The 64,333-nt window shown below is 44.2% G+C and overlaps 4 protein-coding genes across 12 annotated transcripts; 3 read left to right on the top strand and 1 right to left on the bottom strand.

The window, feature by feature from the left end:
* Positions 1-7,097: 7,097 nt before the first annotated feature.
* On the bottom strand, positions 7,098-15,300 carry inip (ints3 and nabp interacting protein). 4 transcript variants are annotated; one of them, XM_018734344.2, is made up of 5 exons: positions 15,221-15,300; positions 14,923-14,988; positions 12,314-12,410; positions 9,815-9,905; positions 7,098-7,242 (listed from the first exon to the last, which is right to left on the bottom strand). In XM_018734344.2, the coding sequence occupies exons 2-5, from the start codon at positions 14,948-14,950 to the stop codon at positions 7,147-7,149; spliced, it is 312 nt and encodes a 103-aa protein (XP_018589860.1). In that variant the 5' UTR covers positions 14,951-14,988; positions 15,221-15,300; the 3' UTR covers positions 7,098-7,146. The 4 variants fall into 4 exon arrangements, with proteins under 4 accessions (XP_018589860.1, XP_018589862.1, XP_018589863.1 ...); XM_018734346.2 differs by lacking the exon at positions 14,923-14,988 and adding an exon at positions 14,842-14,902; XM_018734347.2 differs by lacking the exon at positions 14,923-14,988 and adding an exon at positions 14,842-14,902 and having other exon boundaries at positions 15,200-15,293.
* Positions 15,301-15,346: 46 nt separating this feature from the next.
* Positions 15,347-19,778, top strand: snrnp35 (small nuclear ribonucleoprotein 35 (U11/U12)). Of its 2 annotated transcripts, none has more exons than XM_018734357.1 (2): positions 15,347-15,408; positions 18,822-19,778. In XM_018734357.1, the coding sequence occupies exon 2, from the start codon at positions 18,825-18,827 to the stop codon at positions 19,527-19,529; it is 705 nt and encodes a 234-aa protein (XP_018589873.1). In that variant the 5' UTR covers positions 15,347-15,408; positions 18,822-18,824; the 3' UTR covers positions 19,530-19,778. The 2 variants fall into 2 exon arrangements, with proteins under 2 accessions (XP_018589873.1, XP_018589872.1); XM_018734356.1 differs by lacking the exon at positions 15,347-15,408 and adding an exon at positions 16,880-16,985.
* A 12,523-nt stretch (positions 19,779-32,301) lies between these two features.
* Positions 32,302-41,796, top strand: thnsl2 (threonine synthase-like 2). 3 transcript variants are annotated; one of them, XM_018734339.2, is made up of 9 exons: positions 32,302-32,474; positions 33,975-34,227; positions 34,601-34,795; positions 39,032-39,184; positions 39,427-39,663; positions 40,271-40,419; positions 40,492-40,617; positions 40,754-40,908; positions 41,164-41,796. In XM_018734339.2, the coding sequence occupies exons 2-9, from the start codon at positions 34,005-34,007 to the stop codon at positions 41,378-41,380; spliced, it is 1,455 nt and encodes a 484-aa protein (XP_018589855.1). In that variant the 5' UTR covers positions 32,302-32,474; positions 33,975-34,004; the 3' UTR covers positions 41,381-41,796. The 3 variants fall into 3 exon arrangements, with proteins under 3 accessions (XP_018589855.1, XP_018589859.1, XP_018589856.1); XM_018734340.2 differs by lacking the exon at positions 32,302-32,474 and adding an exon at positions 33,759-33,794; XM_018734343.2 differs by lacking the exon at positions 40,754-40,908 and having other exon boundaries at positions 41,164-41,345.
* A 1,404-nt stretch (positions 41,797-43,200) lies between these two features.
* Positions 43,201-60,672, top strand: dqx1 (DEAQ box RNA-dependent ATPase 1). 3 transcript variants are annotated; one of them, XM_018734393.1, is made up of 12 exons: positions 43,201-43,275; positions 47,124-47,460; positions 47,565-47,758; positions 48,039-48,426; positions 54,471-54,743; positions 56,064-56,163; positions 56,646-56,804; positions 57,106-57,297; positions 57,818-57,943; positions 58,032-58,222; positions 58,300-58,490; positions 58,619-60,672. In XM_018734393.1, the coding sequence occupies exons 2-12, from the start codon at positions 47,179-47,181 to the stop codon at positions 58,818-58,820; spliced, it is 2,298 nt and encodes a 765-aa protein (XP_018589909.1). In that variant the 5' UTR covers positions 43,201-43,275; positions 47,124-47,178; the 3' UTR covers positions 58,821-60,672. The 3 variants fall into 3 exon arrangements, with proteins under 3 accessions (XP_018589909.1, XP_018589911.1, XP_018589910.1); XM_018734395.1 differs by lacking the exon at positions 43,201-43,275 and adding an exon at positions 43,578-43,619; XM_018734394.1 differs by lacking the exon at positions 43,201-43,275 and having other exon boundaries at positions 46,312-47,460.
* The last annotated feature ends 3,661 nt before the right edge of the window (positions 60,673-64,333 follow it).

Raw genomic sequence — 64,333 nt, 5'->3', positions numbered from 1 at the left:
AGTCCTTATATGTTTTGTGGACCTGAAGAAGGCATTCGACCGTGTCCCTCGTGGCATCCTGTGGGGGGTACTTCGGGATTATGGGGTCCAGGGCTCGCTGCTACGGGCTGTTCGTTCCCTGTGTGACTGGAGCAGGAGCTTGGTTCGTATTGCTGGCAGTAAGTCAGACCTGTTCCTGGTGCATGTTGGACTCCACCAGGGCTGCCCTTTGTCACTGATTCTGTTCATTATTTTTATGGACAGAATTTCTAGGTGCAGCCAGGGAAGGGAGGGTGTCTGTTTTGGTGACCGTAGGATCTCGTCTCTGCTTTTTGCGGACGATGTGGTCCTGTTGGCTTCATCAAATCAAGACTTATGGCGTGCACTGGAGAGGTTTGCAGCCGAATGCGAAGCGGCGGGGATGAGAATCAGCACCTCCAAATCCGAGGCCATGGTTCTCAGTCGGAGAAAGGTGGATTGCCCCCTCCAGGTCAGGGGGGAGTTGCTCCCTCAAGTGGAGGAGTTCAAGTATCTCGGGGTCTTGTTCACGAGTGAGGGAAAAATGGAGCGGCAGGTTGACGGACGGATCGGTGTGGCGTCCGCAGTAATGCGGTCATTGTACCGGTCTGTTGTGGTGAAGAAGGAGCTGAGTCGTAAGGCGAAGCTCTCAATTTACCGGTCGATCTACGTTCCTACCCTCACCTATGGTCATGAACTCTGGATCATGACCGAAAGAATGAGATCGCGGATACAAGCGGCAGAAATGAGTTTTCTCCACAGAGTGGCTGGGCGCACCCTTAGGGATAGGGTGAAGAGCTCGGTCACCCGGGAGGAGCTCGGAGTAGAGCCGCTGCTCCTCCGCATCGAGAGGAGCCAGTTGAGGTGGCTCGGGCATCTGTTCCGGATGCCTCCTGGATGCCTCCCTGGGGAGGTGTTCCGGGCATGTCCCACTGGGAGGAGGCCTCAGGGCAGACCCAGGACACGTTGGAGAGACTACGTCTCCCAGCTGGCCTGGGAATGCCTTGGGGTTTCCCCAGAGGAACTGGAGGAGGTGTGCGGGGAGAGGGAAGTCTGGGGGACTCTGCTTGGACTGCTGCCCCCGCGACCTGGCCCCGGATAAGCGGAGGAAGATGGATGGATGGATGGACATCACAAGTACAAATACAGATTCTTTTCTTTTGAAGGTAATAATAGTTAAACATACTTTGTTTTGTAACTTTTGTTACAAGATGCATTTCATGTTTTGGATAAAACTCTAAGAATTCTAGACCTGCAGAACTTCTTAGTTAAATGTACAATTGAAAATTGCTGCCTTATTGAATCATCAGTTTTTTCCAAGTTATGGATATTTGAAATATTGTGCATATTTTCATGCACCAAGCATTTTGAACACAGTATGCATATTTCGTACTCTGCTATTTTTCCAAATTGGGTCTACCTGGGTATGGTTGTTATTGTAATTTAAAAAGTCAGTAAAGGCTTAATAATGAATAAAGAATCAATATGCTTAATAATACAGGTGTCAGTTGATGTATTTACAGGTTAAACCTCAGACTGATAGATTTCAATAAAATAATAAAGGTAGTACTGTGTCATGTCCACGCCCACAACACAAGTGACAATACCTGACTCTGCACTAGCTCCTGAGTAATCACTCACCTTATAAAGACCTTCTTCAGCTCCTGTACCATTGCGGAATCTCGTTTGGGACAACCGCCCTTCCTCGCGTTACTTCGCACGCACACTTGCTCTATTCTCTGTTCACGATCTCCGGTTTTTTGACTCCTTGCTTCGTTTTCCGACCACATCCATGGATCCTCGTTCCTGTCCTGTTCGCTGATCGACCGACCCTTCGCCTGTCCCTGGTTTTGAGAACTTGCTTCTTCCCTCAACTTCAGACGAACAACGCTGCACTTCGGTTCAGCCGTCCCGGCTCCCTGTGTTCCACGTGACATACTAACAATACCACTCAGATAGCAAGAGGACTCATTGTAGAGTGTAAAGGCTGTTGGCAGAAATGACCTTGGGTACTGATCCTTGGAATAACACATGTGAAGGTTCTCTTGTGTTTATCCAAGAACATTACATTACTTGATTTAGCTGACACTTTTCTTCAAAGCAACTTACAATGATTTACCCATTTATACAGCTGGGGCAATTTCAGGGTAAGTACTGAGCTCAAGGATATTACAGCTGGAAGTGAGATGCAAACCTGCAACCTGTGGGTCCAAAGGTAGTAGTTCTAATCACTACGCTACCAGCTGCCCCCTATGAAACATAGAATACAGAGGATGAGAGTCATTGCCCATGATGGATTGGAGTTTTTTTATGAGTCCTTCTCTGGACCAGTTCCTCCAGAGAAGCCCCCCTAACTCAAGGACTGAACCAGCCTTCTTCTTCTTCATCTTTTGTAGCAATGCCATTTTCCCAGCTTACAAGAGCATATAAGACCATACCTGCTATGAGAGACAGCTAGAACATCTGCAGCAGTTACCTGCATACTCCAAAAGAACCTCAGAAAATAAAAGCAGTTCTCGCCTTTTTTCTACCAAGCCTCAATGTTGTTGGACCACTCCAATTTGCTGGAGTGGCCAAGTGCAACCAAGGTATACATAATGTCCACAGCATATCCATTTCCTCTCTGTCAGTAATTACTGAACAGAGTCCACCCTTGGAGCTTCTGAAGTTCACAACCATCACTTTTCAATATTTTCATTGTTGAGTTGCAGTTAGTTCTGTCTGCATTGCTCAACAAAGTCCTTCATCAGGCTTCTATACTCATTCTCTTGTCTATCCTGGATATATTCATCTGTTGCTGTGTCGTTCTAGGAACTTCTACAGATGACATGATTTTACCTCACCCAGTAAGATTTTGAGCACATAGAAACTTCAAAAACAAGATCCTCACAGTGCTGCCTGCCTTTTCCAAGTGGGAGTAGGTTCTGTTCAGCAGGTACATTGTCCACTCCTGCATGGTCCTGGTAGGCAAACTGGAGAGGGTCCAGTGCAGCCCTAACCAAAGTTTTGAGATGTGCCATGAGAAGCCCTTCTAGGGTGTTAGGATAAGATACGATTGAACTTTATTGTCACATTTCTCTGAAGTTTGTTTTGCATTGTAGCAGCTCTATCCTTCAGGACAGTGACATATTACAGAGCAGGGCAAGACACAAGGATGTTACAGACAAGAAAAAATTAAGAATGAGAAAAAAAGAATAAATAAGCAGATGAATATTTTCATATAAGTAATAAGTAGATGTGTAAATTAATTTCAAATGACACACGCACTAAACAGGAGGCATCATATTGTGCATTGGAGGTGCATCACTGCTGTTCGTGGTGTTTCAGGTAAGTGTTGTTGTTTTGCTACTGCTTTTTCCCGTCACACATTCATGTCATGTAGCTGTGCAGGTTGATAGATACAATCAGTTGTGTGTTTGTGTAGCACTGTAATTATTTTGTTTGTTAAGTAGTATTTAGTGGTTTGTTAGGACGACCGTTCTCTGGATCATTTCTGTGTCCTGTAGCAGGGAGTGGGAGTGACTCGATGGTTCGATTAATCGCGTCTGTTTGGTTGTTTGTTTTTGTCGCCATTGTTGGTGTAGTTTCAGTTTCGATTAGGAAGTCAGCTGATAGGCAGTACACACACACACACACACACACACACACACACACACACACACACACACACACTTTCAGAAACGCTTGTCCCATACGGGGTCACGGGGGAACCGGAGCCTAACCCGGCAACCCAGGGCGAAAGGCTGGAGGGGGATGGGACACACCCAGGACGGGACACCAGTCCGTCGCAAGGCACCCCAAGCGGGACTCGAACCCCAGACCCACCGGAAAGCAGGACCCGGTCCAACCCACTGCACCACTGCGCCACCGCGCCCCCCTGATAAGCAGTAGCCCAGTTTATATAGCAGCTGGTGACCCGTAGCAGCAGCGGTTGCAGCAGCCTCTTGGTGCAAAGACTCGGGGTGCAAAGACAAAGGAGTCTGCCTGCGGGAGTCATTCCACCAAGGAAGGCCACCATTACAGTTGTCCTCAAGGGAACATGCGTCCAACATGTCGGCCATCAAAGTCTTCTACGGTAAGCAATCCGTGCGATTTCGCCACCGCCGGAGACCTGGGCGTTGTTGCTGCTACAGCCATCTGGTTTATCCTTACATGTCAAACCCTCCATCTTGCTTTACTTTCTCCATGGGTCTCTGGAACTGCCAGTCTGCTGTGAGAAAAGCTGACTTCATACCAGCCTACGCCTCCCATCTCTCACTGGAATCTCCTGGCCCTAACTGAATTCTGGATCACCCCACACAACTCTGCCACACCTGCAGCACTCTCTACTAACTACTCCTTCTCTCACACCCCTCGTCCCTCCAGCAGAGATGAGGCACAGGCCTGCTCATCTCTCCCCGGTGGGAATACTCTATTCTTCCTCTTCACTTGCATGATCTGTCCTCCTTTGAATGTCATGCTGTCTCTATCACTGCCCCAATCACTCTTGTTGTGGTTGTCCTTTATTGTTCTCCTGGCCCTCTTGGCCACTTCTTGGATGACCTTGACATCTTGTTGAGCTCTCTGCCAGGGGACAACACTCCGCTGATTCTCCTGGGTGACTTCAACCTTTCAACCTGCATGTCGATGACATTCATGCAAGCGGCCTTCTGTTGCTCATACAGTCCTTTGATCTCTCCCTGTCCCAACCCCCTGCTACTCACAAAGCGGGCAACTGTCTTGACCTTGTATTTTCCTGCAACTGTGGCTGTCCCGTTCTCTCCGTCACTCCGCTGCATATCTCTGACCACTGACCTCTTCTTCATTTCCTTTCAACCCTCCCTCACCACTAACTCCTCGTCTCTTCCTGCACCCGTTGTCACCTTTCGCTGCAACTTAAAATCTCTCTCACCTTCCTGCTTTGCCTCTGCTACTCTGGCCGCTCTCCCTTCTGCTGCACAATTCTTAGATCTATCTACAGATGATACCACTAACACTTTCCTCTCTGCCGTATCCTCCTCCCTTGATCTCTCTGCCCTCTGTTTTCTAGACCAGCACACCCCATTGCTACCCCGTGGCTGTCTGATACATGCTAACAGGACCAAACTGCGGGCCGCAGAGCAAAGATGGCGTAAATCCAAAACTCCATCGGACCTGGATGCTTACCAGTCACTCTTAGCTGCTTTTCAGTCTGCTGTCTCTTCAGCTAAAACCTCCTTCTTCCACAACAAAATAGTCTGCATCTAAAAAAACCACACAGACTCTTTGCGACCTTCTCATCCCTTCTGTTTCCCCCGCCGCCTCCTCCTCCCTCTTCTCTCACTGCTAACGACTTTGCTTTGTTTTTCAGAGACAAAGTCAAAGCAATCACTAATAAATTCTCACCATCAACCTGCCCGGTTCACGCTGGACCTCCCTGCGAAGCTATGCTCTCCAACTTCAAGCCACTCTCCAAATCTGAAGTCGCTGACCTCCTGATATTGCGCAGAGCCACCACGTGCTCGCCTGATCCGATCCCATCATCACTCCTTCAGAAGATTTCCCCGTAACTTTCCTCCTTCATCTCTTCTATCATCAACTCCTCACTTTCCTCTGGCTGTTTCCCAACTGCCTTCAAAACCGCTCTAATTTCACCTCTGTTAAAAAAATCCTCCCTGGACCCCAACCTGGTTGAAAATTACAGACCGATCTCTCTCCTTTCCTTCCTGTCTAAAACCCTAGAGCGGGCGGCCTGTGATCAACTGTCTTGATTTCCTCACCCGGAACCATCTCCTTGATTGTTATCAGTCTGGTTTCAAAGTTGGTCACTCCACTGAGACCGCCCTTCTGGCAGTATCTGATGCTCTCCAAGCTGCTAGAGCTGCTTCCCTCTCCTCGGTCCTCATCCTCCTCGATCTGTCTGCAGCATTCGACACTGTCAATCACTGGTTTCTACTCTCCTCTCTTAACCAGCTTGGGATCAAAGGTGCGGCACTCAGATGGTTTGAGTCCTATCTCTCTGACAGATCCTATCAAATGGTCTTGCGGAGCTCTCGTTCCTCTCTTTTGCCTCTCTCAGCCGGTGTTCCGCAGGGCTCGGTATTGGGTCCTCTTCTTTTCTCCATCTACACCTCCTCCCTCGGTCCGGCCATAGACTCCCATGGTTTCAAATACTAGTATTTTGCTGATGATATCCAGCTCTTCCTCTCCTTTCCACCTGGTGCGTCAGATATCTCTGCACGCATTGCTGTCTGCCTGTCGGACATCTCTTCATGGATGCATGATCACCACCTCCAACTCAACCTCTCCAAAACAGAGATTCTTTACCTCCCAGCTGGCCTGTCCTCTTGTCACGACCTCTCAAGCAAACTGGACAACTCACTCATTTCGCCTAGCTCCTTTGCTAAGAGCCTGGGAGTAACGACTGATGCGAGTCGGTCATTCTCTCAACATATCAAAGCCATAACCCGGTCCTACAGATACATCCTGCATAATATTCGTAGGATCCGTCCCTACCTCACTACTGACTCCGCCCAGCTACTAGTCTAGGCCATGGTGACTTCCTGTCTGGACTATTGCAACCCTCTTCTGTGTGGCCTTCCTGCTAATGCCATCAAATCTCTGCAGCTTCTACAGAATGCTGCTGCACGAGTTGTGTTTGATTTGCCAAAGCACTCCCATGTATCTCCTCTACTCAGCTCTCCACACTGGCTTCCTATACCTGCAAGAATCAAATTCAAAACCCTAGTTACCGTGTACAAATGCATCAATAGAACTGCTCCCGGCTATTTACAGGATTTGATCAACTGGTACACCCCAGCCAGGCCCCTTCGCTCATCTACTTCTGCTCGCTTGGTGGTCAGGAAGCAGGAACAGGGTGTCTAGTTTTTCTACAGGACTACATGTACATAACAAATGGTCAGCAAATAATGCAAGTACTATTACTTGTTTTAATAAGCTACACTCATTTCAAAGACACCTACTCCCCTACATCAAACTGTTAATTTTGCAATACCATCTAAAGGTCGTTTATTTCAGCAGTTAATTTCCAAACTAAATGAAACTACAGTTGAATTAAATCACAGGTGGTTAAGAAAAACAAATATAACTAAATGGGTATTAAATTTTTATGTTTATTTCACATATTAAAAAAACAAGACTGTCACTATTTTATTTTAGGATGCTGTCCTTTTACTCTGGCTCCAGTCTTGGCAAAACTGGAAGTATTAGGTTTCCAAAAGAAGAATCTTGAGTAATGAAGAACCCAGAAGAGTGTGCATGAGCATGCTGTGGAGAGAAGAAGAAGGGGGAAAAAAGAAAAAAAAAAAAAAAAAGTTATTTACAATATGAAAGCAGTCTGCTGTATAACGAGCAATGACAAACACTGAAATCAAACATTAGGTACAGATGATGAAAAATAAAACATGATTTGTATTATATTATAACCTTCAGTTATTAAGAGGTCATTACCCTGACAGCACACTCACTGTAGTCTAATGGCTGCTGACAGAAAACCTCGGGGACAGTTCCAACCATCAGTGACCGACTTACACCAAAAGAACTAAGTCTCCTCAGGTAAGGATACAACTTTTCTTGTACAGGACCTCCATGATGCATGTCCACCCGAGCCTACTGTCCAGATGCACCCCCAGGTACATGTGAGGCCCCACTAGCTCCACCTCCATCAATCCTCACAGGACACACAACCCTTGAACCTCCTGAAGTCTATGACCATTTCCAAGACCTCTGCATAATGATAATTATATATATGTGCTGGTGAAAAAATTACACTCAAGTGGGGTTTTATTGTCATTCCTCTATATAGCTTGTACAGTGAACCGAAATGTCGTTTCTCTGGAGACCATGGTGCAACACAGAATAGTACACAGGACTACATAAACTACAAATACACAACAGTGTGAGACAAGTACAGGAGAATAATATATATTAAATAGAAAATTACAGAAATACAGTAAACACTCAATTTAAATTGTGCGCTGCTCTGAGTAATGTGATAAATGTACAGTTCCACCCGGGATGTGAATCATCACTGGTTATCAGATCAACTCTCACAGTATCACACAGTGCTTTTGTGTTCAAGCAACCCTTATTTTGCTTATGATAATGTCTTATTGTGCCTAATTTAGAAATTAAACTATCATAGGTATGTACAGTACATTGTGTTTCCTACTATCTGCGGTTTCAGGCATCCGCTGGGGGTCTTGGAACGTATCCCCTGCGGATACGGGGTTCCTACTGTATATGTGTACTCACACACACACACACACACACACACACACATGGAATGAATCCTTCAAGCAGAAAATCTGAATCAAAAAGAAATCATTTCAGGCATAATATATATTAAAATTGTTCTTGTGGACTCCATCACCTAAGATGACAGACTGCATATTGGGTGAAGGATGATCATGACCAAAATCATGTACCAACATAAATTAACATGAATGAAACAAGTAAATGAAATGGCAGGAGAGTTTTAAAGCTTAGCTGCAGAAAGAAATTCTCAGAAGGAAATCTGCAACAACACACTCCACATTAACTGATATACTGTATTAGAGATATATATACTGTATACTCAGTGGCCCAGGAAACAGACTGACAAAGTGGTGAAAACTAAAATGCAGCTCTTGGATTGAAAATGGGATTTTCTACCTTTTTAGAATTTAAATGTGAGCCACAGATCTGAACTGAGAAAAAGTGAAAGACTTGGACGAAGATCAATACAGCACGTTTTCCAGTAGAAGTCAGATTTGGCTATATTGCCGCAGTATTTGGAGGTGCAGTCGGAGCAGAGATGTGGCAATTGGATGCTTTTCCTGACATTAACCTTCGCCGTTGACCTGGGCTTGGGACCGGCACTGACTAACCACTGGCTGGGGTTTCAGGCAATTAAGAGGCACCAACTGACGTGAACTGCATGTCTTTGGACTCAGAGAGGAAACCGGAGTATCTGGAAAAAACCAACACAAACACGAGGAGAGCGTGCAAACGCAACACAGACCGAGTGGGGATCGAATCCATGTTCTCTCACACCACCCAGGAGCTGTGAGGTGGAGCACTACTTGCTGTGGCACCATATTGTTCAGCTGGCACAGTAACGATTACCAAACAAGAACTTGTATTATAATTTCTTTGGGGGGCGGTGGTTTGCAAAATAGCAGATTAATGAGTACTTTCACAATGAGGATGAATTCTGGGCACCACAGTGAATTGGGTAGAGTAAGAAGTTAAGAAATGCGGAGCAGTATTCACACCAGCTGTGTTACAAGTGTTCACCAGTCACCATGTGTGCTCTTCCTTCTCACTCTTGCCAGTTCTTCTCAGCAACTTTAGAACGACTTCGTCTCCCTCATTCACCATCCAAAACAGAGCAAATGCAGTTTAACCCCGTAACACTATTGCTTTTATTGAGAATGGTTGTGTTAAAATTACATACAGCACAAAACTTATCATCTAGAAAGCTTGTTGCCATCAAGGTCAAGGCAGATGAAGCTAAACACAGACAAATGCTGCAGAAGAACCTATTGCAGTTGGCCTGCAATCTATGTTGAGGGCAATTATCCACATGCTGAAAGGACAATGACCTCACTCAGCAAAACTGAGACAGGAATGGCACATACAACAAAAAGGTGGAAGACTGGAATCCCTTTAAAAAAAAAAAAAAACTCAGGAATAAATTGCTTAGATTAAATGTGATGAATTTTTCTTAGTGAAGAGTGCAGTAAGATTTAGATGGAATAAAATAAGTAAAAAAATCCTTTCTAAAGGCAAGCTGTAATTCTGTGATGAACTGCAGGTCGTGTTAAATGAAAGGTTTACCCTCCAAGACAGATCTCACCTGTAGAGCTGCTTTCTGCTGTGCTGCAATGTGCTGCTGCTCTGCGTGGTCCCGGAAATCCTTATTCAAAGCTGGTCTTGACAAAGGAATACTGGACAAATGTGTCAAAGAACAAAAAAGTGTAATCAGCATCAATATTCTGAACCATCGCCAATACACACAAAGGTAATATATATAAATAAACTTTATTTTTCAGAACTATACACACAGTAAACAAGGTATGATTACCTTACCACACTGGGTAGACAAAGCCTTTATATTACTGTGAAAGGAGGTAAGAACATTTCCACACTTTCACTTAAAATATGTAAACTTCAGAACAGCTGCAAGACATTCCACCACATGGAAGGAGGAACAAAATAATAGCGATGAGAGGAATCGACCAACGAGCCCTAAGCTATTGTGCTGAATTGACCAGAAGTTTCGGCAAACGTTTGGTTGACGTCACTGGTGTTAAAGATTATTCTACCAGATACTAAATAAGAAGTTCCACATACTTCCTGAAGTACAGACAAGGAATGAGTTTAATATAGACAAGAACAGCTACAGCTACTTGGTGTATTAATCAGATTGTGTTTATTATGTCATCGATAATATGTAGAGGGAGTAAGAGTCATTGTCCATAACAGCTAGGAGTTTGTTGACAGTCCTTCTCTGAAGTCCTTCCACTTCCTCCAGAATGATGAGCTCAACTCCCATGGCCAAGCCAGTCTTCATGATTACTTTATTCCTTGTGCTGGCATCACCTCTACAAATACATTTGCCCCAGCAACTGCAGAAAAGACTGCACTGCTACATTTACATTTATTTATTGAGCAGATGCTTTTCGCCAGAGCGACTTCCAATGAACTCTAGTGTTATCAGTCCACACACCTTATTCACCGCGGTGACCTACACTGCTAGATACACTACTTACACTGCGTCACTCATCCATACATCAGTGGAACACTCTCTCTGTGTCACTCACACACTATGGGGAACCTGAGCAGCATGTCTTTGGACTGTGGGAGGAAACCAGAGCACCCGAAGGAAAGCCACGCAGACAAGGGGAAAACATGCAAACTCCACACGGACTGAGCGGGACTCGAATCCACATCCCCTCGCACCACCCAGGCGCTGTGAGACAGCAGTGCTACTCACTGTGCCACCGTACTCCCCATGGGTGACCTGCAGATTCCAGAAGTTCCCAGAAGATAACAGTGACTCTGATGTTTACTCTACAGATCCTCAGTGCTGCTAGTCCACTCCAGCCTGCTGTCCAAATGCACACCCAGGTACTTGTACATCCCACCCACCCCTACTTCCTCTCCATCAATAGCCACTGAACACAATGGACCCCTGGGTCTCCTGAAGTCCACTGTCCATTTTTCAACTGGTTCTGCTTGCACCACTCAAAATCCTTCACCAAGCCTCTGTGCTCATCCCATCCCTGACACACTAAACCACTGCTGTATCATTGGAGAAGTTGTGCAGATGACACGAGTGTCACTACTTACAATAAGTCCCTCATTGAGACACCAGTGAAACACACTTTCTGTCACACTCACTCTCTCTCAAACACACAGTGGGTGATTTTTAGAGTCACCAACCCACCTGAACAGCATGTTTTTGAAGTGTGGCAGGAAACCCATACAGACACGGGGAGAACATACGAACTCCACACAGACTGAGTGGGGATACTTAGTCACACAGCAAGAGCCTATTAAAACTGTGTAGAACCATGAATACTACCCGTTCAATAATATATTGTGACACAAACTAAGTCCTGTTAACTGAAAAAAAGAATTTTGAGAAGCTATAGCACAGGATGCTAAGTTTTTATTCTTCTTTTCGATGAAAAAAATTAAGCTTACTGTATTTCTTACATAAATTTGATGTCAAGCATTACCAAGCGAAAATAGTATAGAGATTCACAAGTCTTGATATGGTATTTTCAGCAACTGTACTAGTCAAGACCAGAATAAAGCTGGATGTTACAATAGGAAGCTGGAAATGTGTACGCATGATATTTTGGAGTGGGGAAAAGTAACTGGAATTAGTTTGTAAATGCAAACCTGTCAGGTGAATATGTCATAGTCGCAGTTTTCTAAAGACAGAGGACTAAATTCATAAAGCTGGACCAGGGAGATTTACAAGTAGACCTTTCAACAAGTAAATTCTATCAGGAACCGTCTATGAACAGGGCAATGTCAATTCTCGCTCTGGTTACCTTTAAGGAAATTATATATTTGGGTATTAGAAGGATTTGAGACTACCTTAATGTACTTATTTATAGCACAGCAAGCACTGATCACTTTTAGCACTTTTGAACTGTAGGAATGGTTAGAAAAAAGAAAAAAAAAAAAAAAAAACAGGTCTACAATGAATTTAAGTAGCGAGTGTTGGACCCAAGCTAAGGTTCATGCTATCCCATAAATCCATCAGCTATCTGGAAAACCCTCTTACCACAAAAAAAGGTTTGTATACAATGCACCTAAAGCAGTATGAAATTTCAATTACCTGGCTCCAGGGTTGTTCAAGCACTGATTCTGCATGAGGCGCCTTTTCTCTTTGTCCAGTTCAGCTAGAATAGCTACCCGGTTTTTGTTCTGAAAACCTGTCAATGGATTAAAATATACTTTAACACTGGCAACAAATAGAACACTCATCACTGGTGATGCAAAACAGGAAAGCATCAGTAATTTTAGACTGATGTACAAATGCAGATATTGTTTTTGTGGTCTACATGAAGGCTCCTACACTTGGGCTGTTTAAAAAAAAAAATAAATACATAAAAATGTTGTAGCACACCGGGGCAGTCTGAAGAGGGGGCGGAGCCGGGACAGCTGAAAATAATCGACAGCTCTATTTCTTTCCCGGCCTCCAACAGCGAAGGGGGAGAGTCTGAGGACTTCCTGGGCGCGACGACCTCGGGCAGTGGCAGATGCCGAGAGCAACAGCGATCCCGTTCTCCGCATCCCTCACCAAACGCTCCTGATCTGCACCTGTTCCCCACACCCCCGTTCCCTCCCCTCACTAGTCCCTGTGTGACAAACACACAGAAATAAACCCCCTCACCTGCCACTCACCAGACCGTGTCAGCCCCTTCTCTTGCTACAACTGTTTAATGGATTACAGGAAAAGACTGAAACTGCAGAGAACCAATATACTTTTTCAAGTATACTAATCCAAAATCTGTGTTAGATGTGTGATCACTCAGGAAACTTACACAAACACACAAATGTCTTCGGGCCAATCACACTGAAAATTTAAGAACAATTAAGTATGGAAACACAGCAGCGTTTCACAGCATGGTCTTGGAACGTGATGATTGCCTTTTCATACTAGACCAAACTAAAGTTTTAAGTACAACAGGGCAGTACTTGTTTGGGATGAAGTGGATAGAGATGTCAGAGTGAAAGCTCTGCACACATCTCCATGAACAGCAACTGAACAGCTGGAGAAACATGTCCTGTGAATACCTACTGAAACTTGTTCACTAAATGTCTTGTCAGGGAGGGTTCCCAGCAAGTACACTGAAACTTTTGAATGGTACAGTATAGTATAATTGACAGTGATACACACACAACTTCTATCTATCCATCCATCCAGCCATCATCCATCTCTCTGAAATCTCAGAGAAGAAGAAAAAAAGCAAAACTTTGCTTCACAACTGCAATTTCTCATAACTGGTTTTCATCCACAACACAAGATTGTTTAAACCTTTCCTTAGCGCTGAATGTGATACTATGGACCAAGCGGTATTACTGCATAGACCCTGGATGAGTGTTGGCATGTTGCTATCTACACGGAGGAGGAAGGAGCAACACTCATCACTGCATATTGGTGAGACAGTGGTGGAGAGGGTGAGCAGCTTCAGATTCCTGGGTGTTCGCATTACTGAAGATCTCACCTGGTCTCACAATACAACACATCTGGTCAAGAAATCACGTCAGTGTCTGCATTTCTTGAGAAGGCTGAGGAAATTTGGCATGCCAAGCCGAACCTCAGAAGTTTCTATAGGTGTGCAATCGAGAGCGTCCTCACCAGCTCTATCACAGTCTGGTTTGGAAGCTGCACAGTACAAGACCGTAAGGCGCTACAGCGAGTGGTGAAAGCTGCTCAAACCATCACTTGAACGTCCTTATCATCACCCATCCATTGCCTTTCCACCCATCACAGCAGACGCAGTTCACCCTCTGAGCCGGAGAGGTGTCAACTATCTCCCATCCTTCTCACACGCACATATACAGCCGCAATGCCAATAACATCAGAGACCACAGACTACCTCCGCATACCTTACGTACACAAATTCACACTCCCCCCTCAGCTGCGAACAGACCCAATCTACCTCTACAGGACTTTGCACATGTACGACTTCCATGTTTACATTGCGCACTGCACATTTTATATACGTATATAACCTCGTTTCTTGGATTTTTGCACTAATAGTAATCTTAATTTTAGTAATTTTTGTAACTTGCAACCTTGCGCTAATAGTAGTCTTTGTAAATTTGTGATTTACGCCTTGTGTTTTCCTTTCCTTATGTCTTTACAATTTATGTCATTAGCTGCTGAGAGGATTCACAGAGTAAGAATCTCATTATACGGTGTAACAAACTCTTTACTGTACACATGACAATAAACTCTTGAATGAATCTGTTCTTAAATGGTCTGGATATTATCCGTTACATTGCCAGCAATTCTTGAAATTCAACAAGCATGATACATTACTGCGTATGTTAAATACGGTGACCCTCAGGGTTCAGTGCCGAGTCCCATGTATAATGGCATATTATACTCCATGTATGTGGTATATTTAGGGCAAATCATAAATTACTCTCTCATTTACACCTTACTGCACAGGGATGCTGACAGCTAAGAGACAAAACTTAGAAGTTCAAGTTGGACATTTAGTCTAATCCATCTTTAAAATACTGAACTGAGGGTACAGTTTCGGAAGAAGTAACCAACAACACACACACACACACACACACACACACACACACACACACACACACACACACACACACACACGAGTTGCTCACCTTGCCCACTGGGATTTGATGTCATTTCTTCACCAATCACTTAAGCAGAAAAGAGCAGCATCTGGAGTGTAAATAAATTACCTGTTAGTGTTAGACGCTCACAGATCATCCTGCTGGCTTGAGGCTCTCAACCCAAAGCTTGAACAGCTGATCATAAGAGGGACAAAAGAAAATCAAAATAGCTATAAAATACATAGTATACTATAATCGGTTTACGAAAAAAAGCCACGAAGCATGACGGTATTTGAAAATACTAGAAAAAAAATAAATAGGATGTGGAAGGAGGATATACAATATGACTACTCGTCTAGTTCTTCTAAAATTGATAAAAGGACGACAGTGATAAATTACCACTTACGTACGACTGGACTTTACGTACCGCACAAGCCAAACAGAGGAGAAACAAACGACCACAACACTGCCGACGAATGCGCGGTCAAATACGCGTTTCCGTTTCCGTATCCCTTTCCAGTCTGTGCAGTGCAAATAACGTACATAGATGGGGCCAACACCCTCGTGACGTAGGCGCCGTAACGGCAAGGTCGTCCGCCACATTGGAAAAATGATGTATGTCTAGGAAAGTATTTCTTGTAAAAGGTTTATTTTTATTTATTTTATTGTTTAAAGCAACAACTTTGGAAATGTCTTTTGACAGTGATAACTGCTCATGTATGTAAATTCACAGAAAGTTAAAATCTTTTTTTGCAGTTTCATTGCAGGTTCTAGTTCTTCATATTCTCAAATTTTACAGATTTAACCACAGAATTTCGTAGCTTGTGGTTCATCAATTGGCACGTAATAACTGATATTATTAAATTTCTGAGCCTGGAAATAGCCTTTATATGTTTATTCAGTTCAGTTAATTCGAAATGTACTGAACAGAAACTGCACATAACAAATGACTAGGGAGCAACAAAATTTTAAGTCTCTTTGCCTTTAGCAGCCAAATACCATCATCTGATATATGAATACGATAACAAAATACTGACTGAGTTTATACTATTTTGTGTAATTTATACAAGTCCAAATCCAAGGAAAATCTCATTGTATATTAACACACGCTATGAATGTGGGATGATGAGATTAAATTATGCATAGGAAGCTCTTGATATGGGAAATCGGGTAGGTAGGTGGCTGTCATCGTACAGGTTTTCGTCTAATTGACATTACATATCCGGTTTGATCAACTGATAATATAATAATTGAAAATATATTTAGCTTTAAAATAAGTTATAATTCATAGAAATTGGTTGAGAATTGCACAGGATAGCAGAGTTCTTTGAAGAAAGGTTGAGTACATCCAAAGCCTGGGGCTTTTGTTTATGACCGTGAATCATTTCTCCAATATGGCGGACGTTATTATTGTGTTGGACCTATGTAAATCTGTGGTTCCGCCCAGAGACGGTGCCTCACCTCTTTTGGCACTGCCGTTATACCAAACAGCTATGGAGAGATGTCTCAAAATTTATTATTGATAAATTGTGTAAGGATTTTGCTTTGTATTATGAATGTGTACTGTTTGGGTTCTTCCGTTTTGATAAGCACACAGAGAAACAAGCTTATATCATTAATTTATTAATCATTTTGGCTAAATATCATATACACAGGTCAAAATTCGCTAATAAAAAGCCTATATTTTCAGTTTTTTCTTAAAGAAGTTAAGCAGTACATTGACACTATCAAGGAATGTGATCATTAGAAGACTGTTTCTTATTGTGATATTTTTAAGGTCTTGATGTAATATTTGATTATTGGAGTGTTTTATAATTTCCTAATTTTAATAATTTTTTTTTTTTTTTTTTTAAATTCCCCCTGGCTAGGTTGACTGTTCTGAATTAATGTTCTGGTATTGTATGTGATTTGTTTCATAATAAAAAAAAAAAAAAAAAAAAATCTGTGGTTCCGATTCGCGTCACATGACCGGGATGTTGAAAAGTGGTTTAGGTTACTTGACTCAATGTATTTCCGGTTCATTCCTGCGACCACAGCTATTCATAGATAGACCACGCCTACATGTTGGTTGGCTCCGCCTGGCCGCCATATTGGAAATATCTTCAATATCATACTCGTAGACACGCTCTGCGTCTTAGTACTGTACTAAGTACAGTAATAATTGCAGCGAAGGGAAAGGCTTGTCATTTCACGTGAGTACTTCAGTTTCTTCTGGTGTAAGGTCTGGTATTTAGGGAATTTGTGTTTCTGGCAAGTGAGTAAACAGAGAAGATGGGGGAGTGATGATGGAGCTGCAGCTACTACTAGTTGAACTAGCTGCTCTCTGGTTCAGCAGTTGGAGGGTGTGATGGAGGCCACAACTCTGGGAAAGAAACTGTTCCTCAGTCTGTTGGTGCGAGATCTTATTGTCCTGAACCGTTTGTCGGATGGCAGTAGTAAACAGGGAGTGACCGGGGTGTGTAGTCCTTGATGATACTCATACTCCCAGCCTTCTTCCTCAATCGACCAGCAGATGGTGTTGAAGTTCAGGAGCTCCATCGCGATGATGGGCCGTCTTCACCACGCGATGCAGATCCTTTCGTTTGGTGGCTGTACAGCTGACGTAGCACACGGCAGCGCAGTTAGTCAGGAAGCTCTAGATGTTATTCCTTAGAATCTTAACTATATTTTACTGGCTGCCAGTAACGGACTGATTCATACACTATTTACACCGGGACACGCTCTCTCTGTCACTCACGCACTATGGGGGATCCTGAACTTTTTGGACTGTGGGAGGAAACCGGAGCACCCTGTGGAAACCCACACGGGGAGAACATGCAAACTGCACGTAGTGTAGACGCAAGTCTATACTTTTTTCATGGTTAAATAACGCATATTAACAAACATAGTTACTTAATGCGTAAGTCACTTTGGTGAATAAGGTGTGTAGGCTGATAACACTACATAGAGTTCATTGGAAGTTGCTTCGGAGTAAAGCTTTTGCTAAATAAATAAATGTAAAATAAATGTGTAATAGCAGACATTTACCTCTGTTTATTTGCTGGGAAGTTTCCATTAAAGTCTCAGATGTAGCTATAATAAATAAAAATAATACGGTGTCTGAAATAAGTTTGTGAATGGTACCATTTGAATTTCTATTTTATGAGTACGTTTTGCATCCAACTAATCAATGGGAATGCAAATGGATACAATATAGACATTTAAGAAACTAGAGCAGTGGAAAAAATACAATTAAGAGTAGACTAGGAAATTTTCATATCTTTGGAAATTCATAACTTGGATGTTAATATCGCAAGGTATAGTGTTGTAATGACTTTGCCTACCACCTGCAAGCATCACTTACAGCAAAAATCAAAACTAATGAAAGTTTTCTGGTATTTCTTTGATTTAGAGAGAAAAACACCAGATAGTGTATAGTAATGTCCTGTGTAGTAACAAGATCGAGTGTGTAACTTTAAATGTGTGTGTTGGATCAGCTGTGGGCTGAGTGAGCTGTCAACAGACCAAAAGAGATGAGCCAGATTTGCTGGCCTACTGTGGCCCATATGACCAGTTACATAGCTTGAAACATCTGTATGTTTAAATGTGACTCTCCATTTATAGATTACTTCCCCTATTAATTTACTGAATATCAGTATTGATGTACTGATGTACCGAAAAAGCACAATTAATTGTTTGTCTATTATTGTGACTTAGTCAAAACCAGACTGCATTTTAACAGTTATCACTGTAGAAGTCCAGGTAATTCCAAAGGGTTCACAAACTGTTTCTTGTGGCTTTGTAGTTGGAATGTTTCTGTCATAGTACATTCTTGCATTCGGGAGACTTTCTTCTTCAAAGTGAAATTTTGGCCCATATATCAAAATTTATTTTTTGTGAAAGAGTGATTGCAAGGGCTAGTAATATGGAATTAGTACTTAAGTGAGTATGGTAACACATTAGAGTTGTGAGAAACTTGAGGAATTTAGAAATGTTCAGTTTAATTTTTGTTAATCCTGCTCATGTCGTCTTTCTGTTTTTTCCATTAGATTATGAACGAGTGGAATCCAGTGGCAAAGGTATATATACCTTTAAAAGCAGGCAGCATTGATGGCACTGACACTGAGCCTCATGACCGTGCTGTTTGGAGGGCCATGGTGGCTCGTTATATACCCAACAAAGGAGTTACTGGAGACCCACACCTTACTCTTTTTGTTGCCCGCCTTCATCAGCAAACAACCGAGGAAAAGCTGCGAGAGGTTTTTTCGAAGTATGGTGACATTCGGAGACTGCGACTTGTGAGGGATGTTGTAACTGGTTTCTCCAAGGGTTATGCTTTCATCGAGTATAAGGAAGAGCGCTCTGTGACAAGAGCACGTCGGGAAGCCAACAAATTGGTGGTGGACCAGCAAGAACTCTTTGTGGACTTTGAGCAGGAGCGGACCTTGGAAGGCTGGATACCACGGCGCAAAGGTGGAGGACTAGGAGGAAAGAAGGAGTCAGGCCAGCTGAGATTTGGTGGGAGAGACAGACCTTTCAGAAAGCCAATCAATCTCCCTTCTGTGAAAGATGACTGGGGGATGCATCCAAAAAGGTCAAGAGATCACAGGTGGGAGAGGGAGGAAAAATGTAGTGACAGAGATCTCTCACCTACCAGAGACAGGCATTATGAACAGGATCGAGAGAAAAGAGAGTGTGAGAAAGGGAGATATATGAAGGATTTACAATATCAGAAAAAAAGAAAAGATGCCAGGTAGAAGAATCGACAAAGACGTGGAGGGATTTACAGGGACTGAGAAAAGGATGACAGAGGATGCCGAGATCAGGGGAAGCACATGGACACTGTACTATCCTGTTTGTTTGACTGTTGAATGGCTGTTTGATTTAAAAATGGCTAACATTTTCTTTTATTTTTTTATTTTCATATTAAATTACTCAATATATTCTGAGTTTGAAAGACCGTCTTTCAAGGTATAAAATTTTTGTTTGTGTTGGGAAATAAATATGCTGGCTTTTTTTCATGGTTTCGTGTGCAATTTCCTGCATAGTTAATCAGCAAATGTTTTAATTACTGCAAGTGAAATATTCAAGTAAAACAGGGAAATATTTTTTTAAAAGGACCTGCTAAAGTCTGCTTAAAAAACTGAAGCCTGTAAGAAAGTTCACCTTTTAGCAGAGCAGTGATCCCAGGTGAAAGACCAAGGCAGCACTGGAATGACTTAAGTACATGTTGATTGAAGTCAGTCAAAGCCCTGATCTTGGTCCTAAGATGTATGGCAGTATTTGAAAATTGCATTCTGCAAACATCATCAAACCACTCTGATCAGTCCGGTGCAAATCTGCTAAGAAAATTTGGCCAAAACCACTCTAACCTGTATGCAAAGCAGGTACATACTCGCTTCAAAATAAGTGTTATTCCAGCAAAATGTGGCTCTACTACATTAATGTATGTTGTTTGAATACTTATGCAAAAAGCATATTTCTCTTTTTCAAATTCAAATTCAAAGAGCTAGAGAAGAGGACAAAAGGTCTCAATCGGTCTGCCAACTGGGCCTCTCGCTGTTGCAACTGCAACCAGGATAAGTGGTTTGAGGACGGATGGAGCCAGGATGCTATTTTTTCAGGTTTTGTGTCTATTTCATTTATCAATTATTCATGCAGATTTCTAACAAGGGGCTTAAAATAACTAATGCAAGCTTTCCTGTAATCAAAACTTTCTTCCTGCTTTCTCTACACTCCACTTTGAGGTCAGTTATTTGGTGCTACTGAGAAAAAGGCTTGTAAGACAGGATTCTGAACAAGTGCTCTTTATTACAGGCATAAATGCCACTGCAGCAGCCTTGACAGATGAGCAAGACAGACTGAACAGTTGTGCATCCCCTCATGCTGCTCTGAGCCCCCTACAGTGGTTAGGGGACACTTGTCAAATTCCACAGAATCCCTCAGCAGCAATTCCAGCACGAGCAATGAGACGGCCAGTTAGACCAAAACACTGAGAGAACACATTGGACTGTGTACAGGCATGAATACTGATGCCAACTGTTTACTTTAATTCACAGAAGTCCTCAGTTCCATTTCAGTATTAATATCAAGGACCTAATTGTCACACGGTGTGCGGAGGATTAAGAGAGCAGACTCAAGTGCTGATGCTAACTTGCTTTATTTGTATCACACAGGGTTGCACCCAGAGAACAGAGCAGAACAATTAGCCTCAGAAGAGATAGGTAAGGAGAATGTCTCTCAGTTAGAGGTTCCGCGGCCAGGTGCGTCAGAGCAGGTGATTTTATACTGCGTCTCCGGGGTTGTCGAGGTGGTTGTCAAGGATGCGGTTGTTAGACGCACAGACTTTGGGTGCGTCATTGGGTGCGCCAGGAGTGACGGCACCCCCCTCCTCCTGGACGGTGCCTGCCGCCCCACAATTCGAGGGCAAATGGCCTCTGGCGGGGCCTGAGCCAGTCTGGATGGGACCTGTGGAAATCGACAACAAGAATACGGTCCAGAACATCGCGCGCGGGCACCCAATACTGTTCCTCCGGGCCATAACCGTCCCAGTCAACCAGGTACTCCAGGCCCTCTTGCCGTCAACGGGAATCAAGGAGCACCCAAACAGCATAGACTGCGTCCTCATCGACCGCCGCGGCCTCGGGGTGCCATCACCAGGTGCCTGGAGAACAGAGGACCTGTAGGGTTTGAGCAAGGAAACGTGGAAGGTGGGATGGACTCGTAAGTCCGGGGGCAACTGGAGCCTATAGAAGATGGGCGTAACCTGGTAAAGGACCTGAAAGGGGCCGACGAAATGGGGGCTGAGCTTCCTGGAGGGGAGGCGTAACTTCAAGTCCCTGGTGGACAGCCACACCTTCTGCCGTAGCTGGAAGGTGAGGGGACGCCGGTGGCAGTCCACCTGCCACTTATAATAGAGGGCACTATGCCGGAGATAAGCCTTGGTAACCCACCCAGTCTCCCCGCTGGCCTGATGTCAGGTGTCGACTACGGGTACGTTGCTCGGGATGGGGCACCAGAGGAACAGAGCAGTTTGGTACCCTAAAACACACTGGAACGGTGACATACTTGTGAAGGAGTGGGTCAAGGTGTTGTGAGCATACTCGGCTCAGGGCAGATACTGGGCCCACTGGTGTCGTTGATGGGTGCAGTAGCTATGAAGGAAGCGACTGACATCCTGCTGCAGGCGTTCCACCTGCCCGTTGGACTGGAGTGGTACCCAGAGGTGAGCCTCACCGAGACCCCCAGGTTCGTCCAGAGCACCTTCCATACTCATGAGGTGAATTGGGGCCCACGGTCATTCACAATGTCCTCAGGCAGACTGTATAGATGGAAGACCTGTTGGAATAGTGTCTCCGTCATCTCCGGGGCTGTGGGCAACTGCGGTAAAGGGATCAGGCAGCAGGCTTTGGAAAATCGGTCAATTAGTTTAAGCTATCACAGTCTATCTGAAGGTGGAGGTCCACCAGGAAGTCCACTGCTACATGAGACCAAGGCTGTGAGGCTACTGGCAGTGGTTCCAGCAAGCCAGCAGGTCTCTGTGTTTGGGTTCTAGCTTGGGAGCAGATTGTGCAGGCCTCTACGTACTCCTGGACGTCCTCTGGCATGGAGGGCCACCAGAACTTCCCTTGGAGGAGGGACAGTGTTTGGCACACGCCGGGGTAACTGGCCATGGGAGAGTTGTGGGCCCACTGCAGGAGGGTTGGTCCCATTGTCACAGACACATACTCATTACCTTCCGGTGCCACAGGTAGATTGGACTTGGCTGCTTGTGCGTCTTGGAGTTCCTGAAAGAAGTGCCAGCGTATTGGGGACACAACGCAGTGCTCGGGTAGGATCGGCTCTGGGTGTTCGGTCAGAGCGTCAGTGGCAAACAGCCGTGAGAGGGTGTCAGCCTTCGTGTTCTTCGTGATCCCGGCCGATACAATACAGTGAAATCGAATCTGGTGAAGAATAAGGCCCATCGGGCCTGGCGTGGGTTCAGACGGCATGCTTTCTGAAGATACTCTAGGTTATGGTGATCAGTTAGTACCAGGTAGGGGTGCAAGGCTCCTTCTAACCAGTGACTCCATTCCTCCAGGGCTAGTTTAATGACTAAGAGCTCTCGATTACCAGTGTCATAGTTCCATTGGGCTGGCGTAATATCGGTGCTGTCGTGAAACGAGTCTTCAACTCTAGGAATGCTCACTGTGCTTGCTCACCCCAAGGCAGGTGGGTCACCTTACCTGCAGTAAGGGCCATGAGGGAGGCAGCGATGGAGCTGAATCCCCTGATGAACTCCTATAGAAATGAGCAAAATCCAGGAACCGTTGCAGTGCTTTCACAGTTCATGGTCTTAGTCAATCACTGCCTGGACTCCGGGTCCATAGCCACGCCCGCATTGCTCAGGATGTAGCCCAGGAACGACACTCTGGACTGGTGGAAGAGACGTTTTTCCGCCTTGACATAGAGACGGTTTTGGAGGAGCCGTTCCAACACTGTTCTTACCTGGCAGATGTGCTTTACCTGGGTCTTGGAGACGATCAAGATGTCATCCAGGTACACCAGGATGCAGTCATTTCATCGGATCTCCTAGTACATGATTGACAAAAGCCTGGAACACTGAGGGTGCATTAGACAAACCAAAAGGCATGACCAAATACTCATAATGATCCAGGGTGGTGCTAAAAGCGGTCTTCCACTCATCCCCCTCCCTGATACAGATGAGGTTGTGTGCATGCCAAAGGTCCAATTTCATAAAAAACTTTGCACCATGCACTCATTCTAAGGCTGCAGTGATCAAAGGCAGAGGATGGGGGTATCATACCGTGATAGCATTCTATCCCCGATAGTCAATGCGGGGCGTAGTCCCCCGTCCTTTTTCCCAGAAAAACGAACCCTGCGGAGGCTGGCGACGTGGAAGGTCAGATATAGCCTACCTTAAGTGCTTCGCTAATGTACTCTTGCATGGCTTTTTGTTCGGTGAGAGATAGAGGGTACACCTGCCCATGGGTGGGCGTGGTTCCGGGCAGGAGATCGACGGCGCAGTCCCACGGTCTGTGCGGAGGGAGGTCCGCCACCTGTAACTTACTGAACACCTCGCTCAGATCCTGATATTCAGGAGGAACTACCACTGGTGGCACATCGGTGGCAGTCTCAACAGAGGTGATCCAGTGAATTAGGTGTATTATCGCCATCTCCACAAAGCAGTCAAAAGACCGTTCCTCTCAACAGTAGGAGAGCTCTGCCTGGATCCAGGGGTGGAGCCCGTTCCGGAAGCTGGCTAAGAGGGGGTGTCGGAGTTCCACCCGCTCTGCTCGGCCAGGGTGCGGAATTCTAAGGAGTATTCGACCACCGAGTGGCTACCCTGCCGGATCTTCATCAGGCGGTCACTGGCGGCATGAGGTGGGAGCGGATGATCGAACAACACCTTGAAGCGTTTCTTGAAAGCTTTGTAGGTGGAGGGGACGCAAGACTTCCACCCAGCTGTGGCCCAGTGCTGCGCGGGGTCCGTGAGTTGGGAGATCACGTAGGCAGTCTTGGTTTTGTCTGCTTGATAGGTTTGTGGAGAGTGAGTGAACATGAGTTCACATTGCATTAGGAAGCCCTGACAGTTGTCTGGCGCTCCATCATACTTATCCAGGCTGGCAAGGTGGGGGGTCCTGGTGGATTGTGCGACCCCACTGGACTGGAAAGCTTACACAATCTCTTGAAGGGTCCTCTCGATCTGGCACAGGGACTAGTCATGCGAGCCCAGCAGGGCGCCATGCGAGGAGACTGCATGGTGCAGCTGATCGAGCATCGCTGAGTCCGCATAAGTGGCAGAACCATCTGTCACGCAGTGTGCGGAGGATTAGGAGAGCAGACTCAAGTGCTGATGCTAACTTGCTTTATTTGTATCACACGTGGTTGCACCCAGAGAACAGAACAATCAGCCTCGGAAGAGATAAGTGAGGAGAACGTCTTTCAGTTGGAGGTTCTGCAGCGGCCAGGTGCGCCGGAGCAGATGATTTTATACTGCATCTCCGGGGTTGTCGCCGGGGGGGTCAAGGTGGTTGTCAAGCACGCAGTTGTTAGACATGCAGTTGTCGAGCGCGTCGTCGGGTGCGCCAGGAGTGACAGTGACAGGAGTGACACTAATAAAGAGCAGGGTCACCCTTTGCCTTCAGCACAGTTTCAGTCCTTGCTGTCATACAAGTCCTGAACTGTGTGTTGTGTATATGACCATGCAGAATAATTATGTTATTTTGTCCACACACTGTACTTGGAGCAAAGTTAAAAAATTAAATGCCAAAAATTCACAAGTAATAAAAAGTGGATAACCAAATGTAACAATTTTTTCTTCACAAATGACCTTGCATTAAAGTGAAAAGTATCTATGCCAGAAATAAATCAGTTTCCCCCAGAAATTTAATTCAGTATAAGGAGTAAATGTAATGCATGACTACTCACCTCTGCAGAGAAGCCTGTTGGAGAAATAGGACAATAAACAAGGCTGATTAAGATGTACAGTCAGATGACGTTTTTTGTAAACAAATCTAATTTTATGGGTGCTGTGCTGCTCAGTCGGAGAGTTCAATAGCAATTCCAGTTACGCTGCAGGGGTTGTACATGGAATGTATTTTTAAAAATCTGTGCCTAAGGAGAAAATGCATACTGAAAGTGTACATAAATTCAATAAGAGTATCAGAAATGTTATAAATACCGCTATATGTACATTTTTAAAGATGTTTGTATAAAACCACTAAGGCAAACAATGCTAAAGACAAGACTTTTGTGCATTATTGCACTTTCCACATTTGCCCTAAGCAGTTGCTCAAGCCCTCCCAGGCTATACAGTTCTCTTGAGAGACTGTTGAATCCTGCAGCAAAAGGCAGAAACTTGCTGTTCTTCCCTCAACAAGCATAGGGGCTAGTAAAAGAGTTCCAGAATGCATCTGTATAGTATTTATATACCTTAAATAGTTCAGCCTGCTGGGACAATAAATCTTGAAAGAGAAAAAGCCTGTTTAATTCATAATTCTGAATTTCTTCCTATTTCATAGAAAACTTTTGAGGAAGACACAAGGTTGTTGACTGAGCAGCTGGGTGGGATTGAGACTGCAAGAAATTACATTAAGTTAAGTAATAAGAGATTGCTGGTAGTGTAGTGGTTAGCACTACTGCCTTTGACCCCAAGGGTTTCAGGTTCAGTTCCCACCTGCATCTGTCATGCCTTTAAGCAAGGTTCTTACTGTAAAATTGCTTTAGTAAAGATACCCACCTGTATAAATGGGTTAATAATTGTAAATACTTTAACATTCTAAATTGCTTTGGAGAAAAGCATTAGATAAATGAAAATGATAAGAAATGTATTATTAATACATTTTTTATTTGAATTTAGCCTGAATAAAATAATGTGCTTGGTGTGTGTGTGTTTCAGTCCAGCTCAGCATGTGTGTAATTTGACTGCTGGGGTGATATCTGATATTGAGCAGACGTGCATGGAAGAAAGCACTGGCAAAGCTCCTTTACTCCCTTGCCTAGAAAACCACACAAGGGGTTACCAAGAGTCAGATTTGACTGCTTGGAACTTCCACTTATCCGAGATAAGGATTTAGAGAAGTTTAATTGTGAATAAACTGAGGGACTTCTATTTGAATATAACTTTGACTGATTTTGTAGATGACAAGGTCAAGGTTTCCTGTCAGTTTTGATTATGGTTCTTTCTTTATGCTGATGAGGAGCGTTGAACATGCTTAGGAGATAAATGGGGCAATAGCACTCAATGGGATCTCCTTGTGGAGATGAAACCTTTTATTTTCAGCAGTTTAAAAAAGTTTTGACTTCAATGCAAATTTGAAGGTAATGAGAAATAATGAATGTACCATAATATATTGGTGTCACATCAGATGATATACATTGTCTTGCACCATTTTTCAAGGTTGAGCTGCAAACACTGCCACTCACCACTGGATATGCAGTTTTTCATAATGCATGGATTGAAGTCTTACAGAGTAATTTTGTTTATTGCAGCTTTTCTATGTTTGAATGATCTGCTGGATTATTTTATTTTAATTTAATTTTTTTCCTTTAGAAATAGAACAGAACTGGTCATGGCAACAAAGAGACAGAAAGCATGTACAGGGAAATGTAAATCCAAAGAGGTACATTTATATTCATTTAGGAGATGCTTTTCTCCAAAGCAATGTCAATCTCAGAGAACAATACAAATAGTGGTTTACATCAACAGAAGGAAAGACTTGGATGCAGACACATAATTCTGAAGTACAGTTAATTTGTCACATTACACCATACTAACCAATATACATCACACAAGTAGTTGCATAAAGGTTTATCCATTTCTCTACAATTTCTGAACAGAAAATTGTAAACATTCACATCAAATGCCATATAGGCATCTAATCACAAAACTATTAAACATTTACATGATTATTGTGCTAAGAGATCAGTGGAGAAGTGAGTCCGAAAGAGTTTTGAAACCCTTCTTAAATGTAGAAAGCGATTCAGCAGTTCTGTGTGAGAGGGGAAGGTCATTCCACCACATCACAGCCAGAACTGAAAACCTTCGTCCTTTGAATTTTGGTCCTTTTGTGCATAGGACCACCATGCGGGAAGAGATGGAGGAGCGTAGCAGTCTGGTTGGGGTGTAGCAAATGATCAGGTTTCGTAGGCATAAGGTAGAGGTAGAAATAAAGGTAAAGGTACATAATACAATGCAAGAACAAGCAATGTTTGCAGGCGTTGTCATATCTACGAAGTGCCAAAAGGGTAAAGGGTGACCAGAAATTCTTGAATTCATTCAATCATTCCATTCAAATGTTTACATGTTAACACTGTTAACACTTATGGGATCCTGTCACCAAATGTAGCCTACTGAATGTTCATTCTGTGAGTAGTAAAGTTGTCCTGGCACATGCCATTGTCATGGACAATAAAACAGACACACTTAGTCTCCAGTGCATTCAGAAAGTTTTCATACCCTTCATGTTTTTCAAATATTTTTATGTTGCAGCCTGTGGCACAAACACATAGAATTTTTATTCACAAGTGTGCGGCATCAGTGAAGGGGAACTGTGAGCAGGGTAGGAGTGCTCTCTTGTGTTTGCACCGTGTTGTGCTCTTGGTGCGGGATGTCAAGACTTCAGGGTCTAAGGTTTGCGTTTCCTCAGTCTCTCGGGTCCAGCGTCCATCTGGAACTCCCAAGTCGGTCTCTCCTGCTTTTTGGAAAGATGGGGTAAAACAGGGCCCATTATTATCCACAGGTGGGGTAATGTCACTTCTCCTCACCATTCCCCTCTCCCTCGGCCCCGCCCTCGCCCAACTGCAAGAATAAAATTGGGGACAAACTTGTCAGTACCTGGCTGATCTGGACCCGAAAAGGTTGCAATGCAAGGTCCCAGCAGGTGATGCGTGGATTAATGTCTTTTATGGACTGTAGCTACCGGAGGGGGGCGTGGTCAGAGACGGAACTCCTGTCCCAGGAGGTAGTACCGGAGGGAGAGGATTGCCCACTTAATTGCAAGACGCTCTTTCTCAATGGTACTATATTTGCGCTCCCAAGAAGTTAGCTTATGGCTGAAGAACAAGATAGGGCAACACCCCTCCCACTTCCTAGGAGAGGATCGCCCCCAAACCCCAGTCGAACATATCTGTCTGTAGGAGAAAAGGGAGAGATAAGTCAGAACATGCTAAGACAGGCCCCCACACAGCATTGCCTTAACAATTCAAAAGGCAGGCTGGCACTGCTCCGTCCACTGAACCGGCTCTGGGGCCCCTTGCCTTGTGAGGTTTGACGGTGGGGGTTGTAAGCAAGGTAAAGCCCAGGATGAACTGTCAATAGTAATTCATCAACCTGTTTTTTAGTCTTGGGAACCAGACAAGCTGCAGTGCCAGCCGTTTTGTCTGTCTGGAATCGGATTTGTCCATTGCCCCAGAGGAACCCCAGATACCGTACCTCGCTCCTCCCAATTGCACACTTCGCCGGGTTTGCAGTGAGTCCACCTCACACAGAGACTGCAGGACCGCCCGAAGGTGGTCCAGGTGCCGCGGCCAGTCCAGACTATAAATTATGACATCATCCAGATAGGCCGCAGCATACCTTGTATGGGGCTTCAGGATGTTGTCCATGAGCCTCTGGAAGGTAGCTGGAGCTCCATGCAAACGAAACAGGAGCGTAACAAACGGTTTAAGCCAAAAAGAGGCGATAAAGCCGAGATTTCCTTGGATTCTGGAGACAAGAAAATCTGCCAGTAGCCCTTGGTCAGATCCAGGGTCGAATAAAAGCGAGCAATGCCAGTCGGTTTAGGAGCTCATCCACCCAAGGCATAGGATATGCATCAAAGTTAGTGACGACATTTACCTTATGATAATCCACACAAATCGAGGGGAGCCATCCAGTTTTGGAACCAGCACCACTGGGCTACTCCAGTCACTGTGGGATTCCTCGAGGGAGGGACCGCCACAAGCAATGGAGCGGCTAAATGATTTTCGACCAGCTGAATGGCTTCTGCGAGGGACTTGGGGTGGTGACACTGCAGCCAATCAGCAGTAGCCAGAGGCATTGCCATCACGAACTGCTCCAAGGCCACCAAATCTGCGATCTTTTCCTGCTCCTGCCGATCAGGTTGTAGCCACCACTGAGGGGGGAGTCCAGGATCCTCTGTGAGAAGAGGAATGACTGGGCTGTCTCATAACACTACACGCCGCACAGACGCTGCCAGTGTCCTTTGGGAGTGAGCTCAACATGCTCCATTATGGCTTCCCGGAGGGCCCTATAGTTGGCCACTAGTGCCGTAGGGACCTGCAGGGCCACCAATATGGCCTCCCCTGTGAGCAGGGGTGTGAGGCGCACTGCCCACTCATCCAGAGCCCACGGACAGGCCCTGGTTGTGCTCTCAAACACCTCCAGAAAGGTTTCCGGATCATCCTCCGGGGCCATTTTCCGGAGGTGAACAGGGGGAGGTAGAGGCTGAGCAGAACAGTCGGCAATGATAGCCAATGTCTCCACCAATGCCCACAAATCCTCCCGCTGGGCTGTCGGTATAGCATCCAAGGGCTCCAGCCGTTGGAGGCGCATCCCATGCAGAAGGCACTAGCTATCTAGCCGAGCCCCATCCACAGCTGCCAAAAGGAGTCCCGAGTTTCAGCACCACTGTGGCACAAACACACAGGAAGCGTTCAGTAGGTGAAGACTTTTTATTCACAAGTGTGGCGTGTCAGTGAAGGTGAACTGTGAACAGGATAGGAGTGCTTTCTTCTTGTGTTTGTGCCGTGTAGTGCTCTCGGTGCAGGGTGTTGAGACTTCAGGGTGTAAGGTTTGTGTTTCCTCAATCTCTTGGGTCCGGCGTCCTTCTGGAACTCCCGAATTGGTCCCTCCTACTGTTTGGGAAGACAAGGTAAAATAGGGCCCATTATTACTCACAGGTGGGGTAAAGTCACTCCTTTTCATCATCCCTCTCTTCTCCAGTCTGGGTGTGCCACACAACCTTATGCTAAAATAGTTTAAATTCACTTTTCCCCCTCATCGATTTACACGCACACATTGGCTGAAGCCGCTTGTCCCGAGTGGGGTCGCGTGAGCCGGACCCTAACCCATCAACAGAGGGCATAGGGCTGGAGGGGAAGGGGACACATCCAGGACGGGACACCAGTCCGCCACAAGGCACCCCAAGTGGAACTCGAACCCCAGACTCACCGGAGAGCAGGCCCTGGCCAAGCCCACTGCACCACTGCGTCCCCCCTCAAGCTACATTCAATAGCCCATAATGACAAAGCAAAAACAGGATTTTACAACTTTTGTAATGCAAATTTTTTACAAAAAAAAAACGCTAAAAAATCACATTGACGTAAGTATAAGAGACCCTTTATTTAGTTGAGGTACCTTTGACAGCGATTGTAGCCTTGAGCCTTCTTGGGTATGATATGACAAGCTATAAGCTAAGCTATAAGAAATAGTTGCAGTTTATCAAAAGCAGTCCATTAAAATTAGTACAAGAGAAAAAAGAAAAAAAAATGTGGGTATTTGGAGTGGAGCCAGATGTTCTAGTCATATTTCTTACAGGACGAGTGAACTCCCCCAGAGCTTTTGTTATTGCTTGCACTTGAAGTTGTGGGGTCACTTTTCTGATGAATGAGAGCCTACAGGTCACATGACACTGAGAGTATATTGTGAGGAAAGCAGTGTACAGTTGTGCTCGGTATCATGGTGTCCACACAGAAGTTGATGTACTCTGGTGCACTGAACGCCATCAATGTCCTCGTGTGGGTCCCAGAGATACTCGCAGTCAGTGGTGTCAAAGAGTTCCTCTGAATCTCTGGGACTCAGACTCAGTCTTTCTTACGAGGTGGAGATGATGGAAGAGCTGATTCCAGCTACTGGAGAAGGAAGGGAGATGAGGGACTGTCACGCCTTCAATGAGCTCTTGGGTCAGTGGCGCGAGTAGTGTTGGAAACACCTCTCAGTCCCTTGGTACAGTACTGTATCGCTGTGCAGTACGATACTGGTGTAAAGTAATAGTGATTTGTAGTACAGTAGTGGTGTGCGATGGTGGTGTACAGTAGCGCACAGAGAGAGAGCTGCGCCACCCCACCACGGACGGTTGGTTGACTAGTATTGTTACTGTTATTAATAACAGTAATAATAATATACACACACACACACACACACACACACACACACACACACACACACACACACATTTTCTGAACCGCTTGTCCCATACGGGGTCGCGGGGAACTGGAGCCTAACCCGTCAACATACAGGGCGGAAGGCTGGAAGGGGAGGGGAGGGGACACACCCAGGACAGGATGCCAGTCCATCACAAGGCACCCCAACCGGGACTCGAACCCCAGACCCACCAGAGAGCAGGACCCGGTCCAACCCACTGCACCCCCTAATATATATAATAATACACACACACACATTTTCGGAACCGCTTGTCCCATACGGGGTCATGGGGAACCGGAGCTTACCCGGCAACACAGGGCGTAAGGCAGGAGGGGGAGGGGACACACCCAGGACGGGACGCCAGTCCGCCGCAAGGCACCCCAAGCGGGACTTGAACCCTAGACCCACTGGAGAGTAGGACCCGGTCCAACCCACTGCACCACTGCACCCCCTAATATATATAATAATACACACACACATTTTCAGAACCGCTTGTCCCATACAGGGTCACAGGGAACCGGAGCCTACCCGGTAACACAGGGCGTAGGGCCGAAGGGGGAGGGGACACACCCAGGACGGGACGCCAGCCCGTCGCAAGGCACCCCAAGCGGGACTCGAACCCCAGACCCACCGGAGAGCAGGACTGCTGTCCAACGCACTGCGCCACCGCACCCCCCCTATATAATAATAATCAGTAATAATTTTAAGTAATGAATATGTATATAATAAGTCTAAATAATAATTATAAGTATCAGTAATAATAATTATCAGTAGTATTATTATTAGTAGCAGTTGAATAGAACTACTGAAGGAAAATAACCCGGAAGGAAAGATCAGCCGAGTGGACAAACGACTCTGCCGTAACCGAGAAACGCGTGTAGTTTTACTGTAAAGAACTGCGACCCCTTCGTCCTGTGGAGGTCAGCGCGTTTCCGTCGTAATAATAATAATAAAATGTCCCGTGTGGCTGCATTCCTTTGAGCTGCCAGCAACTTCCCAAATCAAATGATCTTTTTCTCAACTGACTGAGGCAGTGAGCAGCGCGTCCACTTAGGTAAGTAAAATTATCATTATTATTATTATTGTTATATATTGAGCAGGCCCATGAGCGATGTGGTTAGAAGTAACGGGTTTGAAAAAATGTGTGAACTGTTACTCGAGTCGTGACGTCAAAACCCAGGCTTGTAATCGTGACATTTCACTCCATTTTTGTCTTACTGTTAGCGGTAACGGACACAATACGGCAGTACAGAAAACAGGGTAAACGGGGTAACGGTCTCTCGTGTTGCTGCCCTGACAGCGAGAGCCTTTTTCGCCCAGGCCAGCTCTTCTCGCACTTCGGACCCGGGTCAGCGCGCGCTCACGGGTTCGGCTCGCGCGCGTCCTCGTTCCGCTCGCGCCACATTACCTCTAAGTTCTTCATGGTAGCCATTGACTGTTTTCTTTGTATCAATTTTTCTTGCTGTATGCCTGTGTTATAGCGCTTTGTGTCACTACGTGAGAAGAGCGCTCTATAAAAAATAATAATAATAATACGAAGTGCGCGCTCATAACATAAATACACACACACACATAGAGGTGAGGAGTACATACCTCGCGCTCGTTTCTCTAAACGTGTCTCTGTCTCTTCAGGTTTGTTTTTCTGTTTACTCATTTACTTTCTGAGATATATTTATAATTTGCCTTATTTTTTTTGTGGAGTCTAATTCATAACTTCCAGAATTTGCTTTCTTTTCATACTGTTCCTGTGTTGAACCTTGTCTTGTTTGTCCTTGTTTTTTGTCTTAGCTTAGTTTTATCTATGACTTTGTACCCATTTATACAGCTGAGTCATTTTACTGGAGCAATTTAGGGAAAGAACCTTGTTCAAGGGTGAGATTTAAACCAGAAACCCAACTACTACACTATCAGCTGCCCTGAAATGTCACATAATTAACTTTACGCTGATTTACCATGGGGCTACTCTTACTGCAGAAAAGGTGAGGAGAAACTATACTTTGAAAAAATTTGTCGTATTATTTACGGCAAGTACAGTAGTGGTGTGTGTCACGACAGGCCGAGAGAACCGGGACGGAAAGACCCAAGTGCGGAGTCGTTCGTCTGGAGTCAGAGGATCAGGCAAGTTCCCGGTATCGGGGACAGGCGGAGGGTCGGTCGATCGGCGGTCAGGGTCAGAGTGGGAATCCATGGGCGAGGTCAGGAGACGAAGCGGAGAGTCGGTCGAACGGCAATCGGAGTTGAAACGAAGATCCGTGGACATGGTCGAGAAACAAAGCTAGGGGTCAAAACCGGAGAACGCGAACTGAGAACTGGAGATGCGTATGAGCGAGGAGTCACAAGGAATGGCGGTTGTCCCTGACGAGATTCCGCAAAGGTATGGGAGCTGAGGAGGGTCTTTTAAAGGGTGAGCGGTTAATCAGGTGCTGGAGCAGAGTCAGGTGTTGTTGGTTGAGTTGTGGGCATGGACGTGACAGTGTGTGTGCTAGTAGAGAATTTCTTTGCTGGTTTTCATGTATTTGCAGAGAATATTAAATGTTTGCGTTGCGGTTTTCAGGATTTCTGCCCTTTCCACGAGCTCATAGAGATGCGCTATTGCAGCACAAGGGGAGGCGTGCAGGGCTGGGGCTTCCAGCAGGTTCTGTTTTCCGGCTATGCTCCAGATGGGGGGATGTTTATGCCAGAGGCCTTGCCAGCCCTCTCTCCTGACACCCTCAAGTTGTGGACCTCTATGTCCTACCCTGAGCTCGTTCTCGAATTGTGCTCCTTGTTCATCCCTCATGATGTTATCCCTCACGATGATCTAAAAGGTAAAATGTGACCTCGGCAAATACTTTGGGCATGTCGTACCAGCACCTCTTGGACGTTTACTGAAAGCTTATAACAATTGACAGTACATGTCCATATTTAGAGGCTGGCTGTTCTGATTCACAACAGGTGATTTGCAGCTGATAATAACACTTGCATCACCTTAATTTATTTTCTTGCAGAAAATTATGCAAGAATTATGCAGGTGTTCATTGAGATTAAAGTAATGGGAAATAAATTTTTATGTGCACTGATAATGTTTGGCTAATTTCACATTTGCTCACTTCATCACCATTTGACTTTGTTTCCTTGTTTTGCCCCACCTCTCTGCCTTTGCTCATATATGTTTGTGTTCCTTTATCCATGTCTCTTCAGATTTGCTGTCGCAGGCCTTATATCACTTCTCGGTGCCAGGTGCTGTACGTCTGGTGCGACTAGAAGGGGGACTCTGTCTGCTGGAGCTCTTTCATGGGGAGACTCTGGCTTTCAAGGACCTGGCCATGAGGTGTACGGCTCACTTGTTACAATACTTCTTGCGTAAAGAAAACAGGCGAGCCGTTGTTCTTGTAGGTGAGGGAAGTGTATTTGCTTTCCTGTATAATCAACACCAATAATTAGGCAAGGTATTGTGCATTTAGTGCTTCTTTTGCAACAGAAAGTTGCATTCATAAATGGGAACAATATTAGTTTGTGTACTGCATGAATATAGGCCACAAGACTTGATTGAATATGTCCAAATTGTAGACTTCGACAAAGGAAAAAAATTAGTGATGGAATATGTTTTGGGCTGGTGTGGGGCACAGATGCCTGAATAAAAAGGACAAATGCCAAGGACAATCTAAAAAATCAACCTGGGTTATGGGCAATTTATAGCAGAACATGAAAGGCCAAGAATGTATGAATCGCCAACAAAAAGCAGCAGATTATGTCCAACTCTTGGGAGTCCTCCAGCCACATGCCTAATACATCTGTCACAATTGTCTCTTGACAAGCAGCAGCTGGTCTTCATTGTGTTGACCAGGCAGGCGGTGAGGAGCTGTCCATCAAGTTTCTCACCCAAGCAGTAACGCTACTTCTTGCCAACTCACAATGTGATCAACAAGCATCTTATTTAGCTTTTTCTTATTTTAGGTCTGGATTTCTGCAGGTTTTTGGGCAGTATGGTATAGTTATAATTCCTTCCATCCATCCATCTTCCTCCGCTTATCTGGGACCGGGTCGCGGGGGCAGTAGTCCAAGCAGAGTCCCCCAGACTTCCTTCTCCCCGCACACCTCCTCCAGCTCCTCTGGGGGAACCCCAAGGCATTCCTAGGCCAACTGGGAGACGTAGTCTTTCCAACGTGTCCTGGGTCTGCCCCGAGGCCTCCTCCCAGTGGGACATGCCCAGAACACCTCCCCAAGGAGGCGTCCAGGAGGCATCCGGAACAGATGCCCGAGCCACCTCAGCTGGCTCCTCTCGATGCGGAGGAGCAGCGGCTCTACTCCGAGCATCTCCCGGGTAACTGAGCTCCTCACCCTATCCCTAAGGGTGCGCCCAGCCACTCTGCGGAGGAAACTCATTTCTGCCGCTTGTATCCGCGATCTCATTCTTTCGGTCATGATCCAGAGTTCATGACCATAGGTGAGGGTAGGAAGGTAGATCGACCGGTAAATTGAGAGCTTCGCCTTATGACTCAGCTCCTTCTTCACCACAACAGACCGGTACAATGACCGCATTACTGCGGACGTCGCACCGATCCGTCTGTCAACCTGCCGCTCCATTTTTCCCTCACTCGTGAGCAAGACCCCGAGATACTTAAACTCCTCCACTTGAGGGAGCAACTCCCCCCTAACCCAGAGGGGGCAATACACCTTTTTCCGACTGAGAACCATGGCCTCGGATTTGGAGGTGCTGATTCTCATCCCCGCCGCTTCGCACTCGGCTGCAAACCTCCCCAGTGCATGCTGTAAGTCTTGATTCGATGAAGCCAACAAGACCACATTGTCCGCAAAAAGCAGAGACGAGATCCTGCGGCCACCAAAACAGACACCCTCCGTTCCCTGGCTGCGCCTAGAAATTCTGTCCATAAAGATAATGAACAGAATCGGTGACAAAGGGCAGCCCTGGCGGACTCCCGCATGCACTGGGAACAGGTCTGACTTACTGCCGGCAGTGCGAACCAAGCTCCTACTCCGGTCATACAGGGAACGAACAGCCCGTAGCAACGAGCCCCGAACCCCATAATTCTGAAGTACCTCCCACAGGATGCCACGAGGGACACGGTCGAATGCCTTCTCCAGGTCCACAAAACACATATGGACTGGTTGGGCAAACTCCCACGAACCCTCCAGCACCCTAGTGAGGGTATAGAGCTGATCCAGTGTTCCACGGCCAGGGCAAAAACCGCATTGCTCCTCCTGAATCTGAGGTTCGACTATCGGTCGGATTCTCCTTCCAGTACCCCGGCATAGACTTTCCCAGGGAGCCTAAGGAGTGTGATCCCTCTATAGTTGGAACACAATCTCCGGTCCCCCTTCTTAAAAAGAGGGACCACCATCCCGGTCTGCCAGTCCAGAGGCACCGTTCCCGAACTCCACGCGATGCTGCAGAGGCGTGTCAGCCAAGACAGCCCCACAACATCCAGAGACTTGAGAAACTCGGGGCGGATCTCATCCACCCCCGGAGCCTTGCCACCGAGGAGTTTTTTGACTACCTCAGTAACTTCAGCCAGGGTAATGGATGAGTCCCCCTCCGAGTCCCCGGCCTCAGCTTCCTCTATGGAAGGCGTGTTGGAGGGATTGAGGAGATCCTCAAAGTACTCCTTCCACCGCCCGAGGACATCCTCACCTGAGGTCAGCAACGCACCACTTCCACTGTAAACAGTGTTTGTGGAACACTGCTTCCCCCTCCTGAGTCGCCGGACGGTTTGCCAGAATCTCTTTGAGGCTGACCGAAAGTCTTCCTCCATGGCCTCACCGAACTCCTCCCAAGCCCGAGTTTTTGCCGCGGCGACTGCCAGAGCCGCGTTCCGTTTGGCCCGTCGGTACCCATCAGCTGCTTCAGGGGTCCCATGAGCCAGCCAGGCCCGATAGAACTCCTTCTTCAGCTTGACGGCATCCCTCACCTCCGGTGTCCACCACCGTGTTTGGGGATTGCCGCCGCGACAGGCGCCGGAGACCTTATGGCCGCAGCTCCAAACCGCCGCCCCGACAGTGGAGGCGTGGAACATAGTCCATTCAGACTCGATGTCCCCCACCTCCCTCGGGACCTGGTTGAAGCTCTATCGGAGGTGGGAGTTGAAGACCTCTCCGAGAGGGGCCTCCGCCAAACGTTCCCAACAGACCCTCACTATGCATTTGGGCCTGCCAGGTCTGTCCAGCTTTTTCCCCCGCCATCAAATCCAGCTCACCACCAGGTGGTGATCAGTTGACAGCTCAGCCCCTCTCTTCACCCGAGTGTCCAAGACATATGGCCGAAGGTCAGAAGAAACGACTACAAAGTCGATCATCGACCTCCGACCTAGGGCGTCCTGGTGCCAAGTGCACTGATGGACACCCTTATGCATGAATATGGTGTTTGTTATGGATAAACCGTGACTAGCACAGAAATCCAATAACAACTCACCACTCGGGTTCAGATCAGGGAGGCCGTTCCTCCCAATCACGCCCCTCCAGGTGTCACTGTCGCTGCCCACATGAGTGTTAAAGTCCCCCAGTAGAACGACAGAGTCCCCAGTGGGAGCACTTTCCAACACGCCCCCCAGGGACTCTAAAAAGGCCGGGTAGTCTACACTGCCGCTAGGCGCATTAGCACGAACAACAGTGAGAGACCGTTCCCTGACCCAAAGGCACAGGGAGACGACCCTCTCGTTCACCGGGGTAGGCTCCAACACATGGCGGCTGAACTGGGGGGCTATTAATAAGCCCACACCCGCCCGCCACCTCTCACCCTGGGCAACGCCAGAATAGTGGAGAGTCCACCCTTGGTCGAGAAGAGTGGTTCCAGAACCCAAGCTGTGAGTGGAAGTGAGCCCGACTATATCTAGACGGTATCTCTCAACCTCCCGCACTAGCTCAGGCTCCTTCCCCGCCAGTGAGGTGACATTCCAAGTCCCAAAAGCCAGAGTTGGCGCCCGAGGTTTGGGTCAGCCGGGCACTCGGCCCCGACCACCGCCCAAATCACAATGCTCCGGCCCCTTATGTCCTCTCCGGCAGGTGGTGAGCCCACTGAAGAGCGGCTCCACGTCTTGGCTTCGGGCTAAGCCCGGCCAGGCCCCGTGGGCATAGACCTGGCTACCAGGCGCTCCCCCCCGACGCCTGGCTCCAGGGTGGGGCCCCGGTGACCCCATCCCGGGCGGGGTGAACGAGATCCTTGATTTAATAGTCATAAGGGGATTTTGAACCGTGCTTTGTTTCGTCTATCACCCAGGACCTGTTTGCCTTGGGAGACCCTACCAGGGGCATATAGCCCCAGGCAACATAGCTCATGAGATCATTAAGGCACTCAAACCCCTCCACCACGTTAAGGTGGCGGTTTGCAGAGAAGTAGTTAGAATTTCTCTTGCATAAATAATGGTAGGTGATGTATTATCCAACTAATTAGGAATGAAGACCTTAGACCAAGCAAAAGCTCACATACCTTGAGGACTTGGGTTTTGCATCCTGTCTTACTGGCTAAAATTATTCCTCTGTATTTTGCTTTGAGTGTGGTCTAACTTGCAGAAATATGGGATCTTGCTTTTTTTACTCATAGCTCTATTATCCAATTGAGGATATGAGCCTGCAGCTTTCAGTGACTTAACCGTGAATATGACCATGTTTCCTTAGGAACTTCAGGGGACACAGGTGGCTCTGCTATCCGTAGTGTTTGTGGACTGCAGGGGCTTGATGTAGTGGTGGTATTCCCTCGGGGCCGCATCACATCTATACAGGAGAGACAAATGACAACCAGTTTGGAAGATAATGTTCATGTCTTTGCAGGTAATGGTCACATTAACCTTGTCATCTGTATTTTATGAATAATTTTTCATTGCCAACCTACATTGTATTTGTCTGCTAATACACTTACCAGTTTTGCAGTGCCATTTCACATCTTGATTAAAAATCTGTGTTCACTACACTCTCTTGTGATTTCCTCTGTTTTTTCCCTTTATCTCTACAGATGGTTAATTGGTTATGGAAGAATGTTACAGTGGAGTTCTTGCTATTATCTTGCTCTACAGCGGATGGGAGCTCTGATGATATTGATGTCCCACTGCGTCGTCTCTTCGCGGATCAGGACCTGGTGAAGCGTCATGGACTGATGAGTCTCAATTCTGTTAACTGGGTCCGAATCCTGGTGCAGCTTGCCCATTTCCTGTATGCATACCTCCAACTGAGTGGCATTGAACAAGTCAAGGGTCACGTGCTGCCCAGCCTCGAGGTGGTGGTGCCCACAGGTGGTGCTGGTAATATTGCAGGTACGAAACTGTAAAATCTGACAGCATGAGCTTTTACTAATAAGCTGCTGCACAGTATTGATTTGTGAATGACCTCTGTCAATTGTGTAATTACTTTGACCTATTGTGATTCACTTGGGACGTGAACTCAATGTTAGTTTTAGTGTAAATTTGTTTTTACTCCACACTTTAAAATTCTTCCAAACTCAAGTTAATTCCCGCTGCTGCTATTGCACTTTTCAGCAAGGTTATGTACATGATCTCAAAGGCTCCAGAAGCAATGAACTCCCTTATATACATCTCGGTATAAAGGAATCGGCTAGATTAATAATTATAATAATAAGTAATAACAACAATAGTACGTACTGTATAATAAAAATGTCAAGTTCAGTCAGCAGAACTTGACCAAATAGCCAAGTATTTTTCTACTTCAACCTTCTAATATCCACTGAAAAAAGCACAGAACTAAATGTCTTTTATTAGAGTCTCGGAGTAGGCATCAAGACAGTGTAACTTTATGATGAGTATAGTCATATCTCTCTTACAGGTGCTTTACAGTACATCATACTACCTTCAGTTAAGTGTTCTTGTCATCTTTCAATAACCGATGCCTCTGCTGTACTTTCAGCTGGCTGCATTTTGAAACAGATGGGTGTACCTCTGCGCCTGGTTGCCATGGTAAATCGCAATGACACTGTGCACCGTGCGGTAGAAAGTGGTGACTTCTCTATGGCTGACAGCGTCAAGAAGACCCTGGCCTCTGCCATAGATATTCAGGTATGATGTGCTCTGTTGATTTGGGTTGTAGGTGCGCATATGTGTGTTCTAAAAAGAGCTGTTCCATGGCAGGACCCCTACAACATGGAGCGGGTCTTCTGGCTGCTGTCTGGGGGAGACTCTGCACTGGTCAAAAGGCTCATGGAAGAATTTCAGGATTCTCACAGGACTGTCTTGCCAGGTGCACTCCATAAAAAGGTGATTTGAACTCTTCATTCATATCCATTTTGTGGTCACCCTCTGCCCTTTGCTCTCACTGTACTGTGCAAAAGACATTCTCACTCTGGTGGTTTGATCTTGAGTGTTTCTGAGTGATTTTGCTCTCTGTCCTCAGTTGTCCTCAGTACTGTCTGCAGGATCAGTGACAGATGAAGGGATAGTTGAAACTATGCAGAAGTGCTGGCAGGACAGCAGATACCTGCTATGTCCTCACACTGCTGTCGCAGTTTGGCATCACTACCACTGTCCCCTACGCCCTGGGGAAAGCAGGTGTGTCATGCAAGCATATGTTCCAGAGGCAAATGGAGCTCCTGCTCTCCTGCTGGCATTTTGAAAGACTTGTTCACACCCTGTTGATATTGAGTCCTTCTAATGCACAGATCAACAGACCTACAGCTTTGCACATGGACAGTTTATTTTTGCTAAACATTTCTGCACCTTGTATCTTGTGCTCTTTTTGCATGTAGTGTTTTCTATGCGACGACGTCTTAATGCAAAAGTGTACATTCATTCTTGTGCTGCTAGGTGTTGCATAGCAACTGCATCCCCCGTCAAATTTCAAGAAGCGGTACACAGGGCAGGACTTACCCTCGAACTGCCGGAAGGAATGCAACGTCTTAAGAAAATGAGAACACGCTGTGCAAAGCTGGAAGAAGGCATGGACTGGGAGTCCCAACTGAGAGAACGCATAGAGCACATTCGTTCTGTCCGAGAACGCGGAGAATTATATTACAGTGCTTAATTACTGTATTTCCCAACCTGACCATATGGAAAATGTTATTGTGCTGTGATCTTCTTACTCTTCAGATTGTGTGAAAGTACAATTCTTGTAGTGCAACAAATGAGAAAGACATAATTGTACCACATGCTGTATCTTCTCCAACTCTTGAACATTTTATAAATGCATGCATTTTAAAAATGTTTTCATATGAATCTTAATAGTCAACAGTTTTGAAGTAAAATTCTTACTACTTAGATACGTTTTGTACATTATCCAGTGAAGGTTGGAAAGCCTAACTGCAGTAGGCCAATGAATAAATATTCATGCCTTTATTGTGCGCCTAATGAATTGCATTAAATTAATGCCTGATGCTTCAAATATACATTTTTGTCTTTACAGTGATCATCTTTTTAAGCAGGTAAAATGTTCTTTGTACAGTTGATGCCACCAATGAAAGCTGCCTTCATTTTTTAAATAATATAAATGTCACACAGCACCGTTAAAAAAATCCCTAAAAAAGAAGTTAAAAGAAGCGCGGGACAATTAAAAAACTTACAAAGGAACTGCACAGAACAGAAACGGAATGATCCACGGTACAATAGTAGTTAATGTTGCCCTTTAAGGTTAGGGTTAGTGACCATGTTATCAAGTTGAGCAAGAGCACATGTCTTCGCTGATGTCTTCACCTTGTCCTTTACCCAGACTTGTTACTTTTTTTTTTTTTTAAAACAGAATTAATCAAACGGAATCAAGAAGAAGTAAAAAAAGTTTCAGACTCTTCATAAAATCCTTTTTCTTCCAGGTTTTCCAGGCTTCTGGCCTTCTCATGTTGACAATTCTTACAGCGTGGTCTGATACCCATTGAGGTTCCTTCTGCCTTTTTACCCAATTTCTTTTTATCGCCATTACTGCTCATTGCTTTCATTTCCATCCAAAGTTGTTCTTGTGCAGAACTCAGCATCTTACTTCCCATTCTCCTTAAAAGTATCATTGTATCAGATATATTTTGCCCATGTTTATTTTATTTGTATGGTTTTACAAACAGAACTGCTCCACCTTTTTTTTCTTGAAAAATGTGGTCTGTTTAGTTCCTGTAGGTGTATAGTTACTTCTTCATAAAATCCGTGCTTCCCTCACTTTCTGTAACTGCTTGTCCACATCCTGGAATTGCTGGGTGGTAGGCTGGAAGGGTCAACCTGGACAGGCACACACACACACAATCAATTTATTGTGTCCAGTTCACCGGGAATGTATGCGTGCATTTGGAGCGTGGGAGGAAACAGTGCCCGGACGAAACCCCATACCTGTGTCAGTATGTTTTCAAAGTTTTTGCAAGATTTGTAGCTGTATAAATGTGTATGTAAATGTCTATAAATTAGTGTGTGAGTGATGGAGAGAGTGTGTACCACTGATGTACGGATGAGTGAGCCATTGTGTATCTAGCAGTGTAAGTCACCTTGGACGGTGAATAAGGTGTGTGGGCTGATGACACTACATAGAGTTCATTGGAAGTTGCTTGGTGAAAAGTGTCTGCTAAATAAATAAATGTAAATGTAAGATTTCTGCAAGGATATTTCATTAAAGAAAGAGTACTGCCAAAAGAAGAGCAAAAGCAGAGTACAGTACCTAATAATAACTAAGTGGTTTTCAAGACACTACGCCGCTGTTAATGCTCTGCGCATGTGCAGTAACAGCGCGCGTGCCGCGTCTCCGCCCCGCCCTCGGGCCTCACGCGCACCTGGACACGGTGAGCCGCACAAAATGGCGGTGTTGTGCTGCGCCGCGCCTCAGAAACCGATAGACGTTCGCCGGTGAAGTGTACAGTAGCAGCGTCCCGAAAAGAGATCTGTTCAGAGGACTGAGAGGAGCGGTGAAACAGACATTCGGTATTAGATGTTGGAGAAGATGCGGCGCAGGTAGGGAGTGAGCGGCATGTCGTCGTGTTCGACACCGCGTCAGGTGACACGTAGCGCGGGGAGTTTCCTGGAGAAACACGAGCGAAGAGAAGAGAAAAAGAGGGCAGAAAGCGGGGAAGAAGAAGGAATAATGTGCGTCAGACTTCTCACTGTAATCATGTCCGTTTGCAGTGCCATTTACTTAGCCGTTTCTCTTTTCGCAACTCGGGGACCGGCTGCTGTGTGTAGGATAAACAAAAATACAAATAATAATTAAAAAAATCTTACTTACTTATATATGTACATCACATGACATGTCGTTTTTACAGCACGTTACCTTTGGCTTCAGTGTTTTTTGTAATGAAGTGAGTGCGTCTCTACTACTACTACTAGTAGTAGTAATTTACAGCTACAACTAGTACTAGTTGTGTGTGGAAATGTTGTGTTTGTGGTGTAAAATAGCTGCGCTTCCATCACCCTCTTCCCACAGTGAGACATTTGTCACTGTGTGTGTGTTTCTCTGTCTCCTCCAGCCATCTCTTGGATTCACTCAATCTATGCTCTTTCTGCCCTTTATGTGGCCTCGTTACCATGGCATCCATGGCATCAGCTGTAAACAGTTCTTTCCTTTTGGACTTCATCGGAAGTCCTATCTACGTTTACAGCCTGTGAGCCTGTGCGCTTCACTTCACCGATAGTTCTTTGTACCATGTGTGCAAGCAGCAATCCCTCCATGTAAGAGCAGCCCTAAGTCTGACAGAATGTTTGTCCCAGGATTAGCGATCTGCATTTGGCCCTGATCAGTACCGCAGAAGACAGAGCTACTGGTTCTTGGACCTTCAGATGTTTATTTCTCTCCCTTTGTTTGTTTGGGCTTTCTTTCTCTATTGTTAATTATACATGTAATTTTCTGTTTTTTTGGTAATCCTGCTTCAGCAACATTACAGCCATGTTCAGTGCTCGGTGTCACTGGTGCGAAGAGAGCACAGAATGTAAGGACAGGGTAAACAGCACACATACTGTATAAAGATACTTTTGACTAATTTAATTTTTCTTTTAAAGTGCAAATGAATAGTGGTGCATGGACATGTAAGTATAATATAAAACCATCATCAGAAATGATAAGGGAATGATCCATATTTGCCAACTGAAAGGTGGAGATGGTCTGTTAATGTTTTATCTTTATGAAGTTTGGACTGCCTTTGTTATCATGCTACATAGTATTTCAACAGACAATGACTTTTTTTTTTTTTTTTTTTTTTTTTTTAAAACAAATGGGTAAGTAGCTGCAGGTAGATTAACATTGTAACTTGCTTTTGCGAAAAGCATCAGCTAAATGAATCAATATAATGCAATTTAAATGTACTTCAGGCTGTGGGAGTTTCCCTTATTTCTTCAATAGTCAAAAGATTCAGTGCTGATTTATTGATCAAAATGATTAAATTGTATTTGCATGCCTAAAACAAAATCAATTCTGTATATTCACAAAGGCAAAATTAGTCCTCATGGTTGTTTGAACAAAGTCAGTATTGTGCAAGTTAGTCAGTCAGCAGATAGTCAATTGATATATTAAATAAGAGTGCCACTGCAGTAAATATCAGCATGTACTGGGGTATGCCATGACCTCATCTTACTGGATTTGTGTCCTTAGGCAGCTCTTTATAACAATGTTTATACTGTAACTGGTGCAAGCATCTTTCAGAAATCTCACAATTCTTTATCATCCATAACAGTACTGAGCTCTAAAGAAAAAAAGCTTTTAAAGAAAATGCTAAATGCATGAAAACATAAAAGGCAAGCCTTAAATAAAAATTGAATTAATGCAACCCTTACAATGCTTTTGAAAGACATTATCAACACTAATGGCTACTGTACAATTACTGTTTATTATTCCTTTGGAGAAAGTTCAACAGAGAGGGGTTACATGTAGTTACAAATATAAAATTATGATAATTGCCTGGTTATGTACTGATTTTTAAAATAATTACCTTTTGTTTATCACATTTAAAAAGTAGCTTCTCAAAGCACTTTACAATAAAGGAAGATACATGGGATACATCTCTAAAGAAATTCACAAATACCAGAGTGTAAAAAATTACAAGAATAAGGGAAGAACTTGATAAAACAGCATTTTAGAGTTAAATGAGTCAAGGCATTATTAATAGCCTCTTGTCCACTGTGGTGGTGTGGACCCAATATGGGAAGCATTGGGCATAAAGCAGAGTAAATCCTGGTAGATGGGACACCAGTTCATTGCAGGTAAATCATACCCACTCATTGACTAACACAGTTCAGGTAATTCACTGTCAGCAGTTCATGTGGAATGTGTCTCTGTGGAAGTGCGCACAAATATAGGGAGAACATCAGAACTACTCACAGACTCAGCTGGGTTTGAATCTATAGACCAAGAGCTGCAAGACCCCACCTGTGCCACTGAGGGAAAACGACATAAATCGAGGAAATAATAGCAAGGTGATCAGGACAAGGAGAGTGAAGGGAAAAATCACACGCAGACACAAATGTTGGTAACAACTTTAAGCATGTAGGTCTTGAGATTTGATTAAAAAATATTCAAAGCAGTTCTGATATTATGGACTTTGTTTTGAATTTGATTTCCTCCCTGTTTCTGCCTCATTACACTAGTCAGTGAAATTCAGTTGCTGTGTGGCTTTCAGACTAAATTTCGCGCTGGTACGAAACATTTCAGCGAAAGGAGACGGTATGGACAATGAAAAATATTAGGAGAGCCAATTTCCCACATTGCATTATTAAAAAAAATATTTAAAGAAGGGTACGAACCAGGTAATGTCTTCTGTGTGTATCTTTGCAAAGCTTTTTAATTCACAAACACAGCACTGTCCTTAGATGACAGCAGAGGGCAAAAAAGAGGAAAAGGGAACATTTACCAGTGAAGTAGTTTTCAAAATGAGAACCATACAGTTGAAAACAATGGGTGGAAAAAAAATGTAGCACTGCATGTCTGTCTTCAAAGCCTACAATGATGACCTGCATTAGACCAAAGGTTATTGATGATTAACTTTGTAAAAAAAAAAAAAAAATACCAATTTAATAAAAAATGAAATTGTATAAATGAAAAGGACTGTACAGTATCATTCTCATTGTCATCTATGAATTACTTTTTATTTTTGTATTTTAATTATAGGTGACATTTTTCATCTGGGGAGATTTTTTGAAGAATTCCCTCACAAAGGGAATTTGCCTAATGGAGTGACTTAAACCTGTTTTTTGAGGAACGGGTGAACTTGCAAACAGGGTCCGGTTAGTGCTGTCAAGTTGAGGTTTCTCATAACAAGCACTGTGGTGTGGTTTCTTTGGTATTCAGGTTGTTTACCATTGCTTTTTGGCTTACAAGCATGGGGAGCACATGCAAACTGTGCACATCCTGAGCTGGACTGAAAGCAACACCTGAACAAGCTGCTTAAGAGCTGCAAGGCACCGGTGTGACCTGCTGCACCCCTGTGCAGCTTTTGCTTACACATATCCGTTATTAAATTAAGCAACAGGCATGAAGTGGCATCTCTGATTTCAAGAATTTGAAATCATTGAAGAGTGTTATACTGTATATTATAAATTGAGCCGTTGTCTGAGAAGCACATACATTGTAGCACCAGGGCTTCAGGGTTGAACCACATGTGGAAGGAGCCTGCATAGCTGCCATTGTATTGTATGTTCAACCTGTTTTCACTAACATTGTAACTTGTACGTTCCATCGTTTCTTCGCCGCACACTTGTATTTCAGTTTTAAAAATGTTTTTGTAAGTGCTACAGCACTGATGATTAGCTTTGAACACCTTCAGGATGGTTTTATTGCATACACACTTTTGCCTCTGCCATTCTATCCTCTCCAGGTAAAGCTCAGTTTGTGCCCTGTTCTTACCTGCTACCTCCTACCCCACAACAACGATGTCTTGTCCCACACCCTCTCCCCCGGCCATGGACTCCTTTCTGGCCTGCTCGGGGTTGTCGAAAGGGTTGCTGGAAGCAGGAGATGGGGAAGAGGCCATGCTGGGAGACCTGGAGATCAATCCTTATGACGGCCTGCCCTTCTCTTCAAGATACTACACTTTGCTGGAGGAGCGTCGCAAGCTGCCTGTCTGGAGTGGGAAAGACAGCCTCCTTAAGCTGCTGCAGAACCACAGCGTAGTGGTGTTGAGTGGGGAAAGTGGTGCTGGCAAAAGCACTCAAGTGAGGATATTTTTGGAGATAAGTGCAATGTAAATGCTCACTTCAGATGCAGCTGTCTGAAGCATGCTCTTCCCTTTTGTGGGTTTCTTGTCACTCTCCCCCAGGTTCCGCAGTGGTGTTTGGAATATGCCCATTCTCTGAAGTTTTCTGCTGGGCTCGTGTGTTGCTCACAGCCATATGCTGCTGCAGCAAGCAGCCTTGCCTTCAGAGTGGCTGATGAGATGGACCTCAGCCTGGGGCTTGAGGTGGGCTACAAGGCACCGCATGATGACAGCTGCACTCAAGATACCCTACTCAGGTTGTGTATACCCATAATGGCTTTACTGCCATCCCATGAGGGACTGTATTCTGCTGATAATGCTGTTTTCTTATTTCTAACTCCTTTTAACATACACTTGGTAGTGACATTAGATTTTTCTCAGTGGCCTTCTAGTCTTCACTTCTTTTAAATATACTGATTAAGGATAATGGTTGACTTGTCGCATTTTTCTTTGCACTTTTCCTTTTTGCCTGTATTCCCATCTTGCCACGTTGCTCTCGTCTTCATGCTTACTTACCTTGTGTTTTGGACTTGGCAGGTTTGTGACCGACTCTATTCTCTTGAGTGAGATGATGTCCGACCCATTACTGCGCCAGTATGGGGTGCTTGTGGTTGATGAGGCCCAAGAAAGGACAGTGGCAACTGATGTGCTGCTTGGACTGCTCTGGGATGTGTGCCAGCAGAGGATGGACTTCCGTGTGGTAGTGCTCACCACGTCATCGTTAGCAAGCCGCGTAGTCGCTTTCTTCGGAGAAGGAGCCGAGCTCCTGTCCTTGCCTTCCTCTGCTAAGCCTGTTTCTGTGGATACACTGTATCGTGAACCTTCTGCCAACCAAGAGCCTGTAATGGCTGCCTGTCACACGGCCCTTGACCTGCATTGCAGGGGGGAAGACGGGGACATTCTTGTGTTCCTTGCCAGTGCCCAGGTAATGTTAATGTTCATATTACATTTGAGTCAAGTGCTGTTTGGTATGCCTTATCAGTACACCCCCGTAGACCTTCTTTTTGAATTCATTTTTTAACGTGTCTGCTTTTTTCTTTTTTTTTTTTTAATCTCAAGCCTTTGTTGCTGCTTCTTTTCCTTAATATTTTCTCTCTTGTTCGACTGAAATGTTCCTCTCGATGTGTCTTCTGTTTCTGTACCTTCACCTTCTTTTTACATTTTATGCAACTTTAACTCTAATTCATGTGCAATAATTGTGGCTTATAAGGCAGGTGCACACAAATATTGATATTGTGTAGTTTGTGGAACCACAAAAACAGGAGCTTCGAAACTATTCAATTGCATGCGTTTCTGTGTGAGAATGTAGAAATACGTTTTGCCTGTGTGCACTGCTGCAAACATGCACACCTATTATGTCAACAGCACCCAGAGGTGTTCTGTCCCAGAGTCCAAACCGTAGACGAGGCTGCTTTAAAATCTTAGCAGTCTTTGTTGCAGTCAGTGACTTTACAGAACAGAAGCTTGCAGTTCTTTCTTTGGCTCAGAACAATCTTAATGCATATGGTGTTAATATACAAGAGAGAGTTGTCTTGAGTATGCAGTTGTTATGGAGAAGCTGGATGTTAAATGGTAGAAAAAGATGAAAGATTCTGAGGAGGCTATATGGATGTAGGCAGTATGTTCTCCATACTATTCCTTCCTGTTCCTTACCCTGCCAAAGCAGCAGTGTTTTTCGTGTTGTCTTCAGAATTTCTTCAACATCTCTGCACTGATGGGCTTTATTTCTCTCGTTCTCAGTGGATACAGAAATATTGACACCAATTGATTGTTGTATCCTGTATTCCCCCTAGGGCTTGAGCTATGATAATAGAACTTTAGTGTACACTTGGGGCCACATTCTAGTCCTGAAAAAGTCACCTGCATTTACCCAGCAGACTCTTGATATTGAGTGTACAAGATCGTACAAGAACCTTCAGTGGCTATCGGAAGCTGATGAGGCTCCAAGGGAATGCTTTTATACCATAGTCTGAGAAGTGCTTTGTTAACTATAATACCAGAGGATATTGATGGACTGTTTGACCATGTTAGGGGCTACATCAGTGTCTCTGTGGATATCTTCATCCAGAGCCATACACTGATTTCCCCACTAACAAATGCTGCGTTATGAGTGGCCTGAAAGCCTTAAGAAAAAAGAAGGTGGCAAAGAAGTAGTGAGGTGGGTGCAGACAGCTGAGGAGTGCAATCCAGGACACCAATGACACCTACAGGAATAAGGTTGGCAACAAGACCGAATGTTGTTGTGAGGGAGATGTTGAAGGGCATGAAAAATGTCACTGACTACAAGGAGTCTAGTGGTTGCTCAATAGTGGATAATCATGACAAAGTTAATGAGAGAAACCAGTTTTTCAACAGGTTAGGCAGAGGACTTTCCAGTCATTGCCTCTCCAGCCCACCAGCTCCCTACTCAGGTCATTCTGTGCTGCCACAGCCCACCTATTGCTTCCCTCCCACTTCTGCATATCATTCCTGTCTGCTATCCTCAAAGAAACGTCTACCTCTTCAGAGCAAGTATTTCATCTGTGGATACCATCCGTCCCTTTCTTTATGGTATTACCCCGAGGGTGCTCAAGGCATGTGCTAAGCAGCTATGTAAAGTTTTTCCAGCTTATGTTCAGTCTGAGTCTGAGCCTGGAAAGGGTTCCAGTGATGTTGAAAACACCTAGCCTGGTACCAGTTCCCAAGAAAGGGTAACTCTTAGTTTCATATTAAATGACCAGTTGCTCTGACACATAATGATAATGTTAGGAAGGAAGGTCTTGGCATGCTCTCCTGTTGTGGGAGAAGCTATGATCAATAGATCAGTACTGGTACATGCATGCATGGAGTCTTGGGATATTCCACCTGAGTTTGTGAGGTTGCAGAGCTATGCATCACACATGGCCCTAAGCAGCTTGGGTTCCCTTCTAGTGACAGTTCTGGTTCCCATCTTGTTGGCCATGTACATCTTGGACTTTAGATGCAAAACCAAGTCATGTCATTTGCAGAAGATACCAAATGATATAGCAAGAGTTGGGTGTTTCAGGGCTAGACAGGAGGATGAATCCAGAGACTTTGGTGTAGGACTTTATCAAAGTCAAGTTTGTCATTCTGCCTATATATGAGTTAAGACATTAGACACAGGAGACTAGAGACACTGGAAACTAGCTACAGGAGCAGTAATAACTGTTTTGAGTATATTATTTGCTTCAAGTGAAATGTGCTTTGTTCAAGTAACTAATGCAGACTTTCTTCTGTATGTGTGGGAAATCAACTATGCCAGGAGATGGGTGTGTGGATGATCGGGGGTTTTCTGCTGTTGAGGATTCTCACAGCCTCAGGGAAGAAGCCGTTGCACAGTCTGGAGGAGGTGGTACAGATACTTTGGTGTATCCTTCCAGATGGCAGATTGATGAAGAGGTTGTGGGTGGGGTGACTAGTGTCAGATGTGATGCTGAGGGCTTTGCGGGCACATTGTATGTGGTACATGCCTTGTATGGAGGGGAGAGGGGGTCACCGATGATCCTGCAATGTTCACTATCCGTTGTAGGGACTTGCGATCAGAGACCTTGCAGTTCCCATACCAGACAGTGATGCAGTTAGTCAGTATGCTCACTGTGGTTCCTCTATAAAAGGTCATGAGGATGGGTGGGGGGAAGCTTGCCTTCTTCAGTCACCACTGGAATTGGAGGTGCTGCTGGGCTCTTTTGGTGAGTGCTGACGTGTGAGGACCAGGTGAGATCCTCAACAATGTGCGCTCCCAGGAACTTCGAGCTGCTCGCTCTCTCCACAGAGGTGTCATTGATGGTGACTGGGGGTGGGCAGCATGGGCCTCTCTGAAGTTGACAATGATCTCCTTTGTTTTACCTATACTTAGGGAAGGGTTATTGGTTTTGCACCAGGTAGCCAGTTGATTCACTTCCTCTCTGTATTCTCTTTCATCGTTGTTGTTGATGAGACCCACCACTGTCGTGTCATCAGAAAACTTGATGTGGTTGGAGGGATGTGTTGCAATGCAGTCATAGGTCAGAAGTGTGAACAGGAATGGGCTGAGCACACAGTCCTGTAGGGCACCTGTGTTCAGTATGGTGGTGCTGGAGGTGTCTGCTGATCTGGACTGACTGCAGCCTTCCGGTCAGGAAGTCAAGTAACCGAGCGCACAGCGGGGTGTTGAGGCCCAGCTGGCTCAGTTTTATTTTTAGGTTCTGTGGGATGATAGTGTTAATGCTGAGCTGAAATCAATGAATAGCATCCTCACGTAGGAGTTTTTTTGGTCCAGGTGTGACAGAGCTGATGTTAATGCATCCTCAGTGGATCGATTACTGCAGTACGCAAACTGAAGGGGGTCAAGTGTGACCAGGAGGTTGGACTTAATATGCTAAGTTTGACTGTGACTAGCCTTTCAAGTCTTCGTTGGGTGGTGCAAACAGAACACACTTCAACTCAACACTGGAAAGACAAAATAGATTGCGGTGAACTTCAGAAGGTTCAAGGGTTCTTTGTGTAAAGTGACTTTTAGTGGAGAGGAAGTACAGCCCCATACTCTGGATAAGTACCTGGGGGTTCACTTGGGAAACTAAGTAGTAGTCTAGCAGCACAGAGGCTCTGTGCAAGAGAAAAGTCACTTTTGGAGGATCGTGTCTTTTGACGTATTCAGGTCGCTGTTCCACATGTTCTAAAGGTCCTTTGTTGTCGGTGAACCTGTAAACTAGGGTGATGGCATTGCTACAGGTGATTCACGCAGACTGAATAAACCAATCAGGACAGCAAACTTGGCCTGGGAGACTTAGGCAGGACTCTGGATGAAGTGGTATAGAGAAGGGCTCTGACTGAACTCCTGGTCATCACAGATGAGTCATCTACCATACACCACCCTGGCTAAAGAGAGGAGCACCTTCAGTAATAGACAGGTCTAGTATAACGAGTACTTTCATTGTCAGGATAGTGACCTCTTATTGAGTCAGTGGTATGAAGCTGTCTGCACTACTCTCTTGTGTTCACTCTTATTTGTATTGTTATATACTTAGATCAGAATGTGAAAAAATAAATGTGGTGTTTATTCTAGTGTCTTCTATTGCTTTAAAAAATGCTGTTGTAGCCTTGTGGAATTTTGCTCCGGATTGACAGCTTTTTTTGTCTGTCTGTCTTTTTGATTGATTTGTACTTCGTCGTCAAAGAAGTAGTTACAGCAAGTCCTGTGTCTTGAACTGGAAGCCTTTAAATCTCACATCATTCTCCCTCAACCCTGTTCTTGCTATATGATTTTGACATGTGTATACAGGGTAAATACCTGATTATTGCTTTAGGCATGCTGTCCAATTTCCCATCTTGTGACCTCAAATGATATTTTGGTGATTGAATCCGCACGCAGTATGTGTAATTCTGCTGGATTTTTTTTTTTTTTTTGTGTGTGAAGCATGCTGAAATATTCAGGGTACATGAGTATGAGAGTATCCCTGATATAACCTCCCATGTGACAAATGATTATTTCAGCAGCTGATGGTAATAACATTAACCTTTTTTCATACAACAGGCTCATGTCATACAACAGTCTTCAGTATAATGGCCTTTCCCCACTATGTGGTCATTCTACTTCTGTGTGTCCCTTGCGCAATCTCGGCAAAGATGGAACCAGCAAGACTGTACCATATACAGTACGTAAGCAGTCAGCTCCATGTGGGTGATTCCTGTCAATACAACTCGTATCCACGGTTATCAGCTCAGGGCAGTTATTTCACACAACAAAATAAACATACAATGAAAGCTAAGGGGAACATTTAAGAAAATGACAGAAAACAATACAGTTGGTCCCCTACTTATGAACTTAATCTGGACTGAGAGTTGGTTTGTTACTCAAATTCAATTAATTGTGGCAGAGTGAGTAGCACTGCTGTCTCGCAGCGCCTGAGTGGTGCGAGAGGACATGGGTTCGATCCCCGCTCAGTCGTGTGTGCAGTTTGCATGTTCTTCCCCTGTCTGTGTAGGTTTTATCCGGGTGCTCTGGTTTCCTCCCACAGTCCAAAGACATACTGTTCGGGTTCACCCATAGTTTGTGAGTGATGGAGAGAGTGTGTTCCTCTGATGTATGGAAGAGTGACCCACTGCAAGTAGTGTATCTAGCAGTGTAAATTACCCTGGTGAATAAGGTGTGTGGGCTGATAACACAACATTCATTGGAAGTCACTTGGGGAAAAGCATCTGCTAAATAAATGTATGTATGTAAATGCAGGATGGAACCAATAAAGGGTCTCTCAGTTCTATATGTGGTGACTTGTGTCATATATGGCAGCAAAAATGGTTGTATTTGACTTAAATGACTACTTTTATAATTGTGTGTCAACATCTGTGCCTGTCTGTCAATGAAATGCACTTTTATTATTCTGAGTTTTGGCCAAAGCATGCACTAAATGAATAAAAGCATTGTAAATGTCCATAGGCAGGACAGCTCTGCGAGGGATCCATACTACAGGGTTTTTCGATGGGAAGAGAGCAGTGTAGCAGGTTGTCTCTCTCACAGTCGGCTCATATGTGCGCTTGGTGTTTTGCATCTTCTGGTGAAGAATTTTATGATACACTTTAGATAAGAAAATGCAGTAAAGAGCAGTACGCAGAGCTAGACCAGGGTCTTTGTTCTCATTTCCAGCTCATTTACCAGTATAAGCTTAATACATTATATTGTTATACTGACATACATGTGTCCCCTATGTACTAATTGTATATACAGTCTATATAAATGTATCCCCTATACATTCTATCCTGCTTTTTAGTGAGGTATTCACACCCAGAAAGCACTGTCTTTGTGTGGAATTTTTTTTTTACCGCAGTGCCCTCTAAATGGTTTCAAACATTCAGATCAGTGACCTAATGTGGCACTTGCGTTTCCTGGTACCTCTAAAATACAAGTAAAGGAGCGGTCAATGTGTGTTTTCGGTGGCCAACAGTTCAGCGGAGGGGTGTATAAGCCTCCGTTTCTCTTTCATTCTCTTTCAGGAGATTGTTGAGTGCGCTGCTCTCTTGGAGAAGGAGTCGCTTGCTTTGAGTCCACAGCTGGGGGCCTTGAAGGTGCTGCAGCTGCACTCGGGCGCAGGAGCAGCCACCCAGCGTGTGTATGACATGGGGACTGAGGGGCAGGGGAAGGAAGAGGATGAGTTAGGGTGGGGCGGCTTCAAGCGCAGGATCATCTTGACCGACACCCTGGGAGAAGCCTCTTTCTCTGTCGCTAGCATACGATACGTCATTGACACAGGGCTTCAACTCAAGACTGTGAGTCTGGTCTGTTGATCTGCTTCCTTCTCTCATGTGACTCAATGTCTCTTCGCTGCATCGCAGTGCTGTCATATTGTCCTATTCTGTATGTGTATCGTACTATATGTATCGATTGTTTCCAGCTGTAGCCCAGTAAGTTGTTCTCTCACTGTTTCCCTTACTGTTCTCTCTTCAGCTGATGCCTTTGTTTCATGGTTGTTTACAACATTAGTACTGTATGCTAAGCAACTGAACATGGTTTATCCCTTCATGCAGCATGCTAGTCTTACTGGAGCAATTCTTTGAACAGGAAGAGTGAAATGGAAGTCCCCACTTTACAGGGCCATATTATGAATGCATCCTTCAACAGGACCTGGTTTTTTGTCACTGTCTTGACTTCTACACAAAGGGATGATAACTAATAATAAATAAACTTGGCCCCAAACTTATGAATACAGCTGGGACCATAAGCTTGTTCATAGCTTGATTTGATTGTAAATCCAACCACTGTATCGCGGTCAAAAAGCTTAAGAATACAGCTTTTATTCTTGATTTATTCACATGCTAGGTTAAGTTAAAAGCTCAGATGAAGCTATAATTAATTAAAAAAATTCTACCAGGCATTTACTCATTTTTATCAACTGTTCTACCAGTGCAGGGTGGTCATGAAATGGGGAACACCAGTTTTCTTGCATTTCAACAAGTTCCTAAGCATCTTGTCACTTTGTCTTGGGCTTTATTATCTGTACAATCAATAAGCAAAATGGAGATACACCTTGCTTTATTGGCTAGAGAGGATCTATAAAAGTCTGATACAGCTATAATGAATAAATAACAAGACTTAACATTTCACTAAATCTTTTAACATTAATATTGAAAATTTAAGTTTAAAATTATAAAATTCTTGCCATAAACCCGTATAGTGATCCTCATCTTGGACACAAGCTGTAAACACTGAGGACAAGAACTGAATTAATCCAGTTCCTTATTCCTGCTCTGTCTCATTTTGTTACTGTCAACCAATATTTGGACTCAGAAATGCAGGTGATCTTTGCTTGGAAAGAGTGGGGAGGGGAAATAAAGTGAATACAAGCAAAAATGAGTAAAATGTTTATCTTAAAACATTTGTACATTAAATGTTCACCATATGAGGTCTCGGTGTATATGTGGAGTCACCTGTGCCAATTTATTAATTTGTATTAAATTCTGTATTGCGTTAGATATTTGTAGTATTAAATTTACTACTACTACTTACTGGAAAACTGGAACTTTTCATAGTTCCAATAAACATTAAATGCAATATTCAACAGCTGCCTTTCTCTTGCCTTTCTTTGATAGGTCTATAATCCGCAGGTGAGAGCAAACTTCCAAGTTCTGCAGCCCATCAGTCGACATCAGGCAGATATGCGCAGACAGAGAATTAACAGCAACTTAGCAGGTGGGTGGGAAAAGGGACATATAGAGATGAGGGTTCCAAAATGCATTTACTCTCATCTGTCCACCTCAGTCTTTCATAAGGGCAGTTGAGCAGTTCACATGATTACTGATGCTGGAGCTAATCCAGTACTGAGATATGATTAAATTTTTAATGTAATTTAAGGTGTCAGTTACTGTATTTACCACATTTACACCTTTATATATAAATATACTGTATATAGTTTGTGGTATATAAAAGAAGTGGCCTTAGACACTTTTTTCCTAAGGTTACGGCACTGTGGGATATTAATCTTGAGTCTGGCACAAAGTTCCGTTTACTTTGCACCATTGACCACCCTTGTCTTTTTGGTTTCATACTTTTCTGTTCTAGCCTGTGTTTGAAGGCTCTGAGCTTTGATTGTATGAATGTTTTGTATCAGAACATTTTGTATGGTATTTTATTTTGATTGTTAAAGACTTCAGGCACCTCCACCTGTCTTGCAGGGACATGTTTCAGGCTTTACCCGCAGTCCCTGTATGAGGAGGGCATGCCGGAGACCCGTATGCCGGGTGTAGCGGAAGAAAATCTCAGCCACCTGGTGCTTCTGCTCAAGAGGCTGGACATTGCAGACATGGGCCAGTGCAAGTTTCTCGACCGCCCTGGTAGGGAGCACAGACAGCATTTGTCCAGTTATGGTTGCACTGCATAGTGACATACCCAACATTGTCTGCTGATGCCACACTGGAAGTAATTGTCTGTTACATGCCTCTATCCATCCTCTTTTTCCTTCATTTCTTAATTTATTCAAACCTTCTGTTGCCGTACTCTCCTCTATTTTTCCTTGGTCTTGCTAATCCTCTCTCTCTGCCCTGCCACCACATCTCTTCATTTTCACTTTTCCTCAACATATCTCATTATTTTTTTTTTTTTTTGCCTTGCCACTCATCCAAAATCCATTTCTAGCTCCAGAAGCTCTCATGCAAGCCCTGGAAGACCTAGACTACTTGGCAGCACTGGATGATGATGGCAACCTGAGTGAAGTGGGCATCATCATGTCAGAGCTCCCTGTGGAGCCTCCCATGGCTAAGGCCCTCATCGCAGCCTGCGAGTTTGATTGCGTCAGTGAGCTGCTCACCATTGCTGCCATGCTTGCAGGTAATCCTGGTGACCTGTACAGCATGCTCTCATTTGTTGGAGCTGCCATTCCTTAGCTCCTTTGAAATCTTTCTTTGATAAGGAGTGCCATTGATGGTCTACTGTATAGACTGGTTGGCTGCTGTTACTTAAATTTAAAAATGAGAATGCTGGATTTCCAGCAGTCTTACATACCATTATATGCTGTTAATTTTCATAATTGGCTTGTAAAACCCCTAAGTACATATAGCAAATGACACAGTACAGCATTCTGTAGTGCTGATTTATGTTTGCTTTTACAGCTATACAACCCTGTGTATATGTGTGTACACATTTGTCTGATGGTACTGTATGTAGTAGGGGTTTCAGTTGAATCAATGAACTTTTTTTTTTTTTTTGTGCAGTCCATCTTTCAGAGGTAATGTCTGTGCACACATCCAACAGTAACATTTCTGGTTATACTGTGCCTTGAAATTCTGTAAATGTAGCTTGCTTCTTTATTTACTTACGTACTGCACTGCCCCTCTCGCTTTCCCTACAGCTCCGTCGTGCTTTGTAACACCACTACCTCAGAATGAGAGGGAAGCATTGGATCAGTGGCTCCACTTGCAGCATCCAGAAGGAGATCACTTCACACTCGTCAATATTTTTAATGCATATGTCAATAGTGAGTTCACAGAAAATCAGCTTTTATGTGCTGTCAGCTATAAAAATATAGTACAATAGACATCATCGCTCTGTGTGTTCTTGTTTAGGCAACGAGGAAGAAGGGTGGTGTATAAAAAACTTCCTGAATCCTTCTGCTTTGCGATTGGCTAGAATTATCAGGGCGGACTTGCTTGAGGTGATGCAACGAATTGAGTTGCCTGTCTCACCACCTGCCTTTGGTTGCCATGGCAACAACGACAACATTAAGCGGGCACTCATTTCAGGGTTCTTCCTTAAGGTGAGGAAAGATCATGATTAGTAATGTTTTACTTTGCTGTTGTTCAGTAAATTATACATTCGTTCCCCCCCCCCCAGGTAGCTCATGATGTGGACGGCTCAGGGAATTATCTACTTTTGACACACCGTCATGTGGCACATCTGCACCCCTATTCTTCATACATGTGCCGTCTTCCCCAGCCCGACCCTCCTAGCTGGGTGCTCTACCATGACTTCACCATCTCAGATGACAACTGTATCCGCATTGCCTCTGAAATACAACCAAAAATGTAAGTATGAAGCAGTGTCACTCCCTCAACCTGGGGATTTTTTACGACGTGTAGATAGACCACCAAACAGTTATCTTCTTTTGTTATGGGGAGATTTCATCCATTCTGGGTCTCCTTTCATCCTATAGGTTGGTGGAGTTGGCTCCTCAGTATTACCTTGGCAATCTGCCGTCCAGCGAGGGAAGGGACGAGATTATGGAGCTCAGACGCAATTTGGCATCTGCCAATGGGCAGGGCGCACAGGAAGCGGAAATGCTAATAAAGGGTGCCGAGAACCTGGATAATGAGACTCGTGAGCAGTACGGCAAGGAACTTTGTGCCCTCCAGTGACCCAAGTGTCCAAAGACCAGGGACAGTGATGCGAAGCCTGCCAGGTGTGCGCTGACAGTAATGTTTACCGTCCCTTCTCTTGCTCTCATACACTTCTTCAGGTACACTTTTGAAAAGAAAAAAAACCATATAAGTTTAGGTACCCGCTGACATTTTGTTTTGCTGAACAAGGTGAAAATTTGACACAGCCTTTGTATGGTACAAACTTAAATACAAAATCTTTCAGCAATTTTTGATGGAAAGGTTCATTGTAAAGATTTGTAGATATTCATAATAACAAAACATTGAATATGACATCAAAAATTGTACATCTTGTCAGTCACTAGTTAGAAACATTTGGCAGCAATAACAGCTTTCTAATTTTTCTGTAGTCAGGAGAGAGTCCTTATAGTTCTTGGATTTTATTCAACCTTCCTGTCACAACCCCAGTACCTTACAGACACACGCAGCGCATGTCTCAGAGACAGAGAAGGGTCAGTTGAAAATCTTCAGCTTCTTTCGTGTAATTCATCATTTGCTGATGTTTGAGTATTTCCTGTGTCATAGGCTGACACAGAGCTCCAAAACATAAATAGATCAGTGCTTCAGTTTTTGCCTCCAGATGAATCTGTTCTAAAGTTTTCAGCTTAGCAAGGTTTTGTTTTTTTTATTGACTGTGGTCTCTGACAACTCCTGTGGACATCGTTGCGCTGATGATACTGTGGACCCATGGATAACTACTTCATTGTCTTTACCACTTTATGGCAGATCCTTTACAGTGTTCCTTGGGTTGTGCATTACACACCTGACCTGTTTATAAGCAATTCTCCTGAGAGATTTTAATGGCACTTTCATACTGTGCCTTGATTACAACAGTCGCTTTTGTTATGAAAGGATGGAAGTAAATCCTTTCATAGGTCCCCTGCTGTATGAAAATTAATTTTGTCAATTCTTCAGACAGCTGATTAGATCACCTAAAGGTTGTTGAAAGTTGGCAGAACAATCACAGTGAAAGTTTTGGAGTTGAACAAATACCTATCTTCACATATAAGGTGAAATAAGTTCATTTGAGTGCCTTTGTGGGGGGGGGGGATTATTAATCTGTCAACTGAAACAGTGCTCAAATATGCCACGCTTATTTTTTTTATTCTACTAAAATTCAACAAAAATAATAATCATGCATTTAAGTTTACATCATATATGTTGGGTGTAACACATTGTTTGCTGATCAAATAAACATGTCTTTATATTATTTAAAAATTAAAACAAAAAATGATACACATTATTATTCAAGGTTTATTCAATGGTAGCAAGTTTTCCAGGGCCAGAAGCAATAAAGCATCCTTAGACTATTACACTACTACCACCGTACTTGACTGTAGATTGGATGTTTTTACTCTACAGGACCCATACTATCAAAAAAGTCCAACTTCTGATTGATCGGAGAACATTTTTCCAGGACTCCCAGGGTTATCCAGGAGCTTTTTGACAACTGGAGATGGCCTGCCCATGTATTCCAGTTCTGTAGTGTTTCTTATTGTGGAGCCTTAAACACTCAGTTTTTTAGGTTTTTCACCTTGTTGTTTTATGCTTTTATTGGGGTTTTTGCAGGACAGGCAGTACAAGTTCAATTCACTACTGTTCCAGTCTTTATTGATTTGTTGACTGAGTCTATGGTCTTAAGGGTGAGGGTCAGAGCCTTACGAATAGGAGTGTAACCCCTTTGACCTCTGCTTTTCCTTTGGAGGTCTTCAGGAATTTCTTTTCAGTAGGGTAATGGTGTGCCTATAAGAACCCTTATTTTGCCAGCTTGACTTTTGATGGTAAGTGTTTACTGAATTTACTGTCATTAAATTCATTGTTTACGAAAGTATTCAAATTCTCGCCTTTGTAACTTTCAGTTGTTTACATTTCACTTGGGATAATTTTGTGTTCGTACCTGATGTACTTGCACATCTCTGAAGCGCCTTCAGATAAAAATGAGTCATGAAAATTCAGACAGGGCATTCACGAGTACAGAACACAGTGGGATCTGCACATTTCTTATACCTCTAGCTATTGTCAGCAAACTGACAAACACACACACACATTTTCAGAACCGCTTGTCCCATACGGGGTCACGGGGAACCGGAGCCTACCCGGTAACACAGGGCGTAAGGCTGGAGGGGGAGGGGACACACCCAGGACGGGACGCCAGTCCGTCGCAAGGCACCCCAAGCGGGACTCGAACCCCAGACCCACCAGAGAGCAGGACTGTGGTTCAACCCACTCCGCCACCGCACCCCCAACTGACAAACATTTGAAGTCAAAACTTTTCAGCAGAAATTTTTACATTACAAAATATCTTATAGCCTATCCATCTTTTTTCAGTAAAACATCAATCTTAATAGCCATTTATCATGCAATGTGGACCAGCAATAACGAGATACAGCAGTACTGAAAATCATTCACGAGTAATCCATTTCAATCTACAGAATTTTCTCTGTATATCTAATATCCTCTGTTATGTTTAAAATGTGGACTCTTGAGAATTCAGCATGATTCATTCATTCATATGCAGCCATGCTGTGTTTGAGATGTAAGTACCATTCATCGTGAGACTTAATGGAGGTGTGTGCCTTATCTTCACCTGTTGTCTCTGTGAATTAGGGACACAGTTGCTGTGTGCCACTTCTAGATCTCTGTAATGGACTAGACTGAATTGAGTAACTTATCTGAGTAATAAGTGTTCCATTGAATTTTGCCCCCCAAATGGCAGTCCTGCAAGGATGATGACTCGCTTGCATTAAAGTACGGAGAAGTCAGTTGGTTTCTCAGAACTGGATTTATTTGTGTTTTTGGAATTAAAATCTATTTTGGCTACAATTGTGTTTAAAGTTTTCCCTACTAACTCCTAATTTTCACAAAATACTGAATTCTGCAGCCCTCTCACTTATAAAATGTAAAGTAAAACTGACTGCCACCCATAAATATAAATTGCCTTTCATAATCAGCAGTTCTTAATTTGCAACACATTAGCAGCCCCTGTTAAGATCTAATATGAAGCACTGTTGTGAAGCAAAACGTTTCCAAAACGCATGGGTTAGGAAAAAGGCTAAAAGCCTTAGCTTTTTTTTTTTTTTTTTTTTTTAAGGTAAAAAAGTCGGTAATTGCTTTTCCGGCTCCATTAAAATTTGGAACAGACTTGCAGAGACACTTGACACACAGGTGCATTAACATCAGGGTACAAGTTCTGTGCAAATGCTTGTATCTGAAAAGACCAATTCTAACAAAATACAAATGTACTGTTATCTGCTTTGCAAAACAGCTTCAGCTAAATGAATAAATGTTATATAATAGATCAATTCTTTACAGAGCCATTCTTGGAATGTAGCATAAATTTTTATATGTATCTCAAAAAAACTACTAGGAAGGTGATTAGGAATCAGCGATATTCTGGTAAAGTTTTATGCAGTTACTTGTGTGGTGAATGTCGGTGCATATGGTGAAGGAAACTAACTGTACTCAAGAATCACACATCTGCAGCTATGTTTCTTTCTCTCAAATGCACAAACTATTTTCTATGAGATGTATGTTGCTTTGGAGAAAAGCGTCTGCTAAATGAATACATGTAAAGGTAAAAGGTGACATTTTTACATTCAAGTCTCTCCTGTTGATGTAATGCACTTGTATTTTTCTCTGAGATGTATGTCACAAAAAAGTCTAAATAAATATGTAAAAATCTACGTTGATATAAATGTTGCATTGCTTCAAATGGAGCTGATAAAAAAAAAAAGCTTTAAATTTTATTTTATTTTATTAGAACTGTTTAGCAGTTTGTCACCTTCTGGACCAAAATAGTGTTGACAGCATGTAGCTTTAACCTGTCACTTTTACAAGCAAGGCCCAATCAATAAAAGCCACATAGTACATACATTCTCAGTTTATTCACTTTTTAAATTCTTTACCAATATCAAATTAAACTAGAAGCATTTAATTAAAATTCTCTAGAACACCTCCAACCCTCCATGAATTATCAGTAACTGCTTGCTCGATGGAAGGCAGCAGTGGTCTGGTGCCTATACCCCTATCTCAGTGGTGTGTGAGGCAGCTAGTAATGTAGTGGTCACAGTTGCTGCTGCCTTTGGACCCAAAGGTTGCAGGTTCAAGTCTCACTTCCAGCTGTAGTAGCCTTGAGCAAAATACTTACCTTAAATTGCTCCAGGAAAATTACCCAGCTGTATAAATAGGTAAATAATTGTAAGCTGTTTCAGAGAAAAGTATCAGCCAAATGTAAATGCAGGAAGCGTGCATCCTGAATGGGATTCCAATGTGTCCCTTCATTATATTTTTTATTAACTTCAAATTAGAACTAAAACTCCTCAAAATAAAAAATGCATCATGTCCTAAACATCCTGTTCAATTTCAGTTGTTGACCAATTCATATTCATTTAAGCACGTTCCATACTTGCCAGCTTTGGATGACAACCCCCATCATAATAAACTGTGTGATGTCACTGCGTCCTTGCACTTTCATTTATAAATTGCTGCCTCGCTAGAAAGCATCCAGATTTGTTAAAAACAAAAGTCCAAAAATCTGGCTATTTCCAGAAATGCCTTTATGTTGGAGCCTTTTTGTAAATGTGCTTCCTTCCAGGGAATAGTCGCATTGCCTTGCTTTGATTACAGCTTAGACAGACATTTCAAACCTAGACATTTATAAAATAGGTCAAATGTAGCCATCCTACAGACAAGCAGACAAAACAATTACTGCGAAGCCCTTCCAAATGAACTTCATTGAGCCGATACCTGTTGTCCAAGGTACGTTTTGCGGGAGAAGTAACACTCATTTTACACTTCCTTGAGCTTTCCAATTACCTTCGGGCCCGAGACGAAACGAAAGAAAACACGGAGTAGCTGAAGTGAATGTAAGTAAGGACACAATAAATGCATTTCATGAAAGCAGAAGCTTAGATGAAGTCTGTTCCCGGCACCCTGGGAAGAAATAACAGCACACACATTTGAGTCCTGTTCATTTGCTGGCGTCTGTGACTGATCTGAGGAAGTGGCTCCATCAATTTGGAGATTTTGGGTACTTATGGACAGTTTGGATGGAGAGGGGACAAAACCCTGATGGTGGGGCGAGCGGCACAAATTCCTGAAGCCCTGTGTAAACAGCAAGAAATGTGCATAATCGTAGTCAATCATTTTTTTCATTTTTCAACGAAATCAGAGTTAGAGCTCATGAACAGGAGGTGCGGCTTTACCGCCTTCACCGAATACATCCAGAATGCTGCTGCACTGCTAAGCGGAGTCATTCAAACATCATTGTTACTTTGTAAGCGATACCGCTATTTTGCAGACTCGCAGTATTCATGCACTGTTAACAGTGCCGCTTTAAGTTGTTGAAGTGAAACAAGAAATTTCACTGCAGAACTTTATTTTGAAATTTTAGCATGTGTCATATTTGTGGGCTTTGGATGGCTTTTCATTTTCTTCATTATGTACCCAAATCAATGAGAGCTTAAAAATGGGTAGTCACCTTATGAACAACT

Source organism: Scleropages formosus, chromosome 5, assembly GCF_900964775.1.
Source record: "Scleropages formosus chromosome 5, fSclFor1.1, whole genome shotgun sequence".
In the NCBI taxonomy this organism is placed as follows: Eukaryota; Metazoa; Chordata; class Actinopteri; order Osteoglossiformes; family Osteoglossidae; genus Scleropages; species Scleropages formosus.
Note: the sequence above shows the minus strand (reverse complement) of the source record. Positions and strands in the feature narration are given on the sequence as shown.

Excerpts from the sequence above, each read along its gene's own strand:
- inip (XM_018734344.2), bottom strand. The coding sequence starts at position 14,950 with ATGATCTGTGAGCGTCTAACACTAACAG. Across the intron at positions 12,411-14,922 it reads TGAGCGTCTAACACTAACAG|GTTTTCAGAACAAAAACCGG; the intron begins GTAATTTATTTA and ends ATCCATTGACAG. Across the intron at positions 9,906-12,313 it reads TTGAACAACCCTGGAGCCAG|TATTCCTTTGTCAAGACCAG; the intron begins GTAATTGAAATT and ends ACATTTGTCCAG.
- snrnp35 (XM_018734357.1), top strand. The coding sequence starts at position 18,825 with ATGAACGAGTGGAATCCAGTGGCAAAGGTATATATACCTTTAAAAGCA.
- thnsl2 (XM_018734339.2), top strand. The coding sequence starts at position 34,005 with ATGCGCTATTGCAGCACAAGGGGAGGCGTGCAGGGCTGGGGCTTCCAG. Across the intron at positions 34,228-34,600 it reads CCCTCACGATGATCTAAAAG|ATTTGCTGTCGCAGGCCTTA; the intron begins GTAAAATGTGAC and ends ATGTCTCTTCAG. Across the intron at positions 34,796-39,031 it reads GCGAGCCGTTGTTCTTGTAG|GAACTTCAGGGGACACAGGT; the intron begins GTGAGGGAAGTG and ends ATGTTTCCTTAG.
- dqx1 (XM_018734393.1), top strand. The coding sequence starts at position 47,179 with ATGTCTTGTCCCACACCCTCTCCCCCGGCCATGGACTCCTTTCTGGCC. Across the intron at positions 47,759-48,038 it reads ACTCAAGATACCCTACTCAG|GTTTGTGACCGACTCTATTC; the intron begins GTTGTGTATACC and ends TGGACTTGGCAG. Across the intron at positions 56,164-56,645 it reads AATTAACAGCAACTTAGCAG|GGACATGTTTCAGGCTTTAC; the intron begins GTGGGTGGGAAA and ends CCTGTCTTGCAG.